Here is a 69,562-nt window from a genome sequence, read left to right as displayed (position 1 = left end):
GGGTTAGTGTCAGCATACGGGTTAGGATTAGGGGACGGGTGAGGGTCAGGCTTCGGGGAAGGGTTAGGTTTAGGGTTCGGGCTAGGGTTAGGGTTAGGGGACGGGGACGGTTTAGGGTCCAGGTGAGGGTACGACAACGCTTTAGGGGGAGCGTACGTGTGGGGGCGCGGGTTAATGTCAGCGTACGGGTTAGGATAAGGGGACGGATGAGGGTAAGGCTTCGGGGAAGGGTTAGGGTTCGGGTTCGGGCTAGGGTTAGGGTTAGGGGACGGGGACGGTTTAGGGTCCAGGTGAGGGTACGACAACGCTTTAGGGGGAGCGAACGTGTGAGGGCGCGGGTTAGTGTCAGCGTACGGGTTAGGATTAGGGGACGGGTGAGGGTCAGGCTTCGGGGAAGGGTTAGGGTTCGGGTTCGGGCTAGGGTAAGGGTTAGGGGACGGGGACGGTTTAGGGTCCAGGCGAGGGTACGACAACGCTTTAGGGGGAGCGTACGTGTGAGGGCGTGGGTTAGTGTCAGCGTACGGGTTAGGATTAGGGGATGTGTGAGTGTCAGGCTTCGGGGAAGGGTTAGGGTTAGGGTTCGGGCTAGTGTTAGGGTTAGGGGACGGGGACGGTTTAGGGTCCAGGTGAGGGTAGGACAACGCTTTAGGGGAAGCGTACGTGTGAGGGCGCGGGTTAGTGTCAGCGTACGGGTTAGGATTAGGGGACGGGTGAGGTTCAGGCTTCGGGGAAGGGTTACAGTTAGGGTTTGGGCTAGGGTTAGGGTTAGGGGACGGGCACGGGTTAGAGTTTAGGTGAGGGTACGACAACGCTTTAGGGGGAGCGTACGTGTGAGGGCGCGGGTTAGTGTCAGCGTACGGGTTAGGATTAGGGGACGGGTGAGGGTCAGGCTTCGGGGAAGGGTTAGGGTTAGGGTTCGGGCTAGGGTTAGGGTTAGGGGACGGGGACGGGTTAGGGTCCAGGTGAGGGTACGACAACGCTTTAGGGGGAGCGTACGTGTGAGCGCGTGGGTTAGTGTCAGCGTACGGGTTAGGATTAAGGGACGGGTGATGGTCAGGCTTCGGGGAAGGGTTAGGGTTAGGGTTCGGGCTAGGGTTAGGGTTAGGGGACGGGGACGGGTTAGGGTTTAGGTGAGGGTACGACAACGCTTTAGGGGCAGCGTACGTGTTAGGGCGCGGGTTAGTTTTAGCGTACGGGTTAGGATTAGGGGACGGATGAGGGTCAGGCTTCGGGGAAGGGTTAGGGTTAGGGTTCGGGCTAGGGTTAGGGTTAGGAGACGGGGAAGGTTTAGGGTCCAGGTGAGTGTACGACAACGCTTTAGGGGGAGCGTACGTGTGAGGTCGCAGTTTAGCGTCAGCGTACGGGTTAGGATTAGGGTACGTGTGAGGGTCAGGCTTCGGGGAAGGGTTAGGGTTAGGGTTCGTGCTAGGGTTAGGGTTAGGTGACGGGGACGGTTTAGGGTCCAGGTGAGGGTACGACAACGCTTTAGGGGGAGCGTACATGTGAGGGCGCGGGTTAGTGTCAGCGTACGGGTTAGGATTAGGGGACGGGTGAGTGTCAGGCTTCGGGGAAGGGTTAGGGTTAGGGTTGGGGCTAGGGTTAGGGTTAGGGGACGGGGACGGGTTAGGGTCCAGGTGAGGGTACGACAACGCTTTAGGGGAACGTACGTGTGAGCGCGTGGGTTAGTGTCAGCGTACGGGTTAGGATTAGGGGACGGGTGAGGGTCAGGCTTCGGGGAAGGGTTAGGGTTAGGGTTCGGGCTAGGGTTAGGGTTAGGGGATGGGGACGGGTTAGAGTTTAGGTGAGGGTACGACAACGCTTTAGGGGGAGCGTACGTGTGAGGGCGCGGGTTAGTTTTAGCGTACGGGTTAGGATTAGGGGACGGGTGAGGGTCAGGCTTCGGGGAAGGATTAGGGTTAGTGTTCGGGCTAGGGTTAGGGTTAGGAGACGGGGAAGGTTTAGGATCCAGGTGAGTGTACACAACGCATTAGGGGGAGCGTACGTGTGAGGGCGCGGGTTAGCGTCAGCGTACGGGTTAGGATTATGGGACGGGTGAGGGTCAGGCTTCGGGGAAGGGTTAGGGTTAGGGTTCGTGCTAGTGTTAGGGTTAGGTGACGGGGACGGTTTAGGATCCAGGTGAGGGTACGACAACGATTTAGGGGGAGTGTACGTGTGAGGGCGCGGGTTAGTGTCAGCGTACGGGTTAGGATTATGGGACGGGTGAGGGTCAGGCTTCGGGGAAGGGTTAGGGTTAGGGTTCGGGCTAGGGTTAGGGTTAGGGGACGGGGAAGGTTTAGGGTCCAGGTGAGGGCACGACAACGCTTTAGGGGGAGCGTACGTGTGAGGTCGCGGGTTAGTGTCAGCGTACGGGTTAGGATTAGGGGACGGGTGAGGGTCAGGCTTCGGGGAAGGTTTAGGGTTAGGGTTCGGGCTAGGGTTAGGGTTAGGGGACGGGGACAGTTTAGCGTTCAGGTGAGGGTACGACAACGCTTAAGGTGGAGCGTACGTGTGAGGGCGCGGGTTAGTGTCAGCGTACGGGTTAGGATTAGGGGACGGGTGAGGGTCAGGCTTCGGGGAAGTGTTAGGGTTAGGGTTCGGGCTAGGGTTAGGGTTAGGGCACGGGGACGGGTTAAGGTCCAGGTGAGGGTACGACAACGCTTTAGGGGGAGCGTACGTGTGAGGGCACGGGTTAGTGTCAGCGTACGGGTTAGGATTAGGGGACAGGTGAGGGTCAGGCTTCGGGGAAGGGTTAGGGTTAGGGTTCGGGCTAGGGTTAGGGTTAGGGGACTGGGACGGGTTAGGGTCCGGGTGAGGGTAAGACAACGCTTTAGGGTGAGCGTACGTGTGAGGGCACGGGTTAGTGTCAGCGTACGGGTTAGGATTAGGGGACGGGTGAGGGTGAGGCTTCGGGGAAGGGTTAGGGTTAGGGTTCGGGCTAGGGTTAGGGTTAGGGGACGGGGACGGGTTAGGGTTCAGGTGAGGGTACGACAACGCTTTAGGGGGAGCGTACGTGTGAGCGCGTGGGTTAGTGTCAGCGTACGGTGTAGGATTAGGGTACGGGTGAGGGTCAGGCTTCGGGGAAATGTTAGGGTTAGGGTTCGGGCTAGGTTTAGGGTTAGGGGACGGGGACGGGTTAGGGTCCAGGTGACGGTACGAAAACGCTTTAGGGGGAGCATATGTGTGAGGGCGCGGGTTAGTGTCAGCGTACGGGTTAGGACTAGGGGACAGGTGAGGGTCAGGCTTCGGGGAAGTGTTAGGGTTAGGGTTCGGGCTAGGGTTAGGGTTAGGGGACGGGGACGGTTTAGGGTCCAGGTGAGGGTACGACAACGCTTTAGGGGGAGCGTACGTGTGAGGGCACAGGTTAGTGTCAGCGTACGGGTTAGGATTAGGGGACGGGTGAGGGTCAGGCTTCGGGGAAGGGTTAGGGTTAGGGTTCGGGCTAGGGTTAGGGTTAGGGGACGGGGAAGGGTTAGGGTCCAGGTGAGGGTACGACAACGCTTTAGGGGGAGCGTAACTGTGAGCGCGTGGGTTAGTGTCGGCGTACGGGTTAGGATTAGGGGACGGGTGAGTGTCAGGCTCCGGGGAAGGGTTAGGGTTAGGGTTCGTGCTAGGGTTAGGGTTAGGGGACGGGGACGGTTTAGGGTCCAGGTGAGGGTACAACAACGCTTTAGGGGGAGCGTACGTGTGAGGGCGCGGGTTAGTGTCAGCGTACGGGTTAGGATTAGGGGACGGGTGAGGGTCAGGCTTCGGGGAAGGGTTAGGGTTAGGGTTCGGGCTAGGGTTAGGGTTAGGGGACGGGGACGGGTTAGGGTCCAGGTGAGGGTACGTCAACGCTTTAGGGGCAGCGTGCCTGTGAGCGAGTGGGTTAGTGTCGGCGTACGGGTTAGGATTAGGCGACGGGTGAGGGTCAGGCTTCGGGGATGGTTTAGGTTTTGGGTTCGGGCTAGGGTTAGGGTTAGGGGACGGGGACGGTTTAGGGTCCAGGTGAGGGTACGACAACGCTTTAGGGGGAGCATACGTGTGAGGGCGCAGGTTAGTGTCAGCGTACAGGTTGGGATTAGGGGACGGGTGAGGGTAAGGCTTCAGGGATAGGTTAGGGTTAGGGTTCGGGCTAGGGTTAGGGTTAGGGGACGGGGACGGTTTAGGGTCCAGGTGAGGCTACGACAACGCTTTAGGGGGAGTGTACGTGTGAGGGCGCGGGTTAGTGTCAGCGTACGGGTTGGGATTATGGGACGGGTGAGGGTCAGGCTTCGGGGAAGTTTTAGCGTTAGGGTTCGGGCTAGGGTTAGGGTTAGCGGACGGGGATGCTTTAGGGTCCAGGTGAGGGCACGACAACGCTTTAGAGGGAGCGAACGTGTGAGGGCGCGGGTTAGTGTCAGCGTTCGGGTTAGGAGTAGGGGACGGGTGAGGGTCAGCCTTCGGGGAAGGGTTAGGGTTAGGGTTCGGGCTAGGGTTAGGGTTAGGGGACGGGGACGGTTTAGGGTCCAGGTAAGGGTACGACAACGCTTTAGGGGGAGCATACGTGTGAGGGCGCTGGTTAGTGTCAGCGTACAGGTTGGGATTAGGGAACGGGTGAGGGTAAGGCTTCGGGGATAGGTTAGGGTTAGGGTTCGGGCTAGCGTTAGGGTTAGGGGACGGGGACGGTTTTGGGTACAGGTGAGGGCACGACAACGCTTTAGGGGGAGCGTACGTGTGAGGGCGCGAGTTAGTGTCAGCGTACGGTTTGGGATTAGGGGACGGGTGAGGGTCAGGCTTCGGGGAAGGGTTAGGGTTAGGTTTTGGGCTAGGGTTAGGGTTAGGGGACGGACACGGATTAGGGTCCAGGTGAGGGCACGACAACGCTTTAGGGGGAGCGTACGTGTGAGGGCGCTGGTTAGTGTCAGCGTACGGGTTAGGATTAGGGGACGGGTGAGGGTCAGGCTTCGGGAAAGTGTTAGGGTTAGGGTTCGGGCTAGGGTTAGGGGACGGGGACGGGGACGGTTTAGGGTCCAGGTGAGGGTACGACAACGCTTTAGGGGGAGCGTACATGTGAGGGCGTGGGTTAGTGTCAGCTTACGGGTTAGGATTAGGGGACGGGTGAGGGTCAGGCTTCGGAGAAGGGTTAGGGTTAGGGTTCGGGCTAGGGTTAGGGTTAGGGGACGGGGACGGGTTAGGGTCCAGGTGAGGGTACGACAACGCTTTAGGGGGAGCGTATGTGTGAGGGCGCGGGTTAGTGGCAACGTACGGGTTAGGATTAGGGGACGGGTGAGGGTCAGGCTTCGGGGAAGGTTTAGGGTTGAAGTTCGGGCTAGGGTTAGGGTTAGGGGACGGGGACGGTTTAGGGTCCAGGTAACGATATGACAACGCTTTAGGGGGAGCGTACGTGTGAGGGCGTGGGTTAGTGTCAGCGTACGGGTTAGGATTAGGGGACGGGTGAGGGTTAGGCTTCGGGGAGGGGTTAGGGTTATGGTTCGGGCTAGGGTTAGGGTTAGGGGACAGGGACGGTTTAGGGTCCAGGTGAGGGTACGACAACGATTTAGAGGGAGCACACGTGTGAGGGCGCAGGTTAGTGTCAGCGTACGGTTTGGGATTAGGGGACGGGTGAGGGTCAGGCTTCGGGGAAGTGTTAGGGTTAGGGTTCGGGCTAGGGTTAGGGTTAGCGGACGGGGACGGTTTAGGGTCCAGGTGAGGGCACGACAACGATTTACGGAGAGCGAACGTGTGAGGGCGCGGGTTAGTGTCAGCGTACGGGTTAGGATTAGGGGACGGGTGAGGGTCAGGCTTCGGGGAAGGGTTAGGGTTACGGTTCGGGCTAGGGTTAGGGTTAGGGGACGGGGACAGTTTAGGGTCCAGGTGAGGGTACGACAACGCTTTAGGGGGAGCGTATGTGTGAGGGCGCGGGTTAGTGTCAGCGTACAGGTTGGTATTAGGGGACGGGTGAGGGTCAGGCTTCGGGGAAGTGTTAGGGTTAGGGTTCGGGCTAGGGTTAGGGTTAGCGGACGGGGACGGTTTAGGGTCCAGGTGAGGGCACGACAACGCTTTAGGGGGAGTGAACGTGTGAGGGCGCAGGTTAGTGTCAGCGTACGGGTTAGGATTAGGGGACGGGTGAGGTTCAGGCTTCGGGGAAGGGTTAGGGTTAGGGTTCGGGCTAGGGTTAGGGTTAGGGGACGGGGACGGTTTAGGGTCCAGGTGAGGGTACGACAACGCTTTAGGGGGAGCGTACGTGTGAGGGCGCGGGTTAGTGTCAGCGTACGGGTTAGGATTGGGGACGGGTGAGGTTAAGGCTTCGGGGAAGGGTTAGGTTTAGGGTTCGGGCTAGGGTTAGGGTTAGGGGACGGGGACGGGTTAGGGTCCAGGTGAGGGTACGACAACGCTTTAGGGGGAGCGTACGTGTGAGGGCGCGGGTTAGTGTCAGCGTACGGGTTAGGATTAGGGGACGGGTGAGGGTCAGGCTTCGGGGAAGGGTTAGGGTTAGGGTTCGGGCTAGGGTTAGGGTTAGGAGACGGGGACGGTTTAGGGTCCAGGTGAGGGTACGACAACGCTTTAGGGGGAGCGTACGTGTGAGGGCGCGGGTTAGTGTCAGCGTACGGGTTAGGATTAGGGGACGGGTGAGGGTAAGGCTTCGGGGAAGGGTTAGGTTTAGGGTTCGGGCTAGGGTTAGGGTTAGGGGACGGGGATGGGTTAGTGTCCAGGTGAGGGTACGACAACGCTTTAGGGGGAGTGTACGTATGAGGGCGTGGGTTAGTGTCAGCGTACGGGTTAGGATTAGGGGACGGGTGAGCGTCAGGCTTCGGGGAAGGGTTAGGGTTAGGGGACGGTTTAGGGTCCAGGTGAGGGTACGACAACGCTTTAGGGGGAGCGTACGTGTGAGGGCGCGGGTTAGTGTCAGCGTACGGGTTAGGATTAGGGGACGGGTGAGCGTCAGGCTTCGGGGAAGGGTTAGGGTTAGGGGACGGTTTAGGGTCCAGGTGAGGGTACGACAACGCTTTAGGGGGAGCGTACGTGTGAGGGCGCGGGTTAGTGTCAGCGTACGGGTTAGGATTAGGGGACGGGTGAGGGTCAGGCTTCGGGGAAGAGTTAGGGTTAGGGTTCGGGATAGGGTTAGGGTTAGGGGACGGGGAAGGTTTAGGGTCCAGGTGAGGGTACGACAACGCTTTAGGGGGAGCGTACGTGTGAGGGCGCGGGTTAGTGTCAGCGTACGGGTTGGGATTAGGGGACGGGTGAGTGTCAGGCTTCGGGGAAGTGTTAGGGTTAGGGTTCGGGCTAGGGTTAGGGTTAGCGGACGGGGACGGTTTAGGGTCCAGGTGAGGGCACGACAATGCTTTACGGAGAGCGAACGTGTGAGGGTGCGGTTAGTGTCAGCGTACGGGTTAGGATTAGGGGACGGGTGAGGGTCAGGCTTCGGGGATGTATTAGGGTTAGGGTTCGGGCTAGGGTTAGGGTTAGGGGACCGGGACGGTTTAGGATCCAGGTTAGGGTACGACAACGCTTTAGGGGGAGCGTACGTGTGAGGGAACGGGTTAGTGTCAGCGTACGGGTTAGGATTAGGGGACGGGTGAGGGTCAGGCTTCGGGGAAGGGTTAGGTTTAGGGTTCGTGCTAGGGTTAGGGTTAGGGGACGGGGACGGTTTAGGGTCCAGGTGAGGGTACGACAACGCTTTAGGGGGAGCGTACGTGTGAGGGCGCGGGTTAGTGTCAGCGTACGGGTTAGGATTAGGGGACGGGTGAGGGTCAGGCTTCGGGGAAGTGTTAGGGTTAGGGTTCGGGTAGGGTTAGGGTTAGGGGATGGGGACGGTTTAGATTCCAGGTGAGGGTACGACAACGCTTTAGGTGGAGCGTACGTGTGAGGGCGCGGGTCAATGTCAGCGTACGGGTTAGGATTAGGGGACGGATGAGGGTCAGGCTTCGGGGAAGGGTTAGGGTTAGGGTTCGGGTTAGGGTTAGGGTTAGGGGACGGGGACGGTTTAGGATCCAGGTGAGGGTACGACAACGCTTTAGGGGAAGCGTACGTGTGAGGGCGCGGGTTAGTGGCAGCGTACGGGTTAGGATTAGGGGACGGGTGAGGGTCAGGCTTCGGGGAAGGGTTAGGGTTAGGGTTCGTGCTAGGGTTAGGGTTAGGGGACGGGGACGGTTTAGGGTCCAGGTGAGGGTACGACAACGCTTTAGGGGGAGTGTACGTGTGAGTGAGCGGGTTAGTGTCAGCGTACGGGTTAGGATTAGGGGACGGGTGAGGGTCAGGCTTCGGGGAAGGGTTAGGGTTAGGGTTCGTGCTAGGGTTAGGGTTAGGGGACGGGGGCGGGTTAGGGTCCAGGCGAGGGTACGACAACGCTTTAGGGGGAGCGTACGTGTGAGGGCGCGGGTTAGTGTCAGCGTACGGGTTAGGATTAGGGGACGTGTGAGGGTCAGGCTTCGGGGAAGGGTTAGGGTTAGGTTTCGGGCTAGGGTTAGGATTAGGGGACGGGGACGGGTTAGGGTCCAGGTGAGGGCACGACAACGCTTTAGGGGGAGCGTACGTGTGAGGGCGCGGGTTAGTGTCAGCGTACAGGTTAGGATTAGGGGACGGGTGAGGGTCAGGCTTCGGGGAAGGGTTAGGCTTAGGGTTCGGGCTAGTGTTAGGGTTAGGGGACGGGGACGGTTTAGGGTTCAGGTGAGGTTACGACAACGCTTTAGGGGGAGCGTACGTGTGAGGGCGTGGGTTAGCATCACCGTACGGGTTAGGATTAGGGGACAGGTGAGGGTCAGGCTTCGGGGAAGTGTTAGGGTTAGGGTACGGGCTAGGGTTAGGGTTAGGGGACGGGGACGGTTTAGGATCCAGCTGAGGGTATGACAATGGTTTAGGGGGAGCGTACATGTGAGGGCAAAGGTTAGTGTTAGTGTACGGGTTAGGATTAGGGGACGGGTGAGGGGAAGGCTTCGGGGAAGAGTTAGGGATAGGGTTCGGGCTAGGGTTAGGGTTAGGGGACGGGGACGGTTTAGGGTCCAGGTGAGGGTACGACAACGCTTTACGGGGAGCGTATGTGTGAGGGTGCGGGTTAGTGTCAGCGTACGGGTTAGGATTAGGGGACGGGTGAGGGTCAGGCTTCGCGGAAGTGTTAGGGTTAGGGTTCAGGCTAGGGTTAGGTTTAGGGGACGGGGACGGTTTAGGGTCCAGGTGAGTGTACGACAACGCTTTAGGGGGAGCGTACGTGTGAGGGCGCGGGTTAGCGTCAGGATACGGGTTAGGATTAGGGGACGTGTGAGGGTCAGGCTTCGGGGAAGGGTTAGGGTTAGGGTTCGGGCTAGGGTTAGGGTTAGGGGACGGGGTCAGTTTAGGGTCCAGGTGAGGGTACGACAACGTTTTAGGTGGAGCGTACGTGTGAGGGCGCGGGTTAGTGTCAGCGTACGGGTTAGGATTAGGGGACGGGTGAGGGTCAGGCTTCGGGCAAGTGTTAGGGTTAGGGTTCGGGCTAGGGTTAGGGTTAGGGGACGGGGACGGTTTAGGGTCCAGGTGAGGGCACGACAACGCTTTAGGGGGAGCGAACGTGTGAGGGCGCGGGTTAGTGTCAGCGTACGGGTTAGGATTAGGGGACGGGTGAGGGTCAGGCTTCGGGGAAGGGTTAGGGTTAGGGTTTGGGCTAGGTTTAGGATTAGGGGACGGGTGAGCGTCAGGCTTCGGGGAAGGGTTAGGTTTCGGGCTAGGGTTAGGGTTAGGGGACGGGGACGGTTTAGGGTCCTGGTGAGGGTACAACGCTTTAGGGGGAGCGTACGTGTGAGGGCGCGGGTTAGTGTTAGCGTACGGGTTAGGTTTAGGGGATGGGTGAGTGTCAGGCTTCGGGGAAGGGTTAGAGTTCGGGCTAGTGTTAGGGTTAGGGGACGGGAACGGTTTAGGGTCCGGGTGAGGGTACGACAACGCTTTAGGCGGAGAGTACGTGTGAGGGCACGGGTTAGTGTTAGCATACGGGTTAGGATTAGGGAACGGGTGAGGTTCAGGCTTCGGGGAAGTGTTAGGGTTAGGGTTCGGTCTAGGGTTAGGGTTAGGGGACGGGGACGGGTTAGGGTCCAGGTGAGGGTACGACAACGCTTTAGGGGGAGCGTACGTGTGAGGGCGCGGGTTAGTGTCAGCGTACCGGTTAGGATTAGGGGACGGGTGAGGGTCAGGTTTCGGGGAAGTGTTAGGGTTAGGGTTCGGGCTAGGTTTAGGGTTAGGGGACGGTGACGGTTTAGGGTCCAGGTGAGGGTACGACAACGCTTTAGGTGGAGCGTACGTGTGAGGGCGCGGGTTAGTGTCAGCGTAAGGGTTGGGATTAGGGGACGGGTGAGGGTAAGGCTTTGGGGAAGGGTTAGGGTTCGGGTTCGGGCTAGGGTTAGGGTTAGGGGCGGGGACGGTTTAGGGTCCAGGTGAGGGTACGACAACGCTTTAGGGGGAGCGTACGTGTGAGGACGTGGGCCATTGTCAGCGTACGGGTTAGGATTAGGGGACGGGTGAGGGTCAGGCTTCGGGGAAGTGTTAGGGTTAGTTTTCGGGCTAGGGTTAGGGTTAGGGGACGAGGATGGTTTAGGGTCTAGGTGAGGGCACGACAACGCTTTAGGGGGAGAGTACGTGTGAGGGCGCGGGTTAGTGTCAGCATACGGGTTAGGATTAGGGGACGGGTGAGGGTCAGGCTTCGGGGAAGGGTTAGGTTTAGGGTTCGGGCTAGGGTTAGGGTTAGGGGACGGGGACGGTTTAGGGTCCAGGTGAGGGTACGACAACGCTTTAGGGGGAGCGTACGTGTGAGGGCGCGGGTTAATGTCAGCGTACGGGTTAGGATAAGGGGACGGATGAGGGTAAGGCTTCGGGGAAGGGTTAGGGTTCGGGTTCGGGCTAGGGTTAGGGTTAGGGGACGGGGACGGTTTAGGGTCCAGGTGAGGGTACGACAACGCTTTAGGGGGAGCGAACGTGTGAGGGCGCGGGTTAGTGTCAGCGTACGGGTTAGGATTAGGGGACGGGTGAGGGTCAGGCTTCGGGGAAGGGTTAGGGTTCGGGTTCGGGCTAGGGTAAGGGTTAGGGGACGGGGACGGTTTAGGGTCCAGGCGAGGGTACGACAACGCTTTAGGGGGAGCGTACGTGTGAGGGCGTGGGTTAGTGTCAGCGTACGGGTTAGGATTAGGGGATGTGTGAGTGTCAGGCTTCGGGGAAGGGTTAGGGTTAGGGTTCGGGCTAGTGTTAGGGTTAGGGGACGGGGACGGTTTAGGGTCCAGGTGAGGGTAGGACAACGCTTTAGGGGAAGCGTACGTGTGAGGGCGCGGGTTAGTGTCAGCGTACGGGTTAGGATTAGGGGACGGGTGAGGTTCAGGCTTCGGGGAAGGGTTACAGTTAGGGTTTGGGCTAGGGTTAGGGTTAGGGGACGGGCACGGGTTAGAGTTTAGGTGAGGGTACGACAACGCTTTAGGGGGAGCGTACGTGTGAGGGCGCGGGTTAGTGTCAGCGTACGGGTTAGGATTAGGGGACGGGTGAGGGTCAGGCTTCGGGGAAGGGTTAGGGTTAGGGTTCGGGCTAGGGTTAGGGTTAGGGGACGGGGACGGGTTAGGGTCCAGGTGAGGGTACGACAACGCTTTAGGGGGAGCGTACGTGTGAGCGCGTGGGTTAGTGTCAGCGTACGGGTTAGGATTAAGGGACGGGTGATGGTCAGGCTTCGGGGAAGGGTTAGGGTTAGGGTTCGGGCTAGGGTTAGGGTTAGGGGACGGGGACGGGTTAGGGTTTAGGTGAGGGTACGACAACGCTTTAGGGGCAGCGTACGTGTTAGGGCGCGGGTTAGTTTTAGCGTACGGGTTAGGATTAGGGGACGGATGAGGGTCAGGCTTCGGGGAAGGGTTAGGGTTAGGGTTCGGGCTAGGGTTAGGGTTAGGAGACGGGGAAGGTTTAGGGTCCAGGTGAGTGTACGACAACGCTTTAGGGGGAGCGTACGTGTGAGGTCGCAGTTTAGCGTCAGCGTACGGGTTAGGATTAGGGTACGTGTGAGGGTCAGGCTTCGGGGAAGGGTTAGGGTTAGGGTTCGTGCTAGGGTTAGGGTTAGGTGACGGGGACGGTTTAGGGTCCAGGTGAGGGTACGACAACGCTTTAGGGGGAGCGTACATGTGAGGGCGCGGGTTAGTGTCAGCGTACGGGTTAGGATTAGGGGACGGGTGAGTGTCAGGCTTCGGGGAAGGGTTAGGGTTAGGGTTGGGGCTAGGGTTAGGGTTAGGGGACGGGGACGGGTTAGGGTCCAGGTGAGGGTACGACAACGCTTTAGGGGAACGTACGTGTGAGCGCGTGGGTTAGTGTCAGCGTACGGGTTAGGATTAGGGGACGGGTGAGGGTCAGGCTTCGGGGAAGGGTTAGGGTTAGGGTTCGGGCTAGGGTTAGGGTTAGGGGATGGGGACGGGTTAGAGTTTAGGTGAGGGTACGACAACGCTTTAGGGGGAGCGTACGTGTGAGGGCGCGGGTTAGTTTTAGCGTACGGGTTAGGATTAGGGGACGGGTGAGGGTCAGGCTTCGGGGAAGGATTAGGGTTAGTGTTCGGGCTAGGGTTAGGGTTAGGAGACGGGGAAGGTTTAGGATCCAGGTGAGTGTACACAACGCATTAGGGGGAGCGTACGTGTGAGGGCGCGGGTTAGCGTCAGCGTACGGGTTAGGATTATCGGACGGGTGAGGGTCAGGCTTCGGGGAAGGGTTAGGGTTAGGGTTCGTGCTAGTGTTAGGGTTAGGTGACGGGGACGGTTTAGGATCCAGGTGAGGGTACGACAACGATTTAGGGGGAGTGTACGTGTGAGGGCGCGGGTTAGTGTCAGCGTACGGGTTAGGATTATGGGACGGGTGAGGGTCAGGCTTCGGGGAAGGGTTAGGGTTAGGGTTCGGGCTAGGGTTAGGGTTAGGGGACGGGGAAGGTTTAGGGTCCAGGTGAGGGCACGACAACGCTTTAGGGGGAGCGTACGTGTGAGGTCGCGGGTTAGTGTCAGCGTACGGGTTAGGATTAGGGGACGGGTGAGGGTCAGGCTTCGGGGAAGGGTTAGGTTTAGGGTTCGGGCTAGGGTTAGGGTTAGCGGAAGGGGACTGTTTAGGGTCCAGGTAACGGTATGACAACGCTTTAGGGGTAGCGTACGTGTGAGGGTGCGGGTCAGTGTCAGCGTACAGGTTAGGATTAGGGGACGGGTGAGGGTCAGGCTTCGGGGAAGGGTTAGGCTTAGGGTTCGGGCTAGGTTTAGGGTTAGGGGACGGGGACGGTTTAGGGTTCAGGTGAGGTTAAGACAACGATTTAGGGGGAGCGTACGTGTGAGGGCGTGGGTTAGCATCACCGTACGGGTTAGGATTAGGGGACGGGTGAGGGTCAGGCTTCGGGGAAGTGTTAGGGTTAGGGTTCGGGCTAGGGTTAGGGTTAGGGGACGGGGACGGTTTAGGGTCCAGGTGAGGGTACGACAACGCTTTAGGGGGAGCGTACGTGTGAGGGCGCGGGTTAGTGTCAGCGTACGGGTTAGGATTAGGGGACGGGTGAGGGTCAGGCTTCGGGGAAGGGTTAGAGTTAGGGTTTGGGCTAGGCTTAGGGTTAGGGGACGGGGATGGTTTAGGGTCCAGGTGAGGGTACGAAAACGCTTTAGGGGGAGGGTACGTGTGAGGGCATGGGTTAGTGTCAGCGTACGGGTTAGGATTAGGGGACGGGTGAGGGTCAGACTTCGGGGAAGGGTTAGGGTTAGGGTTCGGTCTAGGGTTAGGGTTAGGGGACGGGGACGGGTTAGGGTCCAGGTGAGGGTACGACAACACTTTAGGGGTAGCGTACGTGTGAGGGCGCGGGTTAGTATCAGCGTACGGGTTAGGATTAGGGGACGGGTGAGGGTAAGGCTTTGGGGATAGGTTAGGGTTAGGGTTCGGGCTAGGGTTAGGGTTAGGGGACGGGGACGGTTTCGGGTCCAGGTGAGGGTACGACAACGCTTTAGGGGGAGCGTACGTGTGAGGGCACGGGTTAGTGTCAGCGTACGGGTTAGGATTAGGGGACGGGTGAGGGTAAGACTTCGCAGAAGCGTTAGGGTTAGGGTTCGGTCTAGGGTTAGTGTTAGGGGACAGGGACGGTTTAGGATCCAGCTGAGGGTATGACAATGGTTTAGGGGGAGCGTACATGTGAGGGCAAAGGTTAGTGTTAGTGTACGGGTTAGGATTAGGGGACGGGTGAGGGGAAGGCTTCGGGGAAGGGTTAGGGATAGGGTTCGGGCTAGGGTTAGGGTTAGGGGACGGGGACGGTTTAGGGTCCAGGTGAGGGTACGACAACGCTTTACGGGGATCGTACGTGCGAGGGTGCGGGTTAGTGTCAGCGTACGGGTTAGGATTACGGGACGGGTGAGGGTCAGGCTTCGCGGAAGTGTTAGGGTTAGGGTTCAGGCTAGGGTTAGGTTTAGGGGACGGGGACGGTTTAGGGTCCAGGTGAGTGTACGACAACGCTTTAGGGGGAGCGTACGTGTGAGGGCGCGGGTTAGCGTCAGGATACGGGTTAGGATTAGGGGACGTGTGAGGGTCAGGCTTCGGGGAAGGGTTAGGGTTAGGGTTCGGGCTAGGGTTAGGGTTAGGGGACGGGGTCAGTTTAGGGTCCAGGTGAGGGTACGACAACGTTTTAGGTGGAGCGTACGTGTGAGGGCGCGGGTTAGTGTCAGCGTACGGGTTAGGATTAGCGGACGGTTGAGGGTCAGGCTTCGGGGAAGTTTTAGGGTTAGGATTTGGGCTAGGGTTAGGGTTAGGGGACGGGGACGGGTAAGGGTCCAGGTGAGGGTACGACAATGCTTTAGGGGGAGCGTACGTTTGAGGGCGCGGGTTAGTTTTAGCGTATGGGTTAGGATTAGGGGACGGGTGAGGGTCAGGCTTCGGGGAAGGGTTAGGGTTAGGGTTCGGGCTAGGGTTAGGTTTAGGGGACGTGGATGGGTTAGGCTCCAGGTGAGGGTACGACAACGCTTTAGGGGGAGCGTACGTGTGAGGGCGCCGGTTAGTGTCAGCGTACGGGTTAGGATTAGGGAACGTGTGAGTGTCAGGCTTCGGGGAAGGGTTAGGGTTAGGGTTCGGGCTAGGGTTAGGGTTAGGGGACGGGGACGGTTTAGGGTCCAGGTGAGGGTACGACAACTCTTTAGGGGAAGCGTACGTGTGAGGGCGCGGCTTAGTGTCAGCGTACGGGTTCGGATTAGGGGACGGGTGAGGGTCAGGCTTCGGGGAAGGTTTAGGGTTAGGGTTCGGGCTAGGGTTAGGGTAAGGGGACGGGGACGGGTTAGCGTCCAGGTGAGGGCACGACAACGCTTTAGGGGGAGCGTACGTGTGAGGGCGTGGGTTAGTGTCAGCGTACGGGTTAGGATTAGGGGACGGGTGAGGGTCAGGCTTCGGGCAAGTGTTAGGGTTAGGGTTCGGGCTAGGGTTAGGGTTAGGGGACGGGGACGGTTTAGGGTCCAGGTGAGGGCACGACAACGCTTTAGGGGGAGCGAACGTGTGAGGGCGCGGGTTAGTGTCAGCGTACGGGTTAGGATTAGGGGACGTGTGAGGGTCAGGCTTCGGGGAAGGGTTAGGGTTAGGGTTTGGGCTAGGGTTAGGGTTAGTGGACGGGGACGGTTTAGGGTTATGGTGAGGGTACGACAACGTTTTAAGGGGAGCGTACGTGTGAGGGCGTGGGTTAGTGTTAGCGTACGGTTTAGGATTAGGGGACGGGTGAGCGTCCGGCTTCGGGGAAGGGTTAGAGTTCGGGCTAGTGTTAGGGTTAGGGGACGGGAACGGTTTAGGGTCCGGGTGAGGGTACGACAACGCTTTAGGCGGAGAGTACGTGTGAGGGCACGGGTTAGTGTTAGCATACGGGTTAGGATTAGGGAACGGGTGAGGTTCAGGCTTCGGGGAAGTGTTAGGGTTAGGGTTCGGGCTAGGGTTAAGGTTAGGGGACGGGGACGGTTGAGGCTCAGGGCGAGGGTACGACAACGCTTTAGGGGGAGCGTACATGTGAGGGCGCGGGTTAGTGTCAGCGTACGGGTTAGGATTAGGGGACAGGTGAGGGTCAGGCTTCGGCGAAGGGTTAGGGTTAGGGTTCGGGCTAGGGATAGGGTTAGGGTACGGGGACGGGTTAGGGTCCAGGTGAGGGTACGACAACACTTTAGAGGGAGCGTACGTGTGAGGGCGCGGGTTAGTGTCAGCGTACCGGTTAGGATTAGGGGACGGGTGAGGGTCAGGTTTCGGGGAAGTGCTAGGGTTAGGGTTCGGGCTAGGGTTAGGGTTAGGGGACGGTGACGGTTTAGGGTCCAGGTGAGGGTACGACAACGCTTTAGGTGGAGCGTACGTGTGAGGGCGCGGGTTAGTGTCAGCGTAAGGGTTGGGATTAGGGGACGGGTGAGGGTAAGGCTTTGGGGAAGGGTTAGGGTTCGGGTTCGGGCTAGGGTTAGGGTTAGGGGCGGGGACGGTTTAGGGTCCAGGTGAGGGTACGACAACGCTTTAGGGGGAGCGTACGTGTGAGGGCGCGGGTTAGTGTCAGAGTACGGGTTAGGATTAGGGGACGGTTGATGGTCAGGCTTCGGAGAACGGTTAGGGTTAGGGTTCGGGCTAGGGTTAGGGTTAGGGGACGGGGACGGTTTAGGGTCCAGGTGAGGGTACGACAACGTTTTAGGGGGAGCGTACGTGTGAGGACGTGGGCCATTGTCAGCGTACGGGTTAGGATTAGGGGACGGGTGAGTGTCAGGCTTCGGGGAAGTGTTAGGGTTAGTTTTCGGGCTAGGGTTAGGGTTAGGGGACGAGGATGGTTTAGGGTCTAGGTGAGGGCACGACAACGCTTTAGGGGGAGAGTACGTGTGAGGGCGCGGGTTAGTGTCAGCATACGGGTTAGGATTAGGGGACGGGTGAGGGTCAGGCTTCGGGGAAGGGTTAGGTTTAGGGTTCGGGCTAGGGTTAGGGTTAGGGGACGGGGACGGTTTAGGGTCCAGGTGAGGGTACGACAACGCTTTAGGGGGAGCGTACGTGTGAGGGCGCGGGTTAATGTCAGCGTACGGGTTAGGATAAGGGGACGGATGAGGGTAAGGCTTCGGGGAAGGGTTAGGGTTCGGGTTCGGGCTAGGGTTAGGGTTAGGGGACGGGGACGGTTTAGGGTCCAGGTGAGGGTATGACAACACTTTAGGGGGAGCGTACGTGTGAGGGCGCGGGTTAGTGTCAGCGTACGGGTTAGGATTAGGGGACGGGTGAGGGTCAGGCTTCCGGGAAGTGTTAGGGTTAGGGTTAGGGCTAGGGTTAGGGTTAGGGGACGTGGACGGTTTAGGGTCCAGGTGAGGGCACGACAACGCTGTAGGGAGAGCGTACGTGTTAGGGCGCGGGTTAGTTTTAGCGTACGGGTTAGGATTAGGGGACGGGTGAGGGTCAGGCTTCGGGGAAGGGTTAGGGTTAGGGTTCAGGCTAGGGTTAGGGTTAGGGGACGGGGACGGTTTAGGGTCCAGGTGAGGGTACGACAACGCTTTAGGTGGAGCGTACGTGTGAGGGCGCGGGTTAGTGTCAGCGTACGGTTTAGGATTAGGGGACGGGTGAGGGTCAGGCTTCGGGGAAGTGTTAGGGTTAGGGTTCGGGCTAGGTTTAGGGTTAGGGGACGGGGACGGTTTAGGATCCAGGTGAGGGTACGACAACGCTTTAGGGGGAGCGTACGTGTGAGGGCGCGGGTTAGTGTCAGCGTACGGGTTAGGATTAGGGGACGGGTGAGGGTCAGGCTTCGGGGAAGGGTTAGGGTTCGGGTTCGGGCTAGGGTTAGGGTTAGGGGACGGGGACGGTTTAGCGTCCAAGTGAGGGTACGACAACGCTTTAGGGGGAGCGTACGTGTGAGGGCGCGGGTTAGTTTCAGCGTACGGGTTAGGATTAGGGGACGGGTGAGGTTCAGGCTTCGGGGAAGGGTTAGGGTTTGGGTTCGGGCTAGGGTTAGGGTTAGGGGACGGGGACGGTTTAGGGTCCAGGTGAGGGTACGACAACGCTTTAGGGGGAGCGTACGTGTGAGGGCGCGGGTTAGTGTCAGCGTACGGGTTAGGATTAGGGGACGTGTGAGGGTCAGGCTTCGGGGAAGTGTTAGGGTTAGGGTTCGGGCTAGGGTTAGGGGACGGGGACGGTTTAGGATCCAGGTGAGGGTACGACAACGCTTTAGGGGGAGCGTACGTGTGAGGGCGCGGGTTAGTGTCAGCATACGGGTTAGGATTAGGGGACGGGTGAGGGTCAGGCTTCGGGGAAGTGTTAGGGTTCGGGTTCGGGCTAGGGTTAGGGTTAGGGGACGGCGACGGTTTAGGGTCCAGGTGAGGGTACGACAACGCTTTAGGGGGAGCGTACGTGTGAGGGCGAGGGTTAGTTTCAGCGTACGGGTTAGGATTAGGGGACGTGTGAGGTTCAGGCTTTGGGGAAGGGTTAGGGTTCGGGTTCGGGCTAGGGTTAGGGTTAGGGGACGGGGAAGGTTTAGGGTCCAGGTGAGGGTACGAGAACGCTTTAGGGGGAGCGTACGTGTGAGGGCGCGGGGTAGTGTCAGCGTACGGGTTAGGATTAGGGGACGGGTGAGGGTCAGGCTTCGGGGAAGTGTTAGGGTTCGGGTTCGGGCTAGGGTTAGGGTTAGGGGACGGGGACGGTTTAGGGTCCAGGTGAGGGTACGACAACGCTTTAGGGGGAGCGAACGTGTGAGGGCGCGGGTTAGTGTCAGCGTACGGGTTAGGATTAGGGGACGGGTGAGGGTCAGGCTTCGGGGAAGTGTTAGGGTTCGGGTTCGGGCTAGGGTAAGGGTTAGGGGACGGGGACGGTTTAGGGTCCAGGTGAGGGTACGACAACGCTTTAGGGGGAGCGTACGTGTGAGGACGAGGGTTAGTGTCAGCGTACGGGTTAGGATTAGGGGACGGGTGAGGGTCAGGCTTCGGGGAAGGGTTAGGGTTAGGGTTCGGGCTAGGGTTAGGGTTAGGGGACGGGGACGGTTTAGGGTCCAGGTGAGGGTAGGACAACGCTTTAGGGGAAGCGTACGTGTGAGGGCGCGGGTTAGTGTCAGCGTACGGTTTAGGATTAGGGGACGGGTGAGGGTCAGGCTTCGGGGAAGGGTTAGGGTTCGGGTTCGGGCTAGGGTTAGGGTTAGGGGACGGGGACGGTTTAGGGTCCAGGTGAGGGTACGACAACGCTTTAGGGGAACGTACGTGTGAGCGCGCGGGTTAGTGTCAGCGTACGGGTTAGGATTAGGGGACGGGTGAGGGTCAGGCTTCGGGGAAGGGTTAGGGTTCGGGTTCGGGCTAGGGTAAGGGTTAGGGGACGGGGACGGTTTAGGGTCCAGGTGAGGGTACGACAACGCTTTAGGTGGAGCGTACGTGTGAGGGCGAGGGTTAATGTCAGCGTAAGGGTTGGGATTAGGGGACGGGTGAGGGTCAGGCTTCGGGGAAGGGTTAGGGTTCGGGTTCGGGCTAGGGTTAGGGTTAGGGACGGGGACGGTTTATGGTCCAGGTGAGGGTACGTCAACGCTTTAGGGGCAGCGTACATGTGAGGGCGCGGGTTAGTGTCAGCGTACGGGTTAGGATTAGGGGACGGGTGAGGGTCAGGCTTCGGGGAAGTGTTAGGTTTAGGGTTCGGGCAAGGGTTAGGGTTAGGTTACGGGGACGGGTTAAGGTCCAGGTGAGGGTACGACAACGCTTTAGGGGGAGCGTACGTGTGAGGGCGCGGGTTAGTGTCAGCGTACGGTTTAGGATTAGGGGACGGGTGGGGGTCAGGCTTCCGGGAAGTGTTAGGGCTAGTGTTCGGGCTAGGGTTAGGGTTAGGGGACGGGGACGGTTTAGGGTCCAGGTGAGGGTACGACAACGCTTTAGGGGGAGCGTACGTGTGAGGGCGCGGGGTAGTGTCAGCGTACGGGTTAGGATTAGGGGACGGGTGAGGGTCAGGCTTCGGGGAAGGGTTAGGGTTCGGGTTCGGGCTAGGGTTAGGGTTAGGGGACGGGGACGGTTTAGGGTCCAGGTGAGGGTACGACAATGCTTTAGGGGGAGCGTACGTGTGAGGGCGCGGGTTAGTGTCAGCGTACGGGTTAGGATTAGGGGACGGGTGAGGGTCAGGCTTCGGGGAAGGGTTAGGGTTCGGGTTCGGGCTAGGGTTAGGGTTAGGGGACGGGGACCGTTTAGGGTCCAGGTGAGGGTACGACAACGCTTTAGGGGGAGCGTACGTGTGAGGGCGCGGCTTAGTGTCAGCGTACGGGTTAGGATTAGGGGACGTGTGAGAGTCAGGCATCGGGGAAGGGTTAGGGTTAGGGTTCGGGCTAGGGTTAGGGTTAGGGTACGGGGACGGGTTAGGGTCCAGGTGAGGGTACGACAACGCTTTAGGGGGAGCGTACGTGTGAGGGCGCGGGTTAGTGTCAGCGTACGGGTTAGGATTAGGGGACGGGTGAGGATCAGGTTTCGGGGAAGGGTTAGGGTTAGGGTTCGGGCTAGGGTTAGGGTTAGGGGACTGGGACGGTTTAGGGTCCAGGTAACGGTACAACAACGCTTTAGGGGGAGCGTACGTGTGAGGGCGCGGGTTAGTGTCAGCGTGCGGGTTAGGATTTGGGGACGGGTGAGGGTCAGGCTTCGGGGAAGTGTTAGGGTTAGGGTTCGGGCTAGGGTTAGGGTTAGGGGACGGTGACGGTTTAGGGTCCAGGTGAGGGTACGACAACGCTTTAGGTGGATCGTACGTGTGAGGGCGAGGGTTAATGTCAGCGTAAGGGTTGGGATTAAGGGACGGGTGAGGGTCAGGCTTCGGGGAAGTGTTAGGGTTCGGGTTCGGGCTAGGGTTAGGGTTAGGGGACAGGGACGGTTTATGGTCCAGGTGAGGGTACGTCAACGCTTTAGGGGGAGCGTACGTGTGAGGGCGCGGGTTAGTGTCAGCGTACGGGTTAGGATTAGGGGACGGGTGAGGGTCAGGCTTCGGGGAATTGTTAGGTTTAGGGTTCGGCCAAGGGTTAGGGTTAGGTTACGGGGACGGGTTAAGGTCCAGGTGAGGGTACGACAACGCTTTAGGGGGAGCGTACGTGTGAGGGCGCGGGTTAGTGTCAGCGTACGGTTTAGGATTAGGGGACGGGTGAGGGTCAGGCTTCCGGGAAGTGTTAGGGGTAATGTTCGGGCTAGGGTTAGTGTTAGGGGACGGGGACGGTTTAGGGTCCAGGTGAGGGCACGACAACGCTGTAGGGGGAGCGTACGTGTTAGGGCGCGGGTTAGTTTTAGCGTACGGGTTAGGATTAGGGGACGGGTGAGGGTCAGGCTTCGGGGAAGGGTTAGGATTCGGGTTCGGGCTAGGGATAGGGTTAGGGGACGGGGACGGTTTAGGGTCCAGGTGAGGGTACGACAACGCTTTAGGGGGAGCGTACGTGTGAGGGCAAGGCTTAGTGTCAGCGTACGGGTTAGGATTAGGGGACGGGTGAGGGTCCGCCTTCGGGGAAGGGTTAGGTTTCGGGTTCGGGCTAGGATTAGGGTTAGGGGACGGGGACGGTTTAGGGTCCAGGTGAGGGTACGACAACGCTTTAGGTGGAGTGTACGTGTGAGGGCGCGGGTTAGTGTCAGCGTACGGGTTAGGATTAGGGGACGGGTGAGGGTCAGGCTTCGGGGAAGGGTTAGGGTTCGGGTTCGGGCTAGGGTTAGGGTTAGGGGACGGGGACGGTTTAGGGTCCAGGTGAGGGTACGACAACGCTTTAGGGGGAGCGTACGTGTGAGGGCGCGGGTTAGTGTCAGCGTACGGGTTAGGATTAGGGGACGGGTGAGTGTCAGGCTTCGGGGAAGGGTTAGGGTTCGGGTTCGGGCTAGGGTTAGGGTTAGGGGACGGGGACGGTTTAGGGTACAGGAGAGGGTGCGACAACGCTTTAGGGGGAGCGTACGTGTGAGTGCGCGGGGTAGTGTCAGCGTACGGGTTAGGATTAGGGGACGGGTGAGGGTCAGGCTTCGGGGAAGTGTTAGGGTTCGGGTTCTGGCTAGGGTTAGGGTTAGGGGACGGGGACGGTTTAGGGTCCAGGTGAGGGTACGACAACGCTTTAGGGGGAGCGTACGTGTGAGGGCGCGGGTTAGTGTCAGCGTACGGGTTAGGATTAGGGGACGGGTGAGGGTCAGGCTTCGGGGAAGGGTTAGGGTTCGGGTTCGGGCTAGGGTTAGGGTTAGGGGACGGGGACGGTTTTGGGTCCAGGTGAGGGTACGACAACGCTTTAGGGGGAGCGTACGTGTGAGGGCGCGGGTTAGTGTCAGCGTACGGGTTAGGATTAGTGGACGGGTGAGGGTCAGGCTTCGGGGAAGGGTTAGGGTTAGGGTTGGGGCTAGGGTTAGGGTTAGGGGACGGGGACGGTTTAGGGGCCAGGTGAGGGTAGGACAACGCTTTAGGGGGAGCGTACGTGTGAGGGCGCGGGTTAGTGTCAGCGTACGGGTTAGGATTAGGGGACGGGTGAGGGTCAGGCTTCGGGGAAGGGTTAGGGTTAGGGTTCGGGCTAGGGTTAGGGTTAGGGGACTGGGACGGTTTAGGGTCCAGGTAACGGTACAACAACGCTTTAGGGGGAGCGTACGTGTGAGGGCGCGGGTTAGTGTCAGCGTGCGGGTTAGGATTTGGGGACGGGTGAGGGTCAGGCTTCGGGGAAGTGTTAGGGTTAGGGTTCGGGCTAGGGTTAGGGTTAGGGGACGGTGACGGTTTAGGGTCCAGGTGAGGGTACGACAACGCTTTAGGGGGAGCGTACATGTGAGGGCGCGGGTTTATGTCAGCGTACGGGTTAGGATAAGGGGACGGATGAGGGTAAGGCTTCGGGGAAGGGTTAGGGTTCGGGTTCGGGCTAGGGTTAGGGTTAGTGGACGGGGACGGTTTAGGGTCCAGGTGAGGGTACGACAACACTTTAGGGGGAGCGTACGTGTGAGGGCGTGGCTTAGTGTCAGCGTACGGGTTAGGATTAGGGGACGGGTGAGGGTCAGGCTTCGGGGAAGTGTTAGGGTGCGGGTTCGGGCTAGGGTTAGGGTTAGGGGACGGGGACGGTTTTGAGTCCAGGTGAGGGTACGACAACGCTTTAGGGGGAGCGTACGTGTGAGGGCGCGGGTTAGTGTCAGCGTAAGATTTGGGATTAGGGGACGGGTGAGGGTCAGGCTTTGGGGAAGGTTTAGGGTTCGGGTTCGGGCTAGGGTTAGGGTTAGGTGACGGGGACGGTTTAGGGTCCAGGTGAGGGTACGACAACGCTTTAGGGGGAGCGTACGTGTGAGGGCGCGGGTTAGTGTCAGCGTACGGGTTAGGATTAGGGGACGGGTGAGGGTCAGGCTTCGGGGAAGGGTTACGGTTAGGGTTCGGGCTAGGGTTAGGGTTAGGGGACGGGGACGGTTTAGGGTCCAGGAGAGGGTAGGACAACGCTTTAGGGGTAGCGTACGTGTGAGGGCGTGGGTTAGTGTCAGCGTACGGGTTACGATTAGGGGACGGGTGAGGGTCAGGCTTCGGGGAAGGGTTAGGTTTCGGGTTGGGGCTAGGGTTAGGGTTAGGGGCGGGGACGGTTTAGGGTCCAGGTGAGGGTACGACAACGCTTTAGGGGGAGCGTACGTGTGAGGGCGCGGTTTAGTGTCAGCGTACGGGTTAGGATTAGGGGACGGTTGATGGTCAGGCTTCGGAGAACGGTTAGGGTTAGGGTTCTGGCTAGGGTTAGGGTTAGGGGACGGGGACGGTTTAGGGTCCAGGTGAGGGTACGACAACGCTTTAGGGGGAGCGTACGTGTGAGGCCGTGGGTTAGTGACAGCGTACGGGTTAGGATTAGGGGACGTGTGAGGGTCAGGCTTCGGGGAAGTGTTAGGGTTAGGGTTCGGGCTAGGGTTAGGGTTAGGGGACGAGGACGGTTTAGGGTCTAGGTGAGGGCACGACAACGCTTTAGGGGGAGAGTACATGTGAGGGCGCGGGTTAGTGTCAGCATACGGGTTAGGATTAGGGGACGGGTGAGGGTCAGGCTTCGGGGAAGGGTTAGGTTTAGGGTTCGGGCTAGGGTTAGGGTTAGGGGACGGGGACGGTTTAGAGTCCAGGTGAGGGTACGACAACGCTTTAGGGGGAGCGTACGTGTGAGGGCGCGGGTTTATGTCAGCGTACGGGTTAGGATAAGGGGACGGATGAGGGTAAGGCTTCGGGGAAGGGTTAGGGTTCGGTTTCGGGCTAGGCTTAGGGTTAGGGGACGGGGACAGTTTAGGGTCCAGGTGAGGGTACGATAACACTTTAGGGGGAGCGTACGTGTGAGGGTGCGGGTTAGTGTCAGCGTACGGGTTAGGATTAGGGGACGGGGGAGGGTCAGGCTTCGGGGAAGGGTTAGGGTTAGGGTTCGGGCTAGGGTTAGGGTTAGGGGAAGGGGACGGTTTAGGGTCCAGGAGAGGGTAGGACAACGCTTTAGTGGGAGCATACGTGTGAGGGCGCGGGTTAGTGTCAGCGTAAGGGTTGGGATTAGGGGACGGGTGAGGGTGAGGCTTCGGGGAAGGGTTAGGGTTAGGGTTCGGGCTTGGGTTAGGGTTAGGGGACGGGGATGGGTTAGGGTCCAGGTGAGGGTACGACAACGCTTTAGGGGGAGCGTACGTGTGAGGGCGCGGGTTAGTGTCAGCGTACGGGTTAGGATTAGGGGACGGGTGAGGGTCAGGCTTCGGGGAAGTGTTAGGGTTAGGGTTCGGGCTAGGGTTAGGGTTAGGGGATGGGGACGGTTTAGGGTCCAGGTGAGGTTACGACAACACTTTAGGGGGAGCGTACGTGTGAGGACGTGGCTTAGTGTCAGCGTACGGGTTAGGATTAGGGGACGGGTGAGGGTCAGGCTTCGGGGAAGGGTTAGGGTTAGGGTTCGGGCTAGGGTTAGGGTTAGGGGACGGGGACGGATTAGGGTCCAGGTGAGTGTACGACAACGCTTTAGGGGGAGCGTACGTGTGAGGGCGCGGGTTAGCGTCAGCGTACGGGTTAGGATTAGGGGCCGTGTGACGGTCAGGCTTCGGGGAAAGTTTAGGGTTAGGGTTCGGGCGAGGGTTATGGTTAGGGGACGGGGATAGTTTAGCGTCCAGGTGAGGGTACGACAACGCTTTAGGTGGAGCGTACGTGTGAGGGCGCGGGTTAGTGTCAGCGTACGGGTTAGGATTAGGGGACGGGTGAGGGTCAGGCTTCGGGGAAGGGCTAGGGTTAGGGTTCGGGCTAGGGTTAGGGTTAGGGGAAGGGGACGGTTTAGGGTCCAGGTGAGGGTAGGACAACGCTTTAGTGGGAGCATACGTGTGAGGGCGCGGGTTAGTGTCAGCGTAAGGGTTGGGATTAGGGGACGGGTGAGGGTAAGGCTTCGGGGAAGGGTTAGGTTAGGGTTCGGGCTAGGGTTAGGGTTAGGGGACGGGGACGGGTTAGGGTCCAGGTGAGGGTACGACAACGCTTTAGGGGGAGCGTACGTGTGAGGGCGCGGGTTAGTGTCAGCGTACGGGTTAGGATTAGGGGACGGGTGAGGGTCAGGCTTCGGGGAAGGGTTAGGGTTAGGGTTCGGGCTAGGGTTAGGGTTAGGGGATGGGGACGGTTTAGGGTCCAAGTGAGGTTACGACAACACTTTAGGGGGAGCGTACGTGTGAGGGCGTGGCTTAGTGTCAGCGTACGGGTTAGGATTAGGGGACGGGTGAGGGTCAGGCTTCGGGGAAGTGTTAGGGTGCGGGTTCGGGCTAGGGTTAGGGTTAGGGGACGGGGACGGTTTTGAGTCCAGGTGAGGGTACGACAACGCTTTAGGGGGAGCGTACGTGTGAGGGCGCGGGTTAGTGTCAGCGTAAGATTTGGGATTAGGGGACGGGTGAGGGTCAGGCTTTGGGGAAGGTTTAGGGTTCGGGTTCGGGCTAGGGTTAGGGTTAGGTGACGGGGACGGTTTAGGGTCCAGGTGAGGGTACGACAACGCTTTAGGGGGAGCGTACGTGTGAGGGCGCGGGTTAGTGTCAGCGTACGGGTTAGGATTAGGGGACGGGTGAGGGTCAGGCTTCGGGGAAGGGTTACGGTTAGGGTTCGGGCTAGGGTTAGGGTTAGGGGACGGGGACGGTTTAGGGTCCAGGAGAGGGTAGGACAACGCTTTAGGGGTAGCGTACGTGTGAGGGCGTGGGTTAGTGTCAGCGTACGGGTTACGATTAGGGGACGGGTGAGGGTCAGGCTTCGGGGAAGGGTTAGGTTTCGGGTTGGGGCTAGGGTTAGGGTTAGGGGCGGGGACGGTTTAGGGTCCAGGTGAGGGTACGACAACGCTTTAGGGGGAGCGTACGTGTGAGGGCGCGGTTTAGTGTCAGCGTACGGGTTAGGATTAGGGGACGGTTGATGGTCAGGCTTCGGAGAACTGTTAGGGTTAGGGTTCGGGCTAGGGTTAGGGTTAGGGGACGGGGACGGTTTAGGGTCCAGGTGAGGGTACGACAACGCTTTAGGGGGAGCGTACGTGTGAGGCCGTGGGTTAGTGACAGCGTACGGGTTAGGATTAGGGGACGTGTGAGGGTCAGGCTTCGGGGAAGTGTTAGGGTTAGGGTTCGGGCTAGGGTTAGGGTTAGGGGACGAGGACGGTTTAGGGTCTAGGTGAGGGCACGACAACGCTTTAGGGGGAGAGTACATGTGAGGGCGCGGGTTAGTGTCAGCATACGGGTTAGGATTAGGGGACGGGTGAGGGTCAGGCTTCGGGGAAGGGTTAGGTTTAGGGTTCGGGCTAGGGTTAGGGTTAGGGGACGGGGACGGTTTAGAGTCCAGGTGAGGGTACGACAACGCTTTAGGGGGAGCGTACGTGTGAGGGCGCGGGTTTATGTCAGCGTACGGGTTAGGATAAGGGGACGGATGAGGGTAAGGCTTCGGGGAAGGGTTAGGGTTCGGTTTCGGGCTAGGCTTAGGGTTAGGGGACGGGGACAGTTTAGGGTCCAGGTGAGGGTACGATAACACTTTAGGGGGAGCGTACGTGTGAGGGTGCGGGTTAGTGTCAGCGTACGGGTTAGGATTAGGGGACGGGGGAGGGTCAGGCTTCGGGGAAGGGTTAGGGTTAGGGTTCGGGCTAGGGTTAGGGTTAGGGGAAGGGGACGGTTTAGGGTCCAGGAGAGGGTAGGACAACGCTTTAGTGGGAGCATACGTGTGAGGGCGCGGGTTAGTGTCAGCGTAAGGGTTGGGATTAGGGGACGGGTGAGGGTGAGGCTTCGGGGAAGGGTTAGGGTTAGGGTTCGGGCTTGGGTTAGGGTTAGGGGACGGGGATGGGTTAGGGTCCAGGTGAGGGTACGACAACGCTTTAGGGGGAGCGTACGTGTGAGGGCGCGGGTTAGTGTCAGCGTACGGGTTAGGATTAGGGGACGGGTGAGGGTCAGGCTTCGGGGAAGTGTTAGGGTTAGGGTTCGGGCTAGGGTTAGGGTTAGGGGATGGGGACGGTTTAGGGTCCAGGTGAGGTTACGACAACACTTTAGGGGGAGCGTACGTGTGAGGACGTGGCTTAGTGTCAGCGTACGGGTTAGGATTAGGGGACGGGTGAGGGTCAGGCTTCGGGGAAGGGTTAGGGTTAGGGTTCGGGCTAGGGTTAGGGTTAGGGGACGGGGACGGATTAGGGTCCAGGTGAGTGTACGACAACGCTTTAGGGGGAGCGTACGTGTGAGGGCGCGGGTTAGCGTCAGCGTACGGGTTAGGATTAGGGGCCGTGTGACGGTCAGGCTTCGGGGAAAGTTTAGGGTTAGAGTTCGGGCGAGGGTTATGGTTAGGGGACGGGGATAGTTTAGCGTCCAGGTGAGGGTACGACAACGCTTTAGGTGGAGCGTACGTGTGAGGGCGCGGGTTAGTGTCAGCGTACGGGTTAGGATTAGGGGACGGGTGAGGGTCAGGCTTCGGGGAAGTGTTAGGGTTAGGGTTCGGGCTAGGGTTAGGGTTAGGTTACGGGGACGGGTTAAGGTCCAGGTGAGGGTACGACAAGGCTTTAGGGGGAGCATAAGTGTGAGGGCGCGGGTTAGTGTCAGCGTACGGTTTAGGATTAGGGGACGGGTGAGGGTTAGGCTTCCGGGAAGTGTTAGGGTTAGGGTTCGGGCTAGGGTTAGGGTTAGGGGACGGGGACGGTTTAGGGTCCAGGTGAGGGCACGACAACGCTGTAGGGGGAGCGTACGTGTTAGGGCGCGGGTTAGTTTTAGCGTACGGGTTAGGATTAGGGGACGGGTGAGGATCAGGCTTCGGGGAAGTGTTAGGGTTAGGGTTCAGGCTAGGGTTAGGGTTAGGGGACGGGGACGGTTTAGGGTCCAGGTGAGGGTACGACAACGCTTTAGGGGGAGCGTACATGTGAGGGCGCGGTTTAGTGTCAGCGTACGGGTTAGGATTAGGGGACGGGTGAGGGTCAGGCTTCGGGGAAGTGTTAGGGTTAGGGTTCGGGCTAGGGTTAGGGTTAGGAGACGGGGAAGGGTTAGGGTTCAGGTGAGGGTACGACAATGCTTTAGGGGGAGCGTACGTGTGAGCACGTGGGTTAGTGTCGGCGTACGGGTTAGGATTAGGGGACGGGTGAGGGTCAGGCTTCGGGGAAGGGTTAGGGTTAGGGTTCGTGCTAGGGTTAGGGTTAGTGGACGGGGACGGTTTAGGGTCCAGGTGAGGGTACGACAACGCTTTAGGGGGAGCGTACGTGTGAGGGCGCGGGTTAGTGTCAGCGTACGAGGTAGGATAAGGGGACAGGTGAGGGTCAGGCTTTGGGGAAGGGTTAGGGTTAGGGTTCGGGCTAGGGTTAGGGTTAGGGGACGGGGACGGGTTAGGGTCCAGGTGAGGGTACGACAACGCTTTAGGGGGAGCGTACCTGTGAGCGCGTGGGTTAGTGTCGGCGTACGGGTTAGGATTAGGGGACGGGTGAGGGTCAGGCTTCGGGGAAGTTTTAGGGTTGGGGTTCGGGCTAGGGTTAGGGTTAGCAGACGGGGACGGTTTAGGGTCCAGGTGAGGGCACGACAACGCTTTAGGGGGAGCGAACGTGTGAGGGCGCGGGTTAGTGTCAGCGTACGGGTTAGGAGTAGGGGACGGGTGAGGGTCAGGCTTCGGGGAAGGGTTAGGGTTAGGGTTCGGGCTAGCGTTAGGGTTAGGGGACGGGGACGGTTTAGGGTCCAGGTGAGGGTACGACAATGCTTTAGGGGGAGCGTACGTGTGAGGGTGCGAGTTAGTGTCAGCGTACGGGTTAGGATTAGGGGACGGGTGAGGGTCAGGCTTCGGGGAAGGGTTAGGGTTCAGGATCGGGCTAGGGTTAGGGTTAGGGGACGGGGACGGTTTAGGGTCCAGGTGAGGGTACGACAACACTTTAGAGGGAGCATACGTGTGAGGGCGCAGGTTAGTGTCAGCGTACGGGTTGGGATTAGGGGACGGGTGAGGGTCAGGCTTTGGGGATAGGTTAGGGTTAGGTTTCGGGCTAGGGTTAGGGTTAGGGGACGGGGACGGTTTAGGGTCCAGGTGAGGGTACGACAACGCTTTAGGGGGAGCGTACGTGTGAGGGCGCGGGTTAGTGTCAGCGTACGGGTTGGGATTAGGGGATGGGTGAGGTTCAGGTTTCGGGGAAGTGTTAGGGTTAGTGTTTGGGCTAGGGTTAGGGTTAGCGGACGGGGACGGTTTAGGGTCCAGGTGAGGGAACTACAACGCTTTACGGAGAGCGAACGTGTGAGGGCGCGGGTTAATGTCAGCGTACGGTTTAGGATTAGGGGACGGGTGAGGGTCAGGCTTCGGGGAAGGTTTAGGGTTAGGGTTCGGGCTAGGGTTAGGGTTAGGGGATGGGGACGGATTAGGGTCCAGGTGAGTGTACGACAACGCTTTAGTGGGAGCGTACGTGTGAGGGTGTGGGTTAGCGTCAGCGTACGGGTTAGGATTAGGGGACGGGTGAGGGTCAGACTTCGGGGAAGGTTTAGGGTTAGGGTTCGGGCTAGGGTTAGGGTTAGGGGATGGGGACGGATTAGGGTCCAGGTGAGGGCACGACAATGCTTTAGGGGGAGCGTACGTGTGAGGGCACGGGTTAGTGTCAGCGTACAGGTTAGGATTAGGGGACGGGTGAGGGTCAGGCTTCGGGGAAGGGTTAGGGTTAGGGTTCGGGCTAGGGTTAGGGTGAGGGGACGGGGACGGGTTAGGGTCCAGGTGAGGGTATGACAACGCTTTAGGGGGAGCGTACGTGTGAGGGCGCGGGTTAGTGTCAACGTACGGGTTAGGATTAGGGGACGGGTGAGGGTCAGGCTTCGGGGAAGGGTTAGGGTTAGGGTTCGGGCTAGGGTTAGGGTTAGGGGACGGGGACGGGTTAGGGTTCAGGTGAGGGTACGACAACGCTTTAGGGGGAGCGTACATGTGAGCGCATGGGTTAGTGTCAGCGTACGGGTTAGGATTAGGGTACGGGTGAGGGTCAGGCTTCGGGGAAGTGTTAGGGTTAGGGTTCGGGCTAGGTTTAGGGTTAGGGGACGGGGACGGGTTAGGGTCCAGGTGAGGGTACGACAATGCTTTAGGGGGAGCATACGTGTGAGGGCGCGGGTTAGTGTCAGCGTACGGGTTAGGACTAGGGGACAGGTGAGGGTCAGGCTTCGGGGAAGTGTTAGGGTTAGGGTTCGGGCTAGGGTTAGGGTTAGGGGAAGGGGACGGTTTAGGGTCCAGGTGAGGGTACGACAACGCTTTAGTGGGAGCGTACGTGTGAGGGCACGGGTTAGTGTCAGCGTACGGGTTAGGATTAGGGGACGAGTGAGGGTCAGGCTTCGGGGAAGGGTTAGGGTTAGGGTTTGGGCTAGGGTTAGGGTTAGGGGACGGGGAAGGGTTAGGGTCCAGGTGAGGGTACGACAACGCTTTAGGGGGAGCGTACCTATGAGCGCGTGGGTTAGTGTCGGCGTACGGGTTAGGATTAGGGGACGGGTGAGGGTCAGGCTCCGGGGAAGTGTTAGGTTTAGGGTTCGTGCTAGGGTTAGGGTTAGGGGACGGGGACGGTTTAGGGTCCAGGTGAGGGTACGACAACGCTTTAGGGGGAGCGTACGTGTGAGGGCGCTGGTTAGTGTCAGCGTACGGGTTAGGATTAGGGGACGGGTGAGGGTCAGGCTTCGGGTAAGTTTTAGGGTTAGGGTTCGGGCTAGGGTTAGGGTTAGGGGACGGGGACGGTTTAGGGTCCAGGTGAGGGCACGACAACGCTTTAGGGGGAGCGAACGTGTGAGGGCGCGGGTTAGTGTCAGCGTACGGGTTAGGAGTAGGGGACGGGTGAAGGTCAGCCTTCGGGGAAGGGTTAGGGATAGGGTTCGGGCTAGGGTTAGGGTTAGGGGACGGTGACGGTTTAGGCTCCAGGTAAGGGTACGACAACGCTTTAGGGGGAGCATACGTGTGAGGGCACAGGTTAGTGTCAGCGTACAGGTTGGGATTAGGGGACGGGTGAGGGTCAGGATTCGGGGAAGTGTTAGGGTTAGGGTTCGGGCTAGGGTTAGGGTTAGCGGACGGGGACGGTTTAGGGTCCAGGTGAGGGCACAACAACGCTTTAGGGGGAGCGAACGTGTGAGGGCGCAGGTTAGTGTCAGCGTACGGTTTGGGATTAGGGGACGGGTGAGGGTCAGGCTTCGGGGAAGTGTTAGGGTTCGGGTTCGGGCTAGGGTTAGGGTTAGGGGACGGGGATGGTTTAGGGTCCAGGTGAGGGTACGACAACGCTTTAGGGGGAGCGTACGTGTGAGGGCGCTGGTTAGTGTCAGCGTACGGGTTAGGATTAGGGGACGGGTGAGGGTCAGGCTTCGGGGAAGTGTTAGGGTTCGGGTTCGGGCTAGGGTTAGGGTTAGGGGACGGGGATGGTTTAGGGTCCAGGTGAGGGTACGACAACGCTTTAGGGGGAGCGTACATGTGAGGGCGCGGGTTAGTGTCAGCTTACGTGTTAGGATTAGGGGACGGGTGAGGGTTAGGCTTCGGGGAACGGTTAGGTTTAGGGTTCGGGCTCGGGTTAGGGTTAGGGGACGGGGACGGTTTAGGGTCCAGGTGAGGGTACGACAACACTTTAGAGGGAGCATACGTGTGAGGGCGCAGGTTAGTGTCAGCGTACGGGTTGGGATTAGGGGACGGGTGAGGGTCAGGCTTCGGGGAAGTGTTAGGGTTAGGGTTCGGGCTAGGGTTAGGGTTAGCGGACGGCGACGGTTTAGGGTCCAGGTGAGGGCACGAGAACGCTTTACGGAGAGCGAACGTGTGAGGGCGCGGGTTAGTGTCAGCATACGGGTTAGGATTAGGGCACGGGTGAGGGTCAGGCTTCGGGGAAGGGTTAGGGTTACGGTTCGGGCTAGGGTTAGGGTTAGGGGACGGGGACGGTTTACGGTCCAGGTGAGGGTACGACAACGCTTTAGGGGGAGCGTACGTGTGAGGGCACGGGTTAGTGTCAGCGTACGGGTTAGGTTTAGGGGACGGGTGAGGGTCAGGCTTCGGGGAAGGGTTAGGGTTAGGGTTCGGGCTAGGGTTAGGGGTAGGGGACGGGGACAGTTTAGGGTCCAGGTGAGGGTACGACAACGCTTTAGGGGGAGCGTACATGTGAGGGCGCGGGTTAGTGTCAGCGTACGGGTTGGAATTAGGGGACGGGTGAGGGTCAGGCTTCGGGGAAGTGTTAGGGTTAGGGTTCGGGCTAGGGTTAGGGTTAGCGGACGGGGACGGTTTAGGGTCCAGGTGAGGGCACAACAACGCTTTAGGGGGAGCGAACGTGTGAGGGCGCAGGTTAGTGTCAGCGTACGGTTTGGAATTAGGGGACGGGTGAGGGTCAGGCTTCGGGGAAGGGTTAGGGTTAGGGTTTGGGCTAGGGTTAGGGTTAGGGGACGGAGACGGTTTAGGGTCCAGGTGAGGGCACGACAACGCTTTAGGGGGAGCGTACGTGTGAGGGCGCTGGTTAGTGTCAGCGTACGGGTTAGGATTAGGGGACGGATGAGGGTCAGGCTTCGGGGAAGTGTTAGGGTTCGGGTTCGGGCTAGGGTTAGGGTTAGGGGACGGGGACGGTTTAGGGTCCAGGTGAGGGTACGACAACGCTTTAGGGGGAGCGTACATGTGAGGGCGCGGGTTAGTGTCAGCTTACGGGTTAGGATTAGGGGACGGCTGAGGGTCAGGCTTCGGGGAAGCGTTAGGGTTAGGGTTCGGGCTAGGGTTAGGGTTAGGGGACGGGGACGGTTTAGGGTCCAGGTGAGGGTACGTCAACGCTTTAGGGGGAGCGTACGTGTGAGGGCGCGGGTTAGTGTCAGCGTATGGGTTGGAATTAGGGGACTGGTGAGGGTCAGGCTTCGGGGAAGTGTTAGGGTTAGGGTTCGGGCTAGGGTTAGGGTTAGCGGACGGCGACGGTTTAGTGTCCAGGTGAGGGCACGACAACGCTTTAGGGGGAGGGAACATGTGAGGGCGCAGGTTAGTGTCAGCGTACGGGTTAGGATTAGGGGACGGGTGAGGGTCAGGCTTCGGGGAAGGGTTAGGGTTAGGGTTCGGGCTAGGGTTAGGGTTAGGGGACGGGGACGGGTTAGGGTCCAGGTGAGGGTACGACAACGCTTTAGGGGGAGCGTACGTGTGAGGGCGCGGGTTAGTGTCAGCGTACGGGTTAGGATTAGGGGACGGGTGAGGGTAAGGCTTCGGGGAAGTGTTAGGTTTAGGGTTCGGGCTAGGGTTAGGGTTAGGGGACGGGGACGGGTTAGTGTCCAGGTGAGGGTACGACAACGCTTTAGGGGGAGCGTACGTGTGAGGGCGCGGGTTAGTGTCAGCGTACGGGTTCGGATTATGGGACGGGTGAGGGTCAGGCTTCGGGGAAGGGTTAGGGTTAGGGTTCGGGCTAGGGTTAGGGTTAGGGGACGGTTTAGGGTCCAGGTGAGGGTACGACAACGCTTTAGGGGGAGCGTACGTGTGAGGGCGCGGGTTAGTGTCAGCGTACGGGTTGGGATTAGGGGACGGGTGAGGGTCAGGCTTCGGGGAAGTGTTAGGGTTAGGGTTCAGGCTAGGGTTAGGGTTAGGGGACGTGGACAGTTTAAAGTCCAGATGAGGGTACGACAACGCTTTAGGGGGAGCGTACATGTGAGGGCGCGGGTTAGTGTCAGCGTACGGGTTGGGATTAGGGGACGGGTGAGGGTCAGGCTTCGGGGAAGTGTTAGGGTTAGGGTTCGGGCTAGGGTTAGGGTTAGCGGACGGGGACGGTTTAGGGTCCAGGTGAGGGCACGACAACGCTTTAGGGGGAGCGAACGTGTGAGGGCGCAGGTTAGTGTCAGCGTACGGGTTAGGATTAGGGGACGGGTGAGTGTCAGGCTTCGGGGAAGGGTTAGGGTTAGGGTTCGGGCTAGGGTTAGGGTTAGGGGACGGGGACAGTTTAGAGTCCAGGTGAGGGTACGACAACGCTTTAGGGGGAGCGTACGTGTGAGGGCGTGGGTTAGTGTCAGCGTACGGGTTGGGATTATGGGATGGGTGAGGGTCAGGCTTCGGGGAACTCTTAGGGTTAGGGTTCGGGCTAGGGTTAGGGTTAGGGGACGGGGACGGGTTAGGGTCTAGGTGAGGGTACGACAACGCTTTAGGGGGAGTGTACGTGTGAGGGCGCGGGTTAGTGTCAGCGTACGGGTTAGGATTAGGGGACGGGTGAGGGTCAGGCTTTGGGGAAGGGTTAGGGTTAGGGTTCGGGCTAGGGTTAGGGTTAGGGGACGGGGAAGGGTTAGGGTCCAGGTGAGGGTACGAAAACGCTTTAGGGGGAGCGTATCTGTGAGCGCGTGGGTTAGTGTCGGCGTACGGGTTAGGATTAGGGGACGGGTGAGGGTCAGGCTCCGGGGAAGTGTTAGGGTTAGGGTTCGTGCTAGGGTTAGGGTTAGGGGACGGGGACGGGTTAGGGTCCAGGTGAGGGTACGACAACGCTTTCGGGGGAGCGTGCGTGTGAGGGCGCGGGTTAGTGTCAGCGTACGGGTTAGGATTAGGGGACGGGTGAGGGTAAGGCTTCGGGGAAGGGTTAGGTTTAGGGTTCGGGCTAGGGTTAGGGTTAGGGGACGGGGACGGGTTAGTGTCCTGGTGTGGGAACGACAACGCTTTAGGGGGAGCGTACGTGTGAGGGCGCGGGTTAGTGTCAGCGTACGGGTTAGGATTAGGGGACGGGTGAGGGTCAGGCTTCTGGGAAGGGTTAGGGTTAGTGTTCGGGCTAGGGTTAGGGTTAGGGGACGGTGACGGTTTAGGGTCCAGGTGAGGGTACGACAACGCTTTAGGGGGAGCGTACGTGTGAGGGCGCGGGTTAGTGTCAGCGTACGGGTTAGGATTAGGGGACGGGTGAGGGTAAGGCTTCGGGGAAGTGTTAGGTTTAGGGTTCGGGCTGGGGTTAGGGTTAGGGGACGGGGACGTGTTAGTGTCCAGGTGAGGGTACGACAACGCTTTAGGGGGAGCGTACGTGTGAGGGCGTGGGTTAGTGTCAGCGTACGGGTTAGGATTATGGGACGGGTGAGGGTCAGGCTTCGGGGAAGGGTTAGGGTTAGGGTTCGGGCTAGGGTTAGGGTTAGGGGACGGTTTAGGGTCCAGGTGAGGGTACGACAACGCTTTAGGGGGAGCGTACATGTGAGGGCGCGGGTTAGTGTCAGCGTACGGGTTGGGATTAGGGGACGGGTGAGGGTCAGGCTTCGGGGAAGTGTTAGGGTTAGGGTTGGGGCTAGGGTTAGGGTTAGCGGACGGGGTCGGTTTAGGGTCCAGGTGAGGGTACGACAATGCTTTACGGAGAGCGAACGTGTGAGGGCGCGGTTAGTGTCAGCGTACGGGTTAGGATTAGGGCACGGGTGAGGGTCAGGCTTCGGGGATGGGTTAGAGTTAGGGTTCGGGCTAGGGTTAGGGTTAGGGGACGGGGACGGTTTAGGATCCAGGTGAGGGTACGACAACGCTTTAGGGGGAGCGTACGTGTGAGGGCACGTGTTAGTGTCAGCGTACGGGTTAGGATTAGGGGACGGGTGAGGGTCAGGCTTCGGGGAAGGGTTAGGGTTAGGGTTCGTGCTAGGGTTAGGGTTAGGGGACGGGGACGGTTTAGGGTCCAGGTGAGGGTACGACAACGCTTTAGGGGGAGTGTACGTGTGAGGGCGTGGTTTACTGTCAGCGTACGGGTTAGGATTAGGGGACGGGTGAGTGTCAGGCTTCGGGGAAGTGTTACGGTTTGGGTTCGGGCTAGGGTTAGGGTTAGGGGACGGGGACGGGTTAGGGTCCAGGTGAGGGTACGACAACGCTTTAGGGGGAGCGAACGTGTGAGGGCGCGGGTTAGTGTCAGCGTACGGGTTAGGAGTAGGGGACGGGTGAGGGTCAGCCTTTGGGGAAGGGTTAGGGTTAGGGTTCGGGCTAGGGTTAGGGTTAGGGGACGGGGACGGTTTAGGGTCCAGGTAAGGGTACGACAACGCTTTAGGGGGAGCATACGTGTGAGGGCGCAGGTTAGTGTCAGCGTACAGTTTGGGATTAGGGAACGGGTGAGGGTAAGGCTTCGGAGATAAGTTAGGGTTAGGGTTCGGGCTAGCGTTAGGGTTAGGGGACGGGGACGGTTTTGGGTCCAGGTGAGGGCACGACAACGCTTTAGGGGGAGCGTACGTGTGAGGGTGCGGGTTAGTGTCAGCGTACGGGTTAGGATTAGGGGACGGGTGAGGGTCAGGCTTCGCGGAAGGGTTAGGGTTAGGGTTTGGGCTAGGGTTAGGGTTAGGGGACGGGGACGGTTTAGGGTCCAGGTGAGTGTACGACAACGCTTTAGGGGGAGCGTACGTGTGAGGGCGCTGGTTAGTGTCAGCGTACGGGTTAGGATTAGGGGACGGGTGAGGGTCAGGCTTCGGGGAAGTGTTAGGGTTAGGGTTCAGGCTAGGGTTAGGGTTAGGGGACGGGGACGGTTTAGGGTCCAGGTGAGGGTACGACAACGCTTTAAGGGGAGCGTACATGTGAGGGCGCGGGTTAGTGTCAGCTTACGGGTTAGGATTAGGTGACGTGTGAGGGTCAGGCTTCGGGGAAGGGTTAGGGTTAGGGTTCGGGCTAGGGTTAGGGTTAGGGGACGGGGACGGGTTAGGGTCCAGGTGAGGGTACGACAACGCTTTAGGGCGAGCGTACGTGTGAGGGCGCGGGTTAGTGGCATCGTACGGGTTAGGATTAGGGGACGGGTGAGGGTCAGGCTTCGGGGAAGGGTTAGGGTTAAAGTTCGGGCTAGGGTTAGGGTTAGGGGACGGGGACGGTTTAGGGTCCAGGTAACGATATGACAACGCTTTAGGGGGAGCGTACGTGTGAGGGCGTGGGTTAGTGTCAGCGTACGGGTTAGGATTAGGGGACGGGTGAGGGTTAGGCTTCGGGGAAGGGTTAGGGTTAGGGTTCGGGCTACGGTTAGGGTTAGGGGACGGGGACGGGTTAGGGTCCAGGTGAGGGTACGACAACGCTTTAGGGGGAGCGTACGTGTGAGGGCGCTGGTTAGTGTCAGCGTACGGGTTAGGAATAGGGGACGGGTGAGGGTCAGGCTTCGGGGAAGGGTTAGGGTTAGGGTTCGGGATAGGGTTAGGGTTAGGGGACGGGGACGAGTTAGGGTCCAGGTGAGGGAACGACAACGCTTTAGGGGGAGCGTACGTGTGAGGGCGTGGGTTAGTGTCAGCGTACGGGTTAGGATTAGGGGACGGGTTAGGGTCAGGCTTCGGGGAAGTGTTAGGGTTAGGGTTCGGGCTAGGGTTAGGGTTAGGGGACGGGGATGGGTTAGCGTCCAGGTGAGGGCACGACAACGCTTTAGGGGGAGCGTACGTGTGAGGGCGTGGGTTAGTGTCAGGATACGGGTTAGGATTAGGGGACGGGTGAGGGTCAGGCTTCGGGCAAGGGTTAGGGTTAGGGTTCGGGCTAGGGTTAGGGTTAGCGAACGGGGACTGTTTACGGTCCAGGTAACGGTATGACAACGCTTTAGGGGGAGCGTACGTGTGAGGGTGCGGGTTAGTGTCAGCGTACAGGTTAGGATTAGGGGACGGGTGAGGGTCAGGCTTCGGGGAAGGGTTAGGGTTAGGGTTCGGGCTAGGTTTAGGGTTAGGGGACGGGGACGGTTTAGGGTCCAGGTAACGGTATGACAACGCTTTAGGTGGAGCGTACGGGTGAGGGCGCGGGTTAGTGTCAGCGTACGGGTTAGGATTAGGGGACGTGTGAGGGTCAGGCTTCGGGGAAGGGTTAGGGTTAGGGTTCGGGCTAGGGTTAGGGTTAGGGGACAGGGACGGTTTAGGGTCCAGGTAAGGGTACGACAACGCTTTAGGGGGAGCATACGTGTGAGGGCGCAGGTTATTGTCAGCGTACGGGTTGGGATTAGGGAACGGGTGAGGGTAAGGCTTCGGGGATAGGTTAGGGTTAGGGTTCGGGCTAGGGTTAGGGTTAGGGGACGGGGACGGTTTCGGGTCCAGGTGAGGGCACGACAACGCTTTAGGGGGAGCGTACGTGTGAGGGCGCGGGTTAGTGTCAGCGTACGGGTTAGGATTAGGGGACGGGTGAGGGTCAGGCTTCGGGGAAGGGTTAGGTTTAGGGTTCGGGCTAGGGTTAGTGTTAGGGGACGGGGACGGTTTAGGGTCCAGGTGAGGGCACGACAACGTTTTAGGGGGAGCGTACGTGTGAGGGCGCGGGTTAGTGTCAGCGTACAGGTTAGGATTAGGGGACGGGTGAGGGTCAGGCTTCGGGGAAGTGTTAGGGTTAGGGTTGGGGCTAGGGTTAGGGTTAGGGGACGGGGACGGTTTAGGGTCCAGGTGAGGGTACGACAACGCTTTAGGGGGAGCGTACCTATGAGGGCGTGGGTTAGCATCACCGTACGGGTTAGGATTAGGGGACGAGTGAGGGTCAGGCTTCGGGGAAGGGTTAGGGTTAGGGTTCGGGCTAGGGTTAGGGTTAGGGGACGGGGACGGTTTAGGGTCCAGGTGAGGGTACGACAACGCTTTAGGTGGAGCGTACGTGTGAGGTCGTGGGTTAGTGTCAGCGTACGGGTTAGGATTAGGGGACGGGTGAGGGTCAGGCTTCGGGGAAGTGTTAGGGTTAGGGTTCGGGCTAGGGTTAGGGTTAGGGGACGGGGCGGTTTAGGGTCCAGGTGAGGGTACGACAACGCTTTAGGGGGAGCGTACATGTGAGGGCATGGGTTAGCATCACCGTACGGGTTCGGATTAGGGGACGGTTGAGGGTCAGGCTTCGGGGAAGGGTTAGGGTTAGGGTTCGGGCTAGGGTTAGGGTTAGGGGACGGGGACAGTTTAGGGTCCAGGTGAGGGTACGACAACGCTTTAGGTGGAGCGTACGTGTGAGGGCGCGGGTTAGTGTCAGCGTACGGGTTAGGATTAGGGGACGTGTGAGGGTCAGGATTCGGGGAAGTTTTAGGGTTAGGGTTTGGGCTAGGGTTAGGGTTAGGGGACGGGGACGGGTAAGGGTCCAGGTGAGGGTACGACAACGCTTTAGGGGGAGCGTACGTGTGAGGGCGCGGTTTAGTTTTAGCGTACGGGTTAGGATTAGGGGACGGGTGAGGGTCAGGCTTCGGGGAAGGGTTAGGGTTAGGGTTCGGGCTAGGGTTAGGTTTAGGGGACGGGGATGGGTTAGGGTCCAGGTGAGGGTACGACAACGCTTTAGGCGGAGCGTACGTGTGAGGGTGCGGGTTAGTGTCAGCGTACGGGTTAGGATTAGGGAACGTGTGAGTGTCAGGCTTCGGGGAAGGGTTAGGGTTAGGGTTCGGGCTAGGGTTAGGGTTAGGGGACGGGGACGGTTTAGGGTCCAGGTGAGGGTACGACAACTCTTTAGGGGGAGCGTACGTGTGAGGGCGCGTGTTAGTGTCAGCGTACGGGTTAGGATTAGGGGACGGGTGAGGGTCAGGCTTCGGGGAAGGGTTAGGGTTAGGGTTCGGGCTAGGGTTAGGGTTAGGGGACGGGGACGGTTTAGGGTCCAGGTGAGGGTACGACAACTCTTTAGGGGGAGCGTACGTGTGAGGGCGCGTGTTAGTGTCAGCGTACGGGTTAGGATTAGGGGACGGGTGAGGGTCAGGCTTCGGGGAAGGTTTAGGGTTACGGTTCAGGCTAGGGTTAGGGTTAGGGGACGGGAACGGTTTAGGGTCCGGGTGAGGGTACGACAATGCTTTAGGGGGAGAGTACGTGTGAGGGCGCGGGTTAGTGTTAGCGTACGGGTTAGGATTAGGGGACGGGTGAGGGGAAGGCTTCGCGGAAGCGTTAGGGTTAGGGTTTTGTCTAGGGTTAGGGTTAGGGGACGGGGATGGTTTAGGGTCCAGGTGAGGGTATGACAACGGTTTAGGGGGAGCGTACATGTGAGGGCACAGGTTAGTATTAGTGTACGGGTTACGATTAGGGGACGGGTGAGGGGAAGGCTTCGGGGAAGGGTTAGGGATAGGGTTCGGGCTAGGGTTAGGGTTAGGGGACGGGGACGGTTTAGGGTACAGGTGAGGGTATGACAACGGTTTAGGGGGAGTGTACTTGTGAGAGCATGGTTTAGTGTTAGCGTACTGGTTATGATTAGGGGACGGGTGAGGGGAAGGCTTCAGGGAAGGGTTAGGTTTAGGGTTCGGGCTAGGTTTAGGGTTTGGGGATGGGGACGGTTTAGGGTCCAAGTGAGGGTACGAAAACGGTTTAGGGGGAGCGAACGTGTGAGGCCACGGGTTAGTTTTAGCGTACGGGTTAGGATTAGGGAACGTGTGGGGGGAAGGTTTCGGGGTAGGGTTAGGGTTTGGGTTTGGACTAGGGTTAGGGTTTGGGGACGGGGACGGTTTAGGGTCCAGGTGAGTGTATGACAACGGTTTAGGGGGAGCGTACGTGTGAGGCCACGGGTTAGTGTTAGCGTACAGGTTAGGATTAGGGGATGGGTGAGGAGAAGGCTTCGGGGAAGGGTTAGGGTTAGGGTTCGGGCTAGGGTTAGGGTTAGGGGACGGGTACAGTTTAGGGTCCAGGTGAGGGTACGACAACGGTTTAGGGACAGCATACGTGTGAGGTCACGGGTTAGTGTTAGCGTATGGGTAAGGACTAGGAGATGGGTTAGGGTAAGGCTTCGGGGAAGGGTTAGGGTGGATCATACTCTGGGTTCCACATGCATGTTTTAGCTGAAGGAAGAATCCCTGAAACCTGGAGAGTTGAGACCCGTGGAATGGGTACAATGCAATATGACTTCAAAGGGTCTTCATTTGCTCACCGAACCTCTCCAATCCTATCACTGTTGCGTTTATGCCCCTGTACACACGCTTGATTCTCTTTCGGAGACATAGCAATCCATAGGTTTTCAGATACTTACTAGTCATGTACATTCTTAGGCGTTTAATATGGGGTGTTGAGTCCATTTCGTTGAGCAAGGAGTAGCCCTTGTCTATTACATATTTGGCTTAAGGAACTTTATCTGTGCTCATTTCAATCTCTGGTTTTATGCAGCACACCAACTCACCTTTCCCCTTAAGCAAGCATAAGTTGGTTTTCTAAATTTGAGACCCTGTTCTGTTTGGTAATTCAATTCCTGTGTAGCCAAGTTTACATTCCGTGTATTAGTGATATCTTATGATGTTTCTTTTTCTGTGTGACTTATTTCAGTTAGAATCATCATACCTGAATCCACTCATTATGCTGCTATGGGCCTGATGACATAGATTTCATTGCTGAGTGATATTGCATTGTACGTAAGTACCACAACTTCTTTATCCATTTTTCACTTTCTGTGATATTGAACTTGTACCATAAATGAGGTTCTTTAAAACAGAGCCGTCCCAAACTTTGGGGTGGCTGTGTCTTTTTGACTTTAATTTCCCTAAGGTATAGGACCATAAGTGGAAGTGCCCTAGGCTCTGTTGCTTTGTTTTTTAGATGTTTCAGGAAACACCATACACTTCTCCCGAGTGGCTGTTGGCAATTTACATCCCGCCCATCAGCATAATAAGGCTCCCAGTTCTCCATGGCCTGTCCTGCCTTTCTGGATTTTACACTTTTTTCAGATGACCCTTTTGACCGGGGGGAAGTGAGACTTTATTGTAGTGCAGATTTCTTTTGCAAGCTTGCTTGGTTGGCCAAAAAGGGCGTATGCGTTTTTTCCTGAATATATTCAGGAAAAAACGCATACGCCCTTTTTGGCCAAGTGCATCATTGTGGACGTTCTGCCTCTTTTCCTATGCTTTCAATGCAATTCCAGTCTACCTCCTGAAATCGGTTTCCTGCAATACTGCCTCGCTTTCAAGTCCTCTTGGCAGCCTTACTTCAGTATATTTTTGGATGATAGCTGTCATTTATAACTCTGCAGGTTTGGGAATTACAGTGCCCTTGAGCTCCTTTCTTCAACTCTCTTTCTTGTGACCTGGCCGCAGCACCGCAGGATTGCTTCAGGCCCTAATCTGGTTCCGGCACGACATGCTAAGCCTTTGGTTAATTCCTCTTCCTGGTGGGAAATGAGAGTTAAATTTGCCTGTCCAGACACCTCCAGCTAGTCTCTCATTGGTTCTCCCTATTCCTGTTCATCTTCCGTACAAATTGCAAACTGGGCCAAACAGGAGGTTACAGGCACTGACTCTCCAAGTTGGGAGAGTGTTAGTAAAGCGTCTGGAATGTTGCACCCGAGTACCAGGGGACGAAAACTGAGACATATTTGAACACGTCTCCCGATCACACGGTGGATCATACTCTGGGTTCCACATGCATGTTTTAGCTGAAGGAAGAATCCCTGAAACCTGGAGAGTTGAGACCCGTGGAATGGGTACCATGCAATATGACTTCAAAGGGTCTTCATTTGCTCACCGAACCTCTCCAATCCTATCACTGCAGCGTTTATGCCCCTGTACAAACGCTTGATTCTCTTTCGGAGACATATCAATCCATAGGTTTTCAGATATTTACTAGTCAGGTACATTCTTAGGCGTTTAATATGGGGTGTTGAGTCCATTTCGTTGAGCAAGGAGTAGCTCTTTTCTATTACATATTTGGCTTAAGGAACTTTATCTGTGCTCATTTCAATCTCTGGTTTTATGCAGCACCCCAACTCACCTTTCCCCTTAAGCAAGCATAAGTTGGTTTTCTAAATTTGAGACCCTGTTCTGTTTTGTAATTCAGTTCCTGTGTAGCCAAGTTTACATTCCGTGTATTAGTGATATCTTATGATGTTTTTTTTTCTGTGTGACTTATTTCAGTTAGAATCATCATACCTGAATCCACTCATTATGCTGCTACGGACCTGATGACATAGATTTCATTGCTGAGTGATATTGCATTGTACGTAAGTACCACAACTTCTTTATCCATTTTTTACTTTCTGCGATATTGAACTTGTACCGTAAACGAGGTTCTTGTAAACAGAGCTGTCCCAAACTTTGGGGTTACTGTGTCTTTTCGATTTTAATTTCCCTAAGTTATAGGACCGTAAGTGGAAGTGCCCTAGGCTCTGTTGCTTTGTGTTTTAGATGTTTCAGGAAACACCATACACATCTCCCAAGTGGCTGTTGGCAATTTACATCCCGCCCATCAGCATAACAAGGCTCCCAGTTCTCCATGGCCTGTCCTCCCTTTCTGGATTTTACACTTTTTTCAGATGGCCCTTTTGACCGGGGGAAAGTGAGACTTCATTGTAGTGCAGATTTCCTTTGCAAGCTTGCTTGGTTGGCCAAAAAGGGCGTATGCGTTTTTTCCTGAATATATTCAGGAAAAAACGCATATGCCCTTTTTGGCCAAGTGCATCATTGTGGACGTTCTGCCTCTTTTCCTATGCTTTCAATGCAATTCCAGTCTACCTCCTGAAATCGGTTTCCTGCAATTCTGCCCCGCTTTCAAGTCCTCTTGGCAGCCTTACTTCAGTATATTTTTGGACGATAGCTGTCATTTATAACTCTGCAGGTTTGTGAATTACAGTGCCCTTGAGCTCCTTTCCTCAACTCGCTTTCTTGTGAGCTGGCCGCAACACCGCACGATTGCTTCAGGCCCTAATCTGGTTCCGGCACGGCACGCTGAGCCTTTGGTTAATTCCTCTTCCTGGTGGGAAATGACAGTTAAATTTGCCCGTCCAGACACCTCCAGCTAGTCTCTCATTGGTTCTCCCTATTCCTGTTCATCTTCTGCAGAAATTGCAAACTGGGCCAAACAGGAGGTTAAAGGCACTGACTCTCCAAGTCGGGAGAGTGTTAGTAAAACGTCTGGAATGTTGCAACCGAGTACCAGGGGACGAAAACTGAGACATAATTGAACACGTCTCCCGATCACACGGTGGATCATACTCTGGGTTCCACATGCATGTTTTAGCTGAAGGAAGAATCCCTGAAACCTGGAGAGTTGAGACCCGTGGAATGGGTACAATGCAATATGACTTCAAAGGGTCTTCATTTGCTCACCGAACCTCTCCAATCCTATCACTGTTGCGTTTATGCCCCTATAAACACGCTTGATTCTCTTTCGGAGACATAGCAATCCATAGGTTTTCAGATACTTACTAGTCATGTACATTCTTAGGCGTTTAATATGGGGTGTTGAGTCCATTTCGTTGAGCAAGGAGTAGCCCTTGTCTATTACATATTTGGCTTAAGGAACTTTATCTGTGCTCATTTCAATCTCTGGTTTTATGCAGCACACCAACTCACCTTTCCCCTTAAGCAAGCATAAGTTGGTTTTCTAAATTTGAGACCCTGTTCTGTTTGGTAATTCAATTCCTGTGTAGCCAAGTTTACATTCCGTGTATTAGTGATATCTTATGATGTTTCTTTTTCTGTGTGACTTATTTCAGTTAGAATCATCATACCTGAATCCACTCATTATGCTGCTATGGGCCTGATGACATAGATTTCATTGCTGAGTGATATTGCATTGTACGTAAGTACCACAACTTCTTTATCCATTTTTCACTTTCTGTGATATTGAACTTGTACCATAAATGAGGTTCTTTTAAACAGAGCCGTCCCAAACTTTGGGGTGGCTGTGTCTTTTTGACTTTAATTTCCCTAAGGTATAGGACCATAAGTGGAAGTGCCCTAGGCTCTGTTGCTTTGTTTTTTAGATGTTTCAGGAAACACCATACACTTCTCCCGAGTGGCTGTTGGCAATTTACATCCCGCCCATCAGCATAATAAGGCTCCCAGTTCTCCATGGCCTGTCCTGCCTTTCTGGATTTTACACTTTTTTCAGATGACCCTTTTGACCGGGGGGAAGTGAGACTTTATTGTAGTGCAGATTTCCTTTGCAAGCTTGCTTGGTTGGCCAAAAAGGGCGTATGCGTTTTTTCCTGAATATATTCAGGAAAAAACGCATACGCCCTTTTTGGCCAAGTGCATCATTGTGGACGTTCTGCCTCTTTTCCTATGCTTTCAATGCAATTCCAGTCTACCTCCTGAAATCGGTTTCCTGCAATACTGCCTCGCTTTCAAGTCCTCTTGGCAGCCTTACTTCAGTATATTTTTGGATGATAGCTGTCATTTATAACTCTGCAGGTTTGGGAATTACAGTGCCCTTGAGCTCCTTTCTTCAACTCTCTTTCTTGTGACCTGGCCGCAGCACCGCAGGATTGCTTCAGGCCCTAATCTGGTTCCGGCACGACATGCTAAGCCTTTGGTTAATTCCTCTTCCTGGTGGGAAATGAGAGTTAAATTTGCCTGTCCAGACACCTCCAGCTAGTCTCTCATTGGTTCTCCCTATTCCTGTTCATCTTCCGTACAAATTGCAAACTGGGCCAAACAGGAGGTTACAGGCACTGACTCTCCAAGTTGGGAGAGTGTTAGTAAAGCGTCTGGAATGTTGCACCCGAGTACCAGGGGACGAAAACTGAGACATATTTGAACACGTCTCCCGATCACACGGTGGATCATACTCTGGGTTCCACATGCATGTTTTAGCTGAAGGAAGAATCCCTGAAACCTGGAGAGTTGAGACCCGTGGAATGGGTACCATGCAATATGACTTCAAAGGGTCTTCATTTGCTCACCGAACCTCTCCAATCCTATCACTGCAGCGTTTATGCCCCTGTACAAACGCTTGATTCTCTTTCGGAGACATATCAATCCATAGGTTTTCAGATATTTACTAGTCAGGTACATTCTTAGGCGTTTAATATGGGGTGTTGAGTCCATTTCGTTGAGCAAGGAGTAGCTCTTTTCTATTACATATTTGGCTTAAGGAACTTTATCTGTGCTCATTTCAATCTCTGGTTTTATGCAGCACCCCAACTCACCTTTCCCCTTAAGCAAGCATAAGTTGGTTTTCTAAATTTGAGACCCTGTTCTGTTTTGTAATTCAGTTCCTGTGTAGCCAAGTTTACATTCCGTGTATTAGTGATATCTTATGATGTTTCTTTTTCTGTGTGACTTATTTCAGTTAGAATCATCATACCTGAATCCACTCATTATGCTGCTACGGGCCTAATGACATAGATTTCATTGTTGAGTGATATTGCATTGTACGTAAGTACCACAACTTCGTTATCCATTTTTCGCTCTTTGCGATATTGAACTTGTACCGTAAAAGAGGTTCTTGTAAACAGAGCCGGCCCGAACTTTGGGGTGGCTGTGTCTTTTTGATATTAATTTCTCTAAGCTATAGGACCATAAGTGGAAGTGCCCTAGGCTCTGTTGCTTTGTGTTTTAGATGTTTCAGGAAACACCATACACTTCTCCCAAGTGGCTGTTGGCAATTTACATCTCGCCCATCAGCATAACAAGGCTCCCAGTTCTCCATGGCTTGTCCTGCCTTTCTGGATTTTACACTTTTTTCAGATGGCCCTTTTGACCGGGGGGAAGTGAGACTTCATTGTAGTGCAGATTTCCTTTGCAAGCTTGCTTGGTTGGCCAAAAAGGGCGTATGCGTTTTTTCCTGAATATATTCAGGAAAAAACGCATACGCCCTTTTTGGCCAAGTGCATCATTGTGGACGTTCTGCCTCTTTTCCTATGCTTTCAATGCAATTCCAGTCTACCTCCTGAAATCGGTTTCCTGCAATTCTGCCCCGCTTTCAAGTCCTCTTGGCAGCCTTACTTCAGTATATTTTTGGACGATAGCTGTCATTTATAACTCTGCAGGTTTGTGAATTACAGTGCCCCTGAGCTCCTTTCTTCAACTCGCTTTCTTGTGAGCTGGCCTCAACACCGCAGGATTGCTTCAGGCCCTAATCTGGTTCCGGCACGGCACACTGAGCCTTTGGTTAATTCCTCTTCCTGGTGGGAAATGAGAGTTAAATTTGCCCGTCCAGACACCTCCAGCTAGTCTCCCATTGGTTCTCTCTATTCCTGTTCATCTTCCGCAGAAATTGCAAACTGGGCCAAACAGGAGGTTAAAGGCACTGACTCTCCAAGTTGGGAGAGTGTTAGTAAAGCGTCTGGAATGTTTTACCCGAGTACCAGGGGACGAAAACTGAGACATATTTGAACACGTCTCCCGATCACATGGTGGATCATACTCTGGGTTCCACATGCATGTTTTAGCTGAAGGAAGAATCCCTGAAACCTGGAGAGTTGAGACCCGTGGAATGGGTACCATGCAATATGATTTCAAAGGGTCTTCATTTGCTCACCGAACTTCTCCAATCCTATCACTGCAGCGTTTATTCCCCTGTACACACGCTTGATTCTCTTTTGGAGACATAGCAATCCATAGGTTTTAAGATACTTACTAGTCAGGTACATTCTTAGGCGTTTAATATGTGGTGTTGAGTCCATTTCGTTGAGCAAGGAGTAGCTCTTGTCTATTCCATATTTGGCTTAAGGAACTTTATCTGTGCTCATTTCAATCTCTGGTTTTATGCAGCACCCCAACTCACCTTTCCCCTTAAGCAAGCATAAGTTGGTTTTCTAAATTTCAGACCCTGTTCTGTTTTGTAATTCAGTTACTGTGTAGCCAAGTTTACATTCCGTGTATTAGTGATACCTTATGATGTTTCTTTTTCTGTGTGACTTATTTCATTTAGAATCATCATACCTGAATCCACTCATTATGCTGCTACGGGCCTGATGACATAGATTTCATTGCTGAGTGATATTGCATTGTACGTAAGTACCACAACTTCTTTATCCATATTTTACTTCCTGCGATATTGAACTTGTATCTTAAACGAGGTTCTTGTAAACAGAGCCGTCCCAAACTTTGGGGTGGCTGTGTCTTTTTGATTTTAATTTCTCTAAGCTATAGGACCATAAGTGGAAGTGCCTTAGGCTCTGTTGCTTTGTGTTTTAGATGTTTCAGGAAACACCATACACTTCTCCTGAGTGGCTGTTGGCAATTTACATCCCGCCCATCAGCATAACAAGGCTCCCAGTTCTCCATGGCCTGTCCTGCCTTTCTGGATTTTACACTTTTTTCAGATGGCCCTTTGACCGGGGGGGAAGTGAGACTTCATTGTAGTGCAGATTTCTTTGCAAGCTTGCTTGGTTGGCCAAAAAGGGCGTATGCGTTTTTTCCTGAATATATTCAGGAAAAAACGCATACGCCCTTTTTGGCCAAGTGCATCATTGTGGACATTCTGCCTCTTTTCCTATGCTTTCAATGCAATTCCAGTCTACCTCCTGAAATCGGTTTCCTGCAATTCTGCCCCACTTTCAAGTCGTCTTGGGAGCCTTACTTCAGTATATTTTTGGACGATAGCTGTCATTTATAACTCTGCAGGTTTGTGAATTACAGTGCCCCAGAGCTCCTTTCTTCAACTCGCTTTCTTGTGAGCTGGCCACAACACCGCACGATTGCTTCAGGCCCTAATCTGGTTCCGGCACGGCACGCTGAGCCTTTGGTTAATTCCTCTTCCAGGTGGGAAATGAGAGTTAAATTTGCCCGTCCAGACAACTCCAGCTAGTCTCTCATTGGTTCTCCCTATTCCTGTTCATCTTCTGCAGAAATTGCAAACTGGGCCAAAGAGGAGGTTAAAGGCACTGACTCTCCAAGTCGGGAGAGTGTTAGTAAAGTGTCTGGATTGTTGCACCCGAGTACCAGGGGAGGAAAACTGAGACATATTGGAACACGTTTCCCGATCACACGGTTGATCATACTCTGGGTTCCACATGCATGTTTTAGCTGAAGGAAGAATCCCTTAAACCTGGAGAGTTGAGACCCGTGGAATGGGTACCATGCAATATGACTTCAAAAGATCTTCATTTGCTCACCGAACCTCTCCAATCCTATCACTGCAGCGTTTATGCCCCTATAAACACGCTTGATTCTCTTTCGGAGACATAGCAATCCATAGGTTTTCAGATACTTACTAGTCAGGTACATTCTTAGGCGTTTAATATGGGGTGTTGAGTCCATTTCGTTGAGCAAGGAGTAGCTCTTGTCTATTACATATTTGGCTTAAGGAACTTTATCTGTGCTCATTTCAATGTCCGGTTTTATGCAGCACCCCAACTCACCTTTCCCCTTAAGCAAGCATAAGTTGGTTTTCTAAATTTGAGACCCTGTTCTGTTTTGTAATTCAGTTCCTGTGTAGCCAAGTTTACATTCCGTGTATTAGTGATATCTTATGATGTTTCTTTTTCTGTGTGACATATTTCAGTTAGAATCATCATACCTGAATCCACTCATTATGCTGCTACGGGCCTGATGACATAGATTTCATTGCTGAGTGATATTGCATTGTACGTAAGTACCACAACTTCTTTATCCATTTTTCACTTTCTGCGATATTGAACTTGTACCGTAAACGAGTTTCTTGTAAACAGAGCCGTCCCAAACTTTGGGGTGGCTGTGTCTTTTTGATTTTAATTTCCCTAAGCTATAGGACCATAAGTGGAAGTGCCCTAGGCTCTGTTGCTTTGTTTTTTAGATGTTTCAGGAAACACCATACACTTCTCCCGAGTGGCTGTTGGCAATTTACATCTCCCCCATCAGCATAACAAGGCTCCCAGTTCTCCATGGCCTGTCCTGCCTTTCTGGATTTTACACATTTTTCTGATGGCCATTTTGACCAGTGGGAAGTGCGACTTCATTGTAGTGCAGATTTCCTTTGCAAGCTTGCTTGGTTGGCCAAAAAGGGCGTATGCGTTTTTTCCTGAATATATTCAGGAAAAAACGCATACGCCCTTTTTGGCCAAGTGCATCATTGTGGACGTTCTGCCTCTTTTCCTATGCTTTCAATGCAATTCCAGTCTACGTCCTGAAATCGGTTTCCTGCAATTCTGCCCCGCTTTCAAGTCCTCTTGGCAGGCTTACTTCAGTATATCTTTGGACGATAGCTGTCATTTATAAGTCTGCAGGTTTCTGAATTACAGTGCCCCTGAGCTCCTTTCTTCAACTCGCTTTTTTTGTGAGCTGGCCACAACACCGCACGATTGCTTCAAGCCCTAATCTGGTTCCGGCACGGCACGCTGAGCCTTTGGTTAATTCCTCTTCCTGGTGGGAAATGACAGTTAAATTTGCCCGTCCAGACACCTCCAGCTAGTCTCTCATTGGTCCTCCCTATTCCTGTTCATCTTCTGCAGAAATTGCAAACTGGGCCAAACAAGAGGTTAAAGGCACTGACTCTCCAAGTCGGGAGAGTGTTAGTAAAGCGTCTGGAATGTTGCACCCGAGTACCAGGGGACGAAAACTGAGACATATTTGAACACGTTTCCCGATCACACGGTGGATCATACTCTGGGTTCCACATGCATGTTTTAGCTGAAGGAAGAATCCCTGAAACCTGGAGAGTTGAGACCCGTGGAATGGGTACCATGAAATATGACTTCAAAGGGTCTTCATTTGCTCACCGAACCTCTCCAATCCTATCACTGCTGCGTTTATGCCCCTGTACACACGCTTGATTCTCTTTTGGAGACATAGCAATCCATAGGTTTTAAGATACTTACTAGTCAGGTACATTCTTAGGCGTTTAATATGGGGTGTTGAGTCCATTTCGTTGAGCAAGGAGTAGCTCTTGTCTATTCCATATTTGGCTTAAGGAACTTTATCTGTGCTCATTTCAATCTCTGGTTTTATGCAGCACCCCAACTCACCTTTCCCCTTAAGCAAGCATAAGTTGGTTTTCTAAATTTGAGACCCTGTTCTGTTTTGTAATTCAGTTCCTGTGTAGCCAAGTTTACATTCCGTGTATTAGTGATATCTTATGATGTTTCTTTTTCTGTGTGACTTATTTCAGTTAGAATCATCATACCTGAATCCACTCATTATGCTGCTACGCGCCTGATGACATAGATTTCATTGCTGAGTGATATTGCATTGTACGTAAGTACCACAACTTCTTTATCCATTTTTCACTTTCTGCGATATTGAACTTGTATCGTAAACGAGGTTCTTGTAAACAGAGCCGTCCCAAACTTTGGGGTGGCTGTGTCTTTTTGATTTTAATTTCCCTAAGCTATAGGACCATAAGTGGAAGTGCCCTAGGCTCTGTTGCTTTGTGTTTTAGATGTTTCAGGAAACACCATACACTTCTCCCAAGTGGCTGTTGGCAATTTACATGTCCCCCATCAGCAAACAAGGCTCCCAATTCTCCATGGCCTGTCCTGCCTTTCTGGATTTTACACTTTTTTCAGATGGCCCTTTTGACCGGGGGGATGTGAGACTTCATTGTAGTACAGATTTCCTTTGCAAGCTTGCTTGGTTGGCCAAAAAGGGCGTATGCGTTTTTTCCTGAATATATTCAGGAAAAAACGCATACGCCCTTTTTGGCCAAGTGCATCATTGTGGACGTTCTGCCTCTTTTCCTATGCTTTCAATGCAATTCCAGTCTACCTCCTGAAATCGGTTTCCTGCAATTCTGCCCCGCTTTCAAGTCCTCTTGGCAGCCTTACTTCAGTATATTTTTGGACGATAGCTGTCATTTATAACTCTGCAGGTTTGTGAAGTACAGTGCCCCTGAGCTCCTTCCTTCAACTCACTTTCTTGTGAGCTGGCCGCAATACCGCAGGATTGCTTCAGGCCCTAATCTGGTTCCAGCACGGCACGTTGAGCCTTTGGTTAATTCCTCTTCCTGGTGGGAAATGAGAGTTAAATTTGCCCGTCCAGACACCTCCAGCTAGTCTCTCATTGGTTCTCCCTATTCCTGTTCATCTTCCGCAGAAATTGCAAACTGGGCCAAACAGGAGGTTAAAGGCACTGACTCTCCAAGTCGGGAGAGTGTTAGTAAAGCGTCTGGAATGTTGCACCCGAGTACCAGGTGATGAAAACTGAGACATACTGGAACACGTCTCCCGATCACTCGGTTGATCATACTCTGGGTTCCACATGCATGTTTTAGCTGAAGGAAGAATCCCTGAAACCTGGAGATTTGAGACCCGTGGAATGGGTACCATGCAATATGACTTCAAAGGGTCTTCATTTGCTCACTGAACCTCTCCAATCCTATCACTGCTGCGTTTATGCCCCTGTACACACGCTTGATTCTCTTTCAGAGACATGGCAATCCATAGGTTTTAAGATACTTACTAGTCAGGTACATTCTAAGGCGTTTAATATGGGGTGTTGAGTCCATTTCGTTGAGCAAGGAGTAGCTCTTGTCTATTCCATATTTGGCTTAAGGAACTTTATCTGTGCTCATTTCAATCTCTGGTTTTATGCAGCACCCCAACTCACCTTTCCCCTTAAGCAAGCATAAGTTGGTTTTCTAAATTTGAGACCCTGTTCTGTTTTGGAATTCAGTTCCTGTGTAGCCAAGTTTACATTCCGTGTATTAGTGATATCTTATGATGTTTCTTTTTCTGTGTGAATTATTTCAGTTAGAATCATCGTACCTGAATCCACTCATTATGCTGCTACGCGCCTGATGACATAGATTTCATTGCTGAGTGATATTGAATTGTACGTAAGTACCACAAATTCTTTATCCATTTTTCACTTTCTGTGATATTGAACTTGTACCGTAAACGAGGTTCATGTAAACAGAGCCATCCCAAACTTTGGGGTGGCTGTGTCTTTTTGATTTTAATTTGCCTAAGCTATAGAACCATATGTGGAAGTGCCCTAGGTTCTGTTGCTTTGTGTTTTAGATGTTTCAGGAAACACCATACACTTCTCCCAAGTGGCTGTTGGCAATTTACATCCCGCCCATCAGCATAACAAGGCTCCCAGTTCTCCATGGCCTGTCCTGCCTTTCTGGATTTTACACTTTTTTCAGATGACCCTTTTGACCGGGGGGGAGTGAGACTTCATTGTAGTGCAGATTTCCTTTGCAAGCTTGCTTGGTTGGCCAAAAAGGGCGTATGCGTTTTTTCCTGAATATATTCAGGAAAAAACGCATACGCCCTTTTTGGCCAAGTGCATCATTGTGGACGTTCTGCCTCTTTTCGTATGCTTTCAATGCAATTCCAGTCTACCTCCTGAAATCGGTTTCCTGCAATTCTGCCCCGCTTTCAAGTCCTCTTGGCAGCCTTACTTCAGTATATTTTTGGACGATAGCTGTCATTTATAACTCTGCAGGTTTGTGAAGTACAGTGCCCCTGAGCTCCTTCCTTCAACTCACTTTCTTGTGAGCTGGCCGCAATACCGCATGATTGCTTCAGGCCCTAATCTGGTTCCAGCACGGCACGTTGAGCCTTTGGTTAATTCCTCTTCCTGGTGGGAAATGAGAGTTAAATTTGCCCGTCCAGACACCTCCAGCTAGTCTCTCATTGGTTCTCGCTATTCCTGTTCATCTTCCGCAGAAATTGCAAACTGGGCCAAACAGGAGGTTAAAGGGACTGACTCTCCAAGTCGGGAGGGTGTTAGTAAAGCGTCTGGAATGTTGCACCCGAGTACCAGGGTACGAAAACTGAGACATATTTGAACACGTCTCCCGATCACATGGTTGATCATACTCTAGGTTCCACATGCATGTTTTAGCTGAAGGAAGAATACCTTAAACCTGGGTAGTTGAAACCCGTGGAATGGGTACCATGCAATATGACTTCAAAGTGTCTTCATTTGCTCACCGAACCTCTCCAATCCTATCACTGCTGCGTTTATGCCCCTGTACACATGCTTGATTCTCTTTCGGAGACATAGCAATCCATAGGTTTTAAGATACTTACTAGTCAGGTACATTCTTAGGCGTTTAATATGCGGTGTTGAGTCCATTTCGTTGAGCAAGGAGTAGCTCTTGTCTATTCCATATTTGGCTTAAGGAACTTTATCTGTGCTCATTTCAATCTCTGGTTTTATGCAGCACCCCAACTCACCTTTACCCTTAAGCAAGCATAAGTTGGTTTTCTAAATTTGAGACCCTGTTCTGTTCTGTAATTCAGTTCCTGTGTAGCCAAGTTTACATTCCGTGTATTACTGATATCTTATGATGTTTCTTTTTCTGTGTGACTTATTTCAGTTAGAATCATCATACCTGAATCCACTCATTGTGCTGCTAAGGGCCTGATGACATAGATTTCATTGCTGAGTGATATTGCTTTGTAAGTAAATACCACAACTTCTTTATCCATTTTTCGCTCTTTGCGATATTGAACTTGTACCGTAAACGAGGTTCTTGTAAACAGAGCCGTCCCAAACTTTGGGGTGGCTGTGTCTTTTTGATTTTAATTTCCCTAAGCTATAGGACCATAAGTGGAAGTGCCCTAGGCTCTGTTGCTCTGTTTTCTAGATGTTTCAAGAAACACCATACACTTCTCCCCAGTGGCTGTTGGCAATTTACATCCCGCCCATCAGCATAACAAGGCTCCCAGTTCTCCATGGCCTGTCCTGCCTTTCTGGATTTTACACTTTTTTCAGATGGCCCTTTTGACCGGGGGGAAGTGAGACTTTATTGTAGTGCAGATTTCATTTGCAAGCTTGCTTGGTTGGCCAAAAAGGGCGTATGTGTTTTTTCCCGAATATATTCAGGAAAAAACACATACGCCCTTTTTGGCCAAGTGCATCATTGTGGACGTTCTGCCTCTTTTCCTATGCTTTCAATGCAATTCCAGTCTACCTCCTGAAATCGGTTTCCTGCAATTCTGCCCCGCTTTCAAGTCCTCTTGGCAGCCTTACTTCAGTATATTTTTGGACGATAGCTGTCATTTATAAGACTGCAGGTTTGTGAATTACAGTGCCCCTGAGCTCCTTTCTTCAACTCGCTTTCTTGTGAGCGGGCCGCAACACCTCACGATTGCTTCAGGCCCTAATCTGGTTCCGGCACGGCATGCTGAGCCTTTGGTTAATTCCTCTTCCTGGTGGGAATTGAGAGTTAAATTTGCCCGTCCAGACACCTCCAGCTAGTCTCTCATTGGTTCTCCCTATTCCTGTTCATCTTCCACAGAATAGCAAACTGGGCCAAACAGGAGGTTAAAGGCACTGACTCACCAAGTCGGGAGAGTGTTAGTAAAGCGTCTGGAATGTTGCACCCGAGTACCAGGGGACAAAAACTGAGACATACTGGAACACGGCTCGCGATCACATGGTTGATCATACTCTGGGTTCCACATGCATGTTTTAGCTGAAGGAAGAATCCCTGAAACCTACAGAGTTGAGACCCGTGGAATGGGTACCATGCAATATGACTTCAAAGGGTCTTCATTTGCTCACCGAACATTTCCAATCCTTTCACTGTTGCGTTTATGCCCCTGTACACACGCTTGATTCCCTTTCGGAGACATAACAATCCATAGGTTTTCAGATACTTACTAGTCAGGTACATTCTTAGGCATTTAATATGTGGTGTTGAGTCCATTTCGTTGAGCAAGGAGTAGCTCTTGTCTATTCCATATTTGGCTTAAGGAACTTTATCTGTGCTCATTTAAATCTCTGGTTTTATGCAGCACCCTAACACACCTTTCCCCTTAAGCAACCATAAGTTGGTTTTCGAAATTTGAGACCGTGTTCTGTTTTGTAATTCAGTTCCTGTTTAACCCAGTTTACTTTCCGTGTATTAGTGATATCTTATGATGTTTCTTTTTCTGTGTGACTTATTTCAGTTAGAATCATCGTACCTGAATCCACTCATTATGCTGCTACGGGCCTGATGACATAGATTTCATTGCTGAGTGATACTGCATTGTACGTAAGTACCACAAGTTCTTTATCCACTTTTCACTTTCTGCGATGTTGAACTTGTACTGTAAACGAGGTTCTTGTAAACAGAGGCGTCCCAAACTTTGGGGTGGCTGTGTCTTTTTGATTTTAATTTCCCTAAGCTATAGGACCATAAGTGGAAGTGCCCTAGGCTCTGTTGCTTTGTTTTTTAGATGTTTCAGGAAACACCATACACTTCTCCCGAGTGTCTGTTGGCAATTTACATCCCGCCCATCAGCATAACAAGGCTCCCAGTTCTCCATGGCCTGTCCTGCCTTTCTGGATTTTACACTTTTTTCAGATGGCCCTTTTGACCGGGGGGAAGTGAGACTTCATTGTAGTGCAGATTTCCTTTGCAAGCTTGCTTGGTTGGCCAAAAAGGGCGTATGCGTTTTTTCCTGAATATATTCAGGAAAAAACGCATACGCCCTTTTTGGCCAAGTGCATCATGGTGGACGTTCTGCCTCTTTTCCTATGCTTTCAATGCAATTCCAGTCTACCTCCTGAAATCGGTTTCCTGCAATTCTGCCCCGCTTTCAAGTCCTCTTGGCAGCCTTACTTCAGTATATTTTTGGACGATAGCTGTCATTTATAACTCTGCAGGTTTGTGAATTACAGTGCCCCTGAGCTCCTTTCTTCAACTCGCTTTCTTTTGAGCTGGCCGCAACACCGCAGGATGGCTTCAGGCCCTAATCTGGTTCCGGCACGGCACGCTGAGCCTTTGGTTAATTCCTCTTCCTGGTGGGAAATGAGAGTTAAATTTGCCCGTCCAGCCACCTCCAGCTAGTCTCTCATTGGTTCTCGCTATTCCTGTTCATCTTCCGCAGAAATTGCAAACTGGGCCAAACAGGAGGTTAAAGGGACTGACTCTCCAAGTCGGGAGAGTGTTAGTAAAGCGTCTGGAATGTTGCACCCGAGTACCAGGGTACGAAAACTGAGACATATTTGAACACGTCTCCCGATCACATGGTTGATCATACTCTAGGTTCCACATGCATGATTTAGCTGAAGGAAGAATACCTTAAACCTGGGTAGTTGAAACCCGTGGAATGGGTACCATGCAATATGACTTCAAAGGGTCTTCATTTGCTCACCGAACCTCTCCAATCCTATCACTGCTGCGTTTATGCCCCTGTACACATGCTTGATTCTCTTTCGGAGACATAGCAATCCATAGGTTTTAAGATACTTACTAGTCAGGTACATTCTTAGGTGTTTAACATGCGGTGTTGAGTCCATTTCGTTGAGCAAGGAGTAGCTCTTGTCTATTCCATATTTGGCTTAAGGAACTTTATCTGTGCTCATTTCAATCTCTGGTTTTATGCAGCACCCCAACTCACCTTTCCCCTTAAGCAAGCATAAGTTGGTTTTCTAAGTTTGAGACACTGTTCTGTTCTGTAATTCAGTTCCTGTGTAGCCAAGTTTACATTCCGTGTATTACTGATTTCTTATGATGTTTCTTTTTCTGTGTGACTTATTTCAGTTAGAATCACCATACCTGAATCCACTCATTGTGTTGCTAAGGGCCTGATGACATAGATTTCATTGCTGAGTGATATTGCTTTGTAAGTAAATACCACAATTTCTTTATCCATTTTTCACTTTCTGCGATGTTGAACTTGTACTGTAAACGAGGTTCTTGTAAACAGAAGCGTCCCAAACTTTGGGGTGGCTGTGTCTTTTTGATTTTAATTTCCCTAAGCTATAGGACCATAAGTGGAAGTGCCCTAGGCTCTGTTGCTTTGTTTTTTAGATGTTTCAGGAAACACCATACACTTCTCCCGAGTGTCTGTTGGCAATTTACATCCCGCCCATCAGCATAACAAGGCTCCCAGTTCTCCATGGCCTGTCCTGCCTTTCTGGATTTTACACTTTTTTCACATGGCCCTTTTGACCAGGGGGAAGTGAGACTTCATTGTAGTACAGATTTCATTTGCAAGCTTGCTTGGTTGGCCAAAAAGGGCGTATGCGTTTTTTCCTGAATATATTCAGGAAAAAACGCATACGCCCTTTTTGGCCAAGTGCATCATTGTGGACGTTCTGCCTCTTTTCCTATGCTTTCAATGCAATTCCAGTCTACCTCCTGAAATCGGTTTCCTGCAATTCTGCCCCGCTTTCAAGTCCTCTTGGCAGCCTTACTTCAGTATATTTTTGGACGATAGCTGTCATTTATAACTCTGCAGGTTTGTGAATTACAGTGCCCCTGAGCTCCTTTCTTCAACTCGCTTTCTTTTGGGCTCGCCGCAACACCACAGGATGGCTTCAGGCCCTAATCTGTTTCCGGCACTATACGCTGAGCCTTTGGTTATTTCCTCTTCCTGCTGGGAAATGAGAGTTAAATTTGCCCGTCCAGACACCTCCAGCTAGTCTCTCATTGGTTCTCCCTATTCCTGTTCATCTTCCGCAGAAATTGCAAACTGGGCCAAACAGGAGGTTAAAGGCGCTGACTCTCCAAGTGGGGAGAGTGTTAGTAAAGCGTCTGGAATGTTGCACCCGAGTACCAGGGGACGAAAACTGAGACATATTTGAACACGTCTCCCGTTCACACGGTTGATCATACTCTGGGTTCCACATGCATGTTTTAGCTGAAGGAAGAATCCCTTAAACCTGGAGAGTTGAGACCCGTGGAATGGGTACCATGCAATATGACTTCAAAGGGTCTTCATTTGCTCACCGAACTTCTCCAATCCTATCACTGCAGCGTTTATTCCCCTGTACACACGCTTGATTCTCTTTTGGAGACATAGCAATCCATAGGTTTTAAGATACTTACTAGTCAGGTACATTCTTAGGCGTTTAATATGTGGTGTTGAGTCCATTTCGTTGAGCAAGGAGTAGCTCTTGTCTATTCCATATTTGGCTTAAGGAACTTTATCTGTGCTCATTTCAATCTCTGGTTTTATGCAGCACCCCAACTCACCTTTCCCCTTAAGCAAGCATAAGTTGGTTTTCTAAATTTCAGACCCTGTTCTGTTTTGTAATTCAGTTACTGTGTAGCCAAGTTTACATTCCGTGTATTAGTGATACCTTATGATGTTTCTTTTTCTGTGTGACTTATTTCATTTAGAATCATCATACCTGAATCCACTCATTATGATGCTACGGGCCTGATGACATAGATTTCATTGCTGAGTGATATTGCATTGTACGTAAGTACCACAACTTCTTTATCCATATTTTACTTCCTGCGATATTGAACTTGTATCGTAAACGAGGTTCTTGTAAACAGAGCCGTCCCAAACTTTGGGGTGGCTGTGTCTTTTTGATTTTAATTTCTCTAAGCTATAGGACCATAAGTGGAAGTGCCTTAGGCTCTGTTGCTTTGTGTTTTAGATGTTTCAGGAAACACCATACACTTCTCCTGAGTGGCTGTTGGCAATTTACATCCCGCCCATCAGCATAACAAGGCTCCCAGTTCTCCATGGCCTGTCCTGCCTTTCTGGATTTTACACTTTTTTCAGATGGCCCTTTGACCGGGGGGGAAGTGAGACTTCATTGTAGTGCAGATTTCTTTGCAAGCTTGCTTGGTTGGCCAAAAAGGGCGTATGCGTTTTTTCCTGAATATATTCAGGAAAAAACGCATACGCCCTTTTTGGCCAAGTGCATCATTGTGGACATTCTGCCTCTTTTCCTATGCTTTCAATGCAATTCCAGTCTACCTCCTGAAATCGGTTTCCTGCAATTCTGCCCCACTTTCAAGTCGTCTTGGGAGCCTTACTTCAGTATATTTTTGGACGATAGCTGTCATTTATAACTCTGCAGGTTTGTGAATTACAGTGCCCCAGAGCTCCTTTCTTCAACTCGCTTTCTTGTGAGCTGGCCACAACACCGCACGATTGCTTCAGGCCCTAATCTGGTTCCGGCACGGCACGCTGAGCCTTTGGTTAATTCCTCTTCCAGGTGGGAAATGAGAGTTAAATTTGCCCGTCCAGACAACTCCAGCTAGTCTCTCATTGGTTCTCCCTATTCCTGTTCATCTTCTGCAGAAATTGCAAACTGGGCCAAAGAGGAGGTTAAAGGCACTGACTCTCCAAGTCGGGAGAGTGTTAGTAAAGTGTCTGGATTGTTGCACCCGAGTACCAGGGGAGGAAAACTGAGACATATTGGAACACGTTTCCCGATCACACGGTTGATCATACTCTGGGTTCCACATGCATGTTTTAGCTGAAGGAAGAATCCCTTAAACCTGGAGAGTTGAGACCCGTGGAATGGGTACCATGCAATATGACTTCAAAAGATCTTCATTTGCTCACCGAACCTCTCCAATCCTATCACTGCAGCGTTTATGCCCCTATAAACACGCTTGATTCTCTTTCGGAGACATAGCAATCCATAGGTTTTCAGATACTTACTAGTCAGGTACATTCTTAGGCGTTTAATATGGGGTGTTGAGTCCATTTCGTTGAGCAAGGAGTAGCTCTTGTCTATTACATATTTGGCTTAAGGAACTTTATCTGTGCTCATTTCAATGTCCGGTTTTATGCAGCACCCCAACTCACCTTTCCCCTTAAGCAAGCATAAGTTGGTTTTCTAAATTTGAGACCCTGTTCTGTTTTGTAATTCAGTTCCTGTGTAGCCAAGTTTACATTCCGTGTATTAGTGATATCTTATGATGTTTCTTTTTCTGTGTGACATATTTCAGTTAGAATCATCATACCTGAATCCACTCATTATGCTGCTACGGGCCTGATGACATAGATTTCATTGCTGAGTGATATTGCATTGTACGTAAGTACCACAACTTCTTTATCCATTTTTCACTTTCTGCGATATTGAACTTGTACCGTAAACGAGTTTCTTGTAAACAGAGCCGTCCCAAACTTTGGGGTGGCTGTGTCTTTTTGATTTTAATTTCCCTAAGCTATAGGACCATAAGTGGAAGTGCCCTAGGCTCTGTTGCTTTGTTTTTTAGATGTTTCAGGAAACACCATACACTTCTCCCGAGTGGCTGTTGGCAATTTACATCTCCCCCATCAGCATAACAAGGCTCCCAGTTCTCCATGGCCTGTCCTGCCTTTCTGGATTTTACACATTTTTCTGATGGCCATTTTGACCAGTGGGAAGTGCGACTTCATTGTAGTGCAGATTTCCTTTGCAAGCTTGCTTGGTTGGCCAAAAAGGGCGTATGCGTTTTTTCCTGAATATATTCAGGAAAAAACGCATACGCCCTTTTTGGCCAAGTGCATCATTGTGGACGTTCTGCCTCTTTTCCTATGCTTTCAATGCAATTCCAGTCTACGTCCTGAAATCGGTTTCCTGCAATTCTGCCCCGCTTTCAAGTCCTCTTGGCAGGCTTACTTCAGTATATCTTTGGACGATAGCTGTCATTTATAAGTCTGCAGGTTTCTGAATTACAGTGCCCCTGAGCTCCTTTCTTCAACTCGCTTTTTTTGTGAGCTGGCCACAACACCGCACGATTGCTTCAAGCCCTAATCTGGTTCCGGCACGGCACGCTGAGCCTTTGGTTAATTCCTCTTCCTGGTGGGAAATGACAGTTAAATTTGCCCGTCCAGACACCTCCAGCTAGTCTCTCATTGGTCCTCCCTATTCCTGTTCATCTTCTGCAGAAATTGCAAACTGGGCCAAACAAGAGGTTAAAGGCACTGACTCTCCAAGTCGGGAGAGTGTTAGTAAAGCGTCTGGAATGTTGCACCCGAGTACCAGGGGACGAAAACTGAGACATATTTGAACACGTTTCCCGATCACACGGTGGATCATACTCTGGGTTCCACATGCATGTTTTAGCTGAAGGAAGAATCCCTGAAACCTGGAGAGTTGAGACCCGTGGAATGGGTACCATGAAATATGACTTCAAAGGGTCTTCATTTGCTCACCGAACCTCTCCAATCCTATCACTGCTGCGTTTATGCCCCTGTACACACGCTTGATTCTCTTTTGGAGACATAGCAATCCATAGGTTTTAAGATACTTACTAGTCAGGTACATTCTTAGGCGTTTAATATGGGGTGTTGAGTCCATTTCGTTGAGCAAGGAGTAGCTCTTGTCTATTCCATATTTGGCTTAAGGAACTTTATCTGTGCTCATTTCAATCTCTGGTTTTATGCAGCACCCCAACTCACCTTTCCCCTTAAGCAAGCATAAGTTGGTTTTCTAAATTTGAGACCCTGTTCTGTTTTGTAATTCAGTTCCTGTGTAGCCAAGTTTACATTCCGTGTATTAGTGATATCTTATGATGTTTCTTTTTCTGTGTGACTTATTTCAGTTAGAATCATCATACCTGAATCCACTCATTATGCTGCTACGCGCCTGATGACATAGATTTCATTGCTGAGTGATATTGCATTGTACGTAAGTACCACAACTTCTTTATCCATTTTTCACTTTCTGCGATATTGAACTTGTATCGTAAACGAGGTTCTTGTAAACAGAGCCGTCCCAAACTTTGGGGTGGCTGTGTCTTTTTGATTTTAATTTCCCTAAGCTATAGGACCATAAGTGGAAGTGCCCTAGGCTCTGTTGCTTTGTGTTTTAGATGTTTCAGGAAACACCATACACTTCTCCCAAGTGGCTGTTGGCAATTTACATGTCCCCCATCAGCAAACAAGGCTCCCAATTCTCCATGGCCTGTCCTGCCTTTCTGGATTTTACACTTTTTTCAGATGGCCCTTTTGACCGGGGGGATGTGAGACTTCATTGTAGTACAGATTTCCTTTGCAAGCTTGCTTGGTTGGCCAAAAAGGGCGTATGCGTTTTTTCCTGAATATATTCAGGAAAAAACGCATACGCCCTTTTTGGCCAAGTGCATCATTGTGGACGTTCTGCCTCTTTTCCTATGCTTTCAATGCAATTCCAGTCTACCTCCTGAAATCGGTTTCCTGCAATTCTGCCCCGCTTTCAAGTCCTCTTGGCAGCCTTACTTCAGTATATTTTTGGACGATAGCTGTCATTTATAACTCTGCAGGTTTGTGAAGTACAGTGCCCCTGAGCTCCTTCCTTCAACTCACTTTCTTGTGAGCTGGCCGCAATACCGCAGGATTGCTTCAGGCCCTAATCTGGTTCCAGCACGGCACGTTGAGCCTTTGGTTAATTCCTCTTCCTGGTGGGAAATGAGAGTTAAATTTGCCCGTCCAGACACCTCCAGCTAGTCTCTCATTGGTTCTCCCTATTCCTGTTCATCTTCCGCAGAAATTGCAAACTGGGCCAAACAGGAGGTTAAAGGCACTGACTCTCCAAGTCGGGAGAGTGTTAGTAAAGCGTCTGGAATGTTGCACCCGAGTACCAGGTGATGAAAACTGAGACATACTGGAACACGTCTCCCGATCACTCGGTTGATCATACTCTGGGTTCCACATGCATGTTTTAGCTGAAGGAAGAATCCCTGAAACCTGGAGATTTGAGACCCGTGGAATGGGTACCATGCAATATGACTTCAAAGGGTCTTCATTTGCTCACTGAACCTCTCCAATCCTATCACTGCTGCGTTTATGCCCCTGTACACACGCTTGATTCTCTTTCAGAGACATGGCAATCCATAGGTTTTAAGATACTTACTAGTCAGGTACATTCTAAGGCGTTTAATATGGGGTGTTGAGTCCATTTCGTTGAGCAAGGAGTAGCTCTTGTCTATTCCATATTTGGCTTAAGGAACTTTATCTGTGCTCATTTCAATCTCTGGTTTTATGCAGCACCCCAACTCACCTTTCCCCTTAAGCAAGCATAAGTTGGTTTTCTAAATTTGAGACCCTGTTCTGTTTTGGAATTCAGTTCCTGTGTAGCCAAGTTTACATTCCGTGTATTAGTGATATCTTATGATGTTTCTTTTTCTGTGTGAATTATTTCAGTTAGAATCATCGTACCTGAATCCACTCATTATGCTGCTACGCGCCTGATGACATAGATTTCATTGCTGAGTGATATTGAATTGTACGTAAGTACCACAAATTCTTTATCCATTTTTCACTTTCTGTGATATTGAACTTGTACCGTAAACGAGGTTCATGTAAACAGAGCCATCCCAAACTTTGGGGTGGCTGTGTCTTTTTGATTTTAATTTGCCTAAGCTATAGAACCATATGTGGAAGTGCCCTAGGTTCTGTTGCTTTGTGTTTTAGATGTTTCAGGAAACACCATACACTTCTCCCAAGTGGCTGTTGGCAATTTACATCCCGCCCATCAGCATAACAAGGCTCCCAGTTCTCCATGGCCTGTCCTGCCTTTCTGGATTTTACACTTTTTTCAGATGACCCTTTTGACCGGGGGGGAGTGAGACTTCATTGTAGTGCAGATTTCCTTTGCAAGCTTGCTTGGTTGGCCAAAAAGGGCGTATGCGTTTTTTCCTGAATATATTCAGGAAAAAACGCATACGCCCTTTTTTGCCAAGTGCATCATTGTGGACGTTCTGCCTCTTTTCCTATGCTTTCAATGCAATTCCAGTCTACGTCCTGAAATCGGTTTCCTGCAATTCTGCCCCGCTTTCAAGTCCTCTTGGCAGGCTTACTTCAGTATATCTTTGGACGATAGCTGTCATTTATAAGTCTGCAGGTTTCTGAATTACAGTGCCCCTGAGCTCCTTTCTTCAACTCGCTTTTTTTGTGAGCTGGCCACAACACCGCAGGATTGCTTCAAGCCCTAATCTGGTTCCGGCACGGCATGCTGAGCCTTTGGTTAATTCCTCTTCCTGGTGGGAAATGACAGTTAAATTTGCCCGTCCAGACACCTCCAGCTAGTCTCTCATTGGTCCTCCCTATTCCTGTTCATCTTCCGCAGAAATTGCAAACTGGGCCAAACAAGAGGTTAAAGGCACTGACTCTCCAAGTCGGGAGAGTGTTAGTAAAGCGTCTGGAATGTTGCACCCGAGTACCAGGGGACGAAAACTGAGACATATTTGAACACGTTTCCCGATCACACGGTGGATCATACTCTGGGTTCCACATGCATGTTTTAGCTGAAGGAAGAATCCCTGAAACCTGGAGAGTTGAATCCCGTGGAATGGGTACCATGAAATATGACTTCAAAGGGTCTTCATTTGCTCACCGAACCTCTCCAATCCTATCACTGCTGCGTTTATGCCCCTGTACACACGCTTGATTCTCTTTCAGAGACATAGCAATCCATAGGTTTTAAGATACTTACTAGTCAGGTACATTCTTAGGCGTTTAATATGGGGTGTTGAGTCCATTTCGTTGAGCAAGGAGTAGCTCTTGTCTATTCCATATTTGGCTTAAGGAACTTTATCTGTGCTCATTTCAATCTCTGGTTTTATGCAGCACCCCAACTCACCTTTCCCCTTAAGCAAGCATAAGTTGGTTTTCTAAATTTGAGACCATGTTCTGTTTTGGAATTCAGTTCCTGTGTAGCCAAGTTTACATTCCGTGTATTAGTGATATCTTATGATGTTTCTTTTTCTGTGTGACTTATTTCAGTTAGAATCATCATACCTGAATCCACTCATTATGCTGCTACGCGCCTGATGACATAGATTTCATTGCTGAGTGATATTGCATTGTACGTAAGTACCACAACTTCTTTATCCATTTTTCACTTTCTGCGATATTGAACTTGTATCGTGAACGAGGTTCTTGTAAACAGAGCCGTCCCAAACTTTGGGGTGGCTGTGTCTTTTTGATTTTAATTTCCCTAAGCTATAGGACCATAAGTGGAAGTGCCCTAGGCTCTGTTGCTTTGTGTTTTAGATGTTTCAGGAAACACCATACACTTCTCCCAAGTGGCTGTTGGCAATTTACATCTCCCCCATCAGCAAACAAGGCTCCCAGTTCTCCATGGCCTGTCCTGCCTTTCTGGATTTTACACTTTTTTCAGATGGCCCTTTTGACCGGGGGTATGTGAGCCTTCATTGTAGTGCAGATTTCCTTTGCAAGCTTGCTTGGTTGGCCAAAAAGGGCGTATGCGTTTTTTCCTGAATATATTCAGGAAAAAACGCATACGCCCTTTTTGGCCAAGTGCATCATTGTGGACGTTCTGCCTCTTTTCGTATGCTTTCAATGCAATTCCAGTCTACCTCCTGAAATCGGTTTCCTGCAATTCTGCCCCGCTTTCAAGTCCTCTTGGCAGCCTTACTTCAGTATATTTTTGGACGATAGCTGTCATTTATAACTCTGCAGGTTTGTGAAGTACAGTGCCCCTGAGCTCCTTCCTTCAACTCACTTTCTTGTGAGCTGGCCGCAATACCGCATGATTGCTTCAGGCCCTAATCTGGTTCCAGCACGGCACGTTGAGCCTTTGGTTAATTCCTCTTCCTGGTGGGAAATGAGAGTTAAATTTGCCCGTCCAGACACCTCCAGCTAGTCTCTCATTGGTTCTCGCTATTCCTGTTCATCTTCCGCAGAAATTGCAAACTGGGCCAAACAGGAGGTTAAAGGGACTGACTCTCCAAGTCGGGAGGGTGTTAGTAAAGCGTCTGGAATGTTGCACCCGAGTACCAGGGTACGAAAACTGAGACATATTTGAACACGTCTCCCGATCACATGGTTGATCATACTCTAGGTTCCACATGCATGTTTTAGCTGAAGGAAGAATACCTTAAACCTGGGTAGTTGAAACCCGTGGAATGGGTACCATGCAATATGACTTCAAAGTGTCTTCATTTGCTCACCGAACCTCTCCAATCCTATCACTGCTGCGTTTATGCCCCTGTACACATGCTTGATTCTCTTTCGGAGACATAGCAATCCATAGGTTTTAAGATACTTACTAGTCAGGTACATTCTTAGGCGTTTAATATGCGGTGTTGAGTCCATTTCGTTGAGCAAGGAGTAGCTCTTGTCTATTCCATATTTGGCTTAAGGAACTTTATCTGTGCTCATTTCAATCTCTGGTTTTATGCAGCACCCCAACTCACCTTTACCCTTAAGCAAGCATAAGTTGGTTTTCTAAATTTGAGACCCTGTTCTGTTCTGTAATTCAGTTCCTGTGTAGCCAAGTTTACATTCCGTGTATTACTGATATCTTATGATGTTTCTTTTTCTGTGTGACTTATTTCAGTTAGAATCATCATACCTGAATCCACTCATTGTGCTGCTAAGGGCCTGATGACATAGATTTCATTGCTGAGTGATATTGCTTTGTAAGTAAATACCACAACTTCTTTATCCATTTTTCGCTCTTTGCGATATTGAACTTGTACCGTAAACGAGGTTCTTGTAAACAGAGCCGTCCCAAACTTTGGGGTGGCTGTGTCTTTTTGATTTTAATTTCCCTAAGCTATAGGACCATAAGTGGAAGTGCCCTAGGCTCTGTTGCTCTGTTTTCTAGATGTTTCAAGAAACACCATACACTTCTCCCCAGTGGCTGTTGGCAATTTACATCCCGCCCATCAGCATAACAAGGCTCCCAGTTCTCCATGGCCTGTCCTGCCTTTCTGGATTTTACACTTTTTTCAGATGGCCCTTTTGACCGGGGGGAAGTGAGACTTTATTGTAGTGCAGATTTCATTTGCAAGCTTGCTTGGTTGGCCAAAAAGGGCGTATGTGTTTTTTCCCGAATATATTCAGGAAAAAACACATACGCCCTTTTTGGCCAAGTGCATCATTGTGGACGTTCTGCCTCTTTTCCTATGCTTTCAATGCAATTCCAGTCTACCTCCTGAAATCGGTTTCCTGCAATTCTGCCCCGCTTTCAAGTCCTCTTGGCAGCCTTACTTCAGTATATTTTTGGACGATAGCTGTCATTTATAAGACTGCAGGTTTGTGAATTACAGTGCCCCTGAGCTCCTTTCTTCAACTCGCTTTCTTGTGAGCGGGCCGCAACACCTCACGATTGCTTCAGGCCCTAATCTGGTTCCGGCACGGCATGCTGAGCCTTTGGTTAATTCCTCTTCCTGGTGGGAATTGAGAGTTAAATTTGCCCGTCCAGACACCTCCAGCTAGTCTCTCATTGGTTCTCCCTATTCCTGTTCATCTTCCACAGAATAGCAAACTGGGCCAAACAGGAGGTTAAAGGCACTGACTCACCAAGTCGGGAGAGTGTTAGTAAAGCGTCTGGAATGTTGCACCCGAGTACCAGGGGACAAAAACTGAGACATACTGGAACACGGCTCGCGATCACATGGTTGATCATACTCTGGGTTCCACATGCATGTTTTAGCTGAAGGAAGAATCCCTGAAACCTACAGAGTTGAGACCCGTGGAATGGGTACCATGCAATATGACTTCAAAGGGTCTTCATTTGCTCACCGAACATTTCCAATCCTTTCACTGTTGCGTTTATGCCCCTGTACACACGCTTGATTCCCTTTCGGAGACATAACAATCCATAGGTTTTCAGATACTTACTAGTCAGGTACATTCTTAGGCATTTAATATGTGGTGTTGAGTCCATTTCGTTGAGCAAGGAGTAGCTCTTGTCTATTCCATATTTGGCTTAAGGAACTTTATCTGTGCTCATTTAAATCTCTGGTTTTATGCAGCACCCTAACACACCTTTCCCCTTAAGCAACCATAAGTTGGTTTTCGAAATTTGAGACCGTGTTCTGTTTTGTAATTCAGTTCCTGTTTAACCCAGTTTACTTTCCGTGTATTAGTGATATCTTATGATGTTTCTTTTTCTGTGTGACTTATTTCAGTTAGAATCATCGTACCTGAATCCACTCATTATGCTGCTACGGGCCTGATGACATAGATTTCATTGCTGAGTGATACTGCATTGTACGTAAGTACCACAAGTTCTTTATCCACTTTTCACTTTCTGCGATGTTGAACTTGTACTGTAAACGAGGTTCTTGTAAACAGAGGCGTCCCAAACTTTGGGGTGGCTGTGTCTTTTTGATTTTAATTTCCCTAAGCTATAGGACCATAAGTGGAAGTGCCCTAGGCTCTGTTGCTTTGTTTTTTAGATGTTTCAGGAAACACCATACACTTCTCCCGAGTGTCTGTTGGCAATTTACATCCCGCCCATCAGCATAACAAGGCTCCCAGTTCTCCATGGCCTGTCCTGCCTTTCTGGATTTTACACTTTTTTCAGATGGCCCTTTTGACCGGGGGGAAGTGAGACTTCATTGTAGTGCAGATTTCCTTTGCAAGCTTGCTTGGTTGGCCAAAAAGGGCGTATGCGTTTTTTCCTGAATATATTCAGGAAAAAACGCATACGCCCTTTTTGGCCAAGTGCATCATGGTGGACGTTCTGCCTCTTTTCCTATGCTTTCAATGCAATTCCAGTCTACCTCCTGAAATCGGTTTCCTGCAATTCTGCCCCGCTTTCAAGTCCTCTTGGCAGCCTTACTTCAGTATATTTTTGGACGATAGCTGTCATTTATAACTCTGCAGGTTTGTGAATTACAGTGCCCCTGAGCTCCTTTCTTCAACTCGCTTTCTTTTGAGCTGGCCGCAACACCGCAGGATGGCTTCAGGCCCTAATCTGGTTCCGGCACGGCACGCTGAGCCTTTGGTTAATTCCTCTTCCTGGTGGGAAATGAGAGTTAAATTTGCCCGTCCAGCCACCTCCAGCTAGTCTCTCATTGGTTCTCGCTATTCCTGTTCATCTTCCGCAGAAATTGCAAACTGGGCCAAACAGGAGGTTAAAGGGACTGACTCTCCAAGTCGGGAGAGTGTTAGTAAAGCGTCTGGAATGTTGCACCCGAGTACCAGGGTACGAAAACTGAGACATATTTGAACACGTCTCCCGATCACATGGTTGATCATACTCTAGGTTCCACATGCATGATTTAGCTGAAGGAAGAATACCTTAAACCTGGGTAGTTGAAACCCGTGGAATGGGTACCATGCAATATGACTTCAAAGGGTCTTCATTTGCTCACCGAACCTCTCCAATCCTATCACTGCTGCGTTTATGCCCCTGTACACATGCTTGATTCTCTTTCAGAGACATAGCAATCCATAGGTTTTAAGATACTTACTAGTCAGGTACATTCTTAGGCGTTTAACATGCGGTGTTGAGTCCATTTCGTTGAGCAAG

The 69,562-nt window shown here is 52.9% G+C and overlaps 2 long non-coding RNA genes across 3 annotated transcripts; both read left to right on the top strand.

Annotated features, from left to right (window-relative positions):
* Positions 1-41,331: 41,331 nt before the first annotated feature.
* Positions 41,332-46,136, top strand: LOC137212204 (uncharacterized). 2 transcript variants are annotated; one of them, XR_010937395.1, is made up of 3 exons: positions 41,332-41,439; positions 44,518-44,599; positions 46,098-46,136. It is a non-coding gene; the product is annotated as an uncharacterized lncRNA (long non-coding RNA). The 2 variants fall into 2 exon arrangements; XR_010937396.1 differs by lacking the exon at positions 46,098-46,136 and having other exon boundaries at positions 44,518-44,603.
* Positions 46,137-47,670: 1,534 nt separating this feature from the next.
* Positions 47,671-60,666, top strand: LOC137212205 (uncharacterized). The gene is made up of 3 exons (XR_010937397.1): positions 47,671-47,759; positions 49,257-49,338; positions 60,315-60,666. It is a non-coding gene; the product is annotated as an uncharacterized lncRNA (long non-coding RNA).
* Positions 60,667-69,562: the final 8,896 nt, after the last annotated feature.

Source organism: Pseudorca crassidens, chromosome 19 (genome assembly GCF_039906515.1).
Source record: "Pseudorca crassidens isolate mPseCra1 chromosome 19, mPseCra1.hap1, whole genome shotgun sequence".
Lineage (NCBI taxonomy): Eukaryota > Metazoa > Chordata > Mammalia > Artiodactyla > Delphinidae > Pseudorca > Pseudorca crassidens.
Note: the sequence above shows the minus strand (reverse complement) of the source record. Positions and strands in the feature narration are given on the sequence as shown.